Raw genomic sequence first — 72,089 nt, forward strand, 5'->3', positions numbered from 1 at the left:
CATCCCAAACAAGATATAGACACAAGACCATGGGATTACCATCCCGAACGAGATATAGACACAAGATCATGGGATTATCATCCAGAACGAGATATAGACACAAGATCATGGGATTATCATCCCGAACGAGATATAGACATAAAACCATGGGATTATCATCCCGAACAAGATATAGATTCTGAACAAATTTCTAGCTGTGAATAAGTTTATATTAATACGTATTGTGAGTCGGGTAACCATACTGATACGACAACGAGACCTCCTTGACGTTAGTCAGACGTCGGACGATATACAGAATTTGTCACCCCAGGCGTGCCCGCCTAACTGTAGCTAGCAGTTAAGGTGTGGGATTGTCAGTCCCAAATAGATCTATTCACAAATTCCTCGCTCTCCCTCCAGGAGACTCTGGTTACACTTCCGGAGAGGATTTACTTGATCATCGATAAAGGGTAGTGACTATCTCACAAGCTAGTATTAAACTATTCACAGAATTCTCATACGATACCAAACATACAAAGATTGTGAAACATAATACAGTGTAAATAGATACATACCATGAAATTATCTGGCAATACATTCAAATGATACGGAGATAAACTGAATCAGACATAGTTTATCTAATAACTTTATACAGACATCAGTACATGGTATAAAGAGAAATATAGAACCCCAAATTATTCCCATAATAATTTGATTAGTTTGGTTATTTTCTTAACTAAAATCCATTTAGTTGTAATTGATAGATCATTCCTTATGCTCAGCATAATACATAAGGAGTAAAAGTGTTTAATAGTTTGCCAGATATTATTTGAAATACATCAATGTTATAATTCGAAAACAGTTATAGTTTGCTTGTATTCCCCCCCTGAAAACATTGAAAAACACGGAAAAAGGCGTAGGGGTATGAACTCACCGGACGAGAAATGTGTCGATTTGGACGCTAAGAGTTGATCCGGGGCTTGTAAATACACGAGGTTCCTAATTATAATGCAAAGATACACATTTGTATCTAATTAGGACTTAGTTTATTTATATGTTAGGGACACTTGCTTCAAGTCGCGAAAACACTCCGATACAAGTGTTTGGAGGGACCCGGGTGGCGTTTAAGGACGTGAATTGATATCTAAGCCTTATTTGTGTTTCAAGTGTCCAAATGCTAAAACCAATATTCTATAATTCATATCTAAGCCTTATTTGTGTTTTGGAAGGGTTTAAGGTCAAGAAAACCCCAATAATATGAGTTTACGGCCCAAGATTGTGCCTTGGCCATAAACTCCTTCAAAGCCTTCAAAATTCATGTTTTAAATGTTCTATGTCCATATCATGAAGTCCTTTAGCCATATCTAGAGTCCAATTGAGTTTAGGAAGGAGTTTAAGGGCTTAAAACCCTTCAAATTGGTGTTTACGGCCTAGGTAGCTTCCTGGGCCGTAAACTCATATATTGTGTCCCATTTCATGTTTAAATCTCGAATTTGGAAGCCAAATATGCTATAGATTAAGGCTAGGAAGGTACCTTAGGGATTTGAGGCCTTAAAATTGAGTTTTAGACCCTTAAACTTTGGATTTAGGAGAGAGGTTAGAGAGAGAGTAGAGAGAGAAGGAAAAAGCTTCAAATGAAAGGTTTAACATGTTTATATAGTTCCTAAAACTTGGACACGGTGGAATTCTACCCGATACCGGCCTTAAACGAGGCTTTTGGTCGCACCCGATTAAGTTTCCGTCACCCGACGGGGACGTTCCTAAAACTTATGAAATAAATGTTTTGGGCTAAATTCATGAGTTCCTAAATGATTTGGACCCTCATTGAATGATAATAAACATATAATTTTAGTTAACTAAACCCAAAAACGATATCGGGACATTTCGATCTACGACGAGTTATACGGGTAGAATGGGTTTTCGGCGATGAACAACTTCGGGTTGTTACATTATCCCCCCGTTAGAGGGAATTTCGTCCCGAAATTCAAAGAATAAGATATAGGTCATGGATTGGAATGAGACACGAATGGATTTGTTGCTTCGGATCTTCACTTTCTCAAGTGGAATTAGGTCTCTACTGGGTGTTCTAACGAATTCTCATTATCGAGACGTGTCATTGTTTCGCTTCCTGACTCTATCTCAATCTACGATATCAATATGTTTTCTCATGGTAGTTCCAACCCTGAACGACTTCGGTTTCCTCACAGGAATCACTAGGGTTTCGTTGGGCAGACGCTTCTAGGAATTTGAGACGTGATGGTCTAGATAGATGTTACCAAGCTCTAAGGGCATCCAAAATTTGAAGGTTGCAGAATCGATCTCTACGAAGATCTCGAAAGGTCTGATGTGAGACTAAACTAGACGCTCGAAAGAAACTCCCGGGAATCCTTCGGGATAGACATTTAGAGGGAAGAGCTGCTAACTTCCCGTTTCTCGATGATCACAGAAACGAGGGATGAGTGGTAATTCGCATTGGGAAAACTTTTGAGTTCTAAGGCATGGAATGATACGAAGGTTTGATGCCGAAGATCACGAGAACCGGGTCGAGAAAAAGATCTAGACGAGCGACCCTTTTGAAACCAAGGATAACAACATGAATGAGACTCGGTCATTTCATGTTAAACATAGCATCAAAGTATTTTCATGGAAAGTTTTCCCCTTTTTAATTGAATGGAGCAAAATAGTCCTCCGGACTGAGGATTTAATCTATAGGTACGAAGTTAATGCTCTCTATCTCACTGGTTAGTCATCCCCACGGTGCACGTTTCGGTTACATACGAAGGATTGAGTTTAGAAAATGTTCGAACAGATAGATAACAGGTTTCCCTTTTTGTACCAAAATCGAAAAGAGTTGCAGGTATAAGAATTTTCAAAGAGAAATATACCTGCGGCGGCAGAGGGATCAGTGGTTGTAGCTGTCTTGGGGCAATTCCTTTTGAAATGTCCAGCTTCCCCACAATTGTAACAGGCCGGACTAATTCCCGCTCTGGATGATTGGTTCGTTGATTTGGCTGGTTTTCTGCAGGTTCGAGCAAGATGGCCCTTATTACCACGGTTGTCGCAGATCCTTTCGCGACATGGACCAGGAATGCGGTGGTGGTAGTTACACTTACTACACCAAGGAAGGGTACCAGTGTATCCACTGGTGGGAGTTTGGGCTGTGGAACCGACAGCTGAAACAGCAACAGGGGCAGTAGCAGCATGGACTGCTACCCTTTGCTGTTTCTTAGAAGACCCTTGCGTACTCTGGGCCTTTCGCTTGTTCCAGGATTTCTTTTTACTTCCGCCTCCACTAGTGACTGGCTCGGGGGTAGTAGCTTCCTCATCAGAGTTGTCTTCGTGATCTATCATGATTTTCGCAAGACATTTAGCACTGTGATATGTGTCTGGCTTTGCAACCAAGACATTCCCCTTTGTTGGCTGGGTCAACCCCCAGATGAACCTCTCTATCTTTTTACTCTCCGGGGTAACCATTCCCGGACAAAGTAACGTCAAATCATCAAATCTTGAGGTATAAGCAGCTATGTCGGAACCCTTCATCTTAAGGTTCCAAAGTTCGTGTTCTAGCTTTTGAAGTTCGCCCCGAGGGCAATATTCTGCGAGAAGAAGCTCTCTCATAGCTTCCCAACCCATAGCATTCGCTACAGGTAAAGTTAAGGATTTGAATCGGCTGTTCCACCAAGTCAGGGCTTTGTCTAGGAAGGTGCAGGCAGCAAACTTGACTCTATCAGACTCCGAACAGCCACATATTTCAAAGATTGATTCAATTCTCTCGAACCATCGGGTTAAGGCAATGACACCCCCTGTGCCATCGAAGAATGTCGGTTTTGCGTTCATGAAGTCTTTATAGGAACCCCCTTTTTGGTGTCCCTGGCTATCATCTGAGTTTTAGGGTTCCACCTCTCGAACCCCTAGAGTTCAGTTGAGGTAAGAGAGCTGATATGGTAGCGGAAATGGTTGCCTGAAGTGTTTCCAAATCGATTTGAATAGGAGGTGGTGGCGGGGGAGGATTGTTGTTGTTTCTTGTGTTGGGTCTCTTTCTTGGAGGCATCTTGATCTAAAAAGATCAGGAAAGAGAGGATCATAAGTCCTCTGAATTGAATCAAGAGATATGGGACAGGAGATATCTCATCAAAGCAAATATAGCATCATACTAAGCGATAAAGAAGAAAGGAGTTATCAAGATAGAACATTTTATCGCTAGAGGAATAATCAAGGAATAACGCGTATACGAGGATTTCTACAAAGGATCGGCTCGAGAAATACTCCCATAGTATTTCATGGTTCACTGCAGCAACGATTTGTTGTTTGGAATATTGGGTAAGTTTTAGGTATGCCGCATACCACAGTCACTCCCAAGCACATGTTGGCCGTGTCTCGAATGAATATAGTTGGCCAGGCTATATTGACCCTAGACACTACTACATAACTGCCCAGGTTTAACCGCAGCGTACAACACCCATTTACTTATGTTTTGTTCTACTTGTAGTTACGGATTTCGACGGCTCGGCATACTTAAATACTTTTGAAAATACTTATATTTTGTAGATACTTTTAATTCAGAGCACAATGTTTATAGTTTTATACCATGTAAGGTTTGGTATACTCTGTTCACTATAAACAAGGGCTCTGATACCAATTTGTCACACCCCGAAAACCAAAGGCGGAAACGTTCCCGGGGTTGACTCCATGTTGTGTATCAAATCCAATGTACATAGTAATCACAGTAAACAACCATTACATTACATATATCCAAAAGTTTACATTTGGTTCAAAAGTAAATTATACAAAAGTTATACATATATCATATGAACAAAAAGAGATGAGTCTTCGGAACACTCCATATTCACCAAAAGATATCGTCGGGTACCTGTCTAACTTGGACATGAGAATACAAGCAGTTTGAAAATCAGCATAAAGCTGGTGAGTTCATAAGCGGTTTCGTTTTATGAAAAAATGTATCGGTTTCCTTTAGTTTTCCGAAATGGTTTGTTATCCAAGAAAATCTCATATTTTCTTATGTAAAGTTAGTTTAGTTATCTTTCGTTACAGTTCTGTTACACGTTATAAGTTAACCCCTGGAAAATCCCATATTTTCCTACATGCAAGATTGATTAAATAACACAGAGTATAGTTTAATATACAAAACTATAATTTAGACGAACTGTAAGTAGAAAGTATTTTGAAAACCTTGGGACTAACATCCCGAACCAGTTATAAGATAGTTTGATAAAGACCATGGGATCACTATCCCGAAACTAGATATAAGATAGATTGATAAAATCATGGGATTATCATCCCGTATATGAGTTAGTTTCAAAACCATGGGATTACCATCCCAAACAAGATATAGACACAAGACCATGGGATTACCATCCCGAACGAGATATAGACACAAGATCATGGGATTATCATCCAGAACGAGATATAGACACAAGATCATGGGATTATCATCCCGAACGAGATATAGACATAAAACCATGGGATTATCATCCCGAACAAGATATAGATTCTGAACAAATTTCTAGCTGTGAATAAGTTTATATTAATATGTATTGTGAGTCGGGTAACCATACTGATACGACAACGAGACCTCCTTGACGTTAGTCAGACGTCGGACGATATACAGAATTTGTCACCCCAGGCGTGCCCGCCTAACTGTAGCTAGCAGTTAAGGTGTGGGATTGTCAGTCCCGAATAGATCTATTCACAAATTCCTCGCTCTCCCTCCAGGAGACTCTGGTTACACTTCCGGAGAGGATCTACTTGATCATCGATAAAGGGTAGTGACTATCTCACAAGCTAGTATTAAACTATTCACAGAATTCTCATACGATACCAAACATACAAAGATTGTGAAACATAATACAGTGTAAATAGATACATACCATGAAATTATCTGGCAATACATTCAAATGATACGGAGATAAACTGAATCAGACATAGTTTATCTAATAACTTTATACAGACATCAGTACATGGTATAAAGAGAAATATAGAACCCCAAATTATTCCCATAATAATTTGATTAGTTTGGTTATTTTCTTAACTAAAATCCATTTAGTTGTAATTGATAGATCATTCCTTATGCTCAGCATAATACATAAGGAGTAAAAGTGTTTAATAGTTTGCCAGATATTATTTGAAATACATCAATGTTATAATTCGAAAACAGTTATAGTTTGCTTGTATTCCCCCCCTGAAAACATTGAAAAACACGGAAAAAGGCGTAGGGGTATGAACTCACCGGACGAGAAATGTGTCGATTTGGACGCTAAGAGTTGATCCGGGGCTTGTAAATACACGAGGTTCCTAATTATAATGCAAAGATACACATTTGTATCTAATTAGGACTTAGTTTATTTATATGTTAGGGACACTTGCTTCAAGTCGCGAAAACACTCCGATACAAGTGTTTGGAGGGACCCGGGTGGCGTTTAAGGACGTGAATTGACACTAGGGACTTGGGACTTGAGTTTACTCCCCATGAGTAAACTAATATAAGAGTTTTTGGTCTAAAACACCCATTCCCCATGAGTTTACGGCCGTAAACTCATGGTGGGGTGGTTTATGGTGCAAAATGACTTCAAACACTTTAAGGGAATTTTTCTAGGTTGCTTTAAAGGCTTGAAATGGATTTTAAACATCAAATGTGCCTAGCATGGCTTCATGTCCGTAAACTCCTTAATCCTCATGAAAATTGTGTTAAATGTTGCTAAAACAAATCACATGTGATTGGTAGAATTATTCCAAGGCCTTACATGAGTTTTTATGGGACATTTGAGGGGTTTTTGGAGTTTACGGCCCATAAGACCCCCCTCATGGCCGTAAACTCTTCTATAGGGTGATACAAGATGTTTTAAGGCTAAAAACTTGCATGGAAGGGCTTCTAAAATTCATCTAAAGGCTTTAGGGGTGTTTAGTTAGCGTTCTAACACCGTGAATCAAGGAGTTTACGGCCCGAGCACAAGTCTTGGCTGTAAACTCATAGAAATCCCTCAAATAATGTGTTTAAGTTCCTTAAACTATTTTTGGTTGGTCCTATGATTTATTCCAAGGCTTTTGGTGGTGTTGGATGGCTTTCTAACACCTTAAAATTGAGTTTATGCCATGATTTAAGGAGTTTACGGCCCAAGCACATGCCTTGGCCGTAAACTCACATAAGTCCCCCAAAAATCATGTTTCAAGTGTCCAAATGCTAAAACCAATATTCTATAATTCATATCTAAGCCTTATTTGTGTTTTGGAAGGGTTTAAGGTCAAGAAAACCCCAATAATATGAGTTTACGGCCCAAGATTGTGCCTTGGCCGTAAAATCCTTCAAAGCCTTCAAAATTCATGTTTTAAATGTTCTATGTCCATATCATGAAGTCCTTTAGCCATATCTAGAGTCCAATTGAGTTTAGGAAGGAGTTTAAGGGCTTAAAACCCTTCAAATTGGTGTTTACGGCCTAGGTAGCTTCCTGGGCCGTAAACTCATATATTGTGTCCCATTTCATGTTTAAATCTCGAATTTGGAAGCCAAATATGCTATAGATTAAGGCTAGGAAGGTACCTTAGGGATTTGAGGCCTTAAAATTGAGTTTTAGACCCTTAAACTTTGGATTTAGGAGAGAGGTTAGAGAGAGAGAGTAGAGAGAGAAGGAAAAAGCTTCAAATGAAAGGTTTAACATGTTTATATAGTTCCTAAAACTTGGACACGGTGGAATTCTACCCGATACCGGCCTTAAACGAGGCTTTTGGTCGCACCCGATTAAGTTTCCGTCACCCGACGGGGACGTTCCTAAAACTTATGAAATAAATGTTTTGGGCTAAATTCATGAGTTCCTAAATGATTTGGACCCTCATTGAATGATAATAAACATATAATTTTAGTTAACTAAACCCAAAAACGATATCGGGACATTTCGATCTACGACGAGTTATACGGGTAGAATGGGTTTTCGGCGATGAACAACTTCGGGTTGTTACATTATCCCCCCGTTAGAGGGAATTTCGTCCCGAAATTCAAAGAATAAGATATAGGTCATGGATTGGAATGAGACACGAATGGATTTGTTGCTTCGGATCTTCACTTTCTCAAGTGGAATTAGGTCTCTACTAGGTGTTCTAACGAATTCTCATTATCGAGACGTGTCATTGTTTCGCTTCCTGACTCTCTCTCAATCTACGATATCAATATGTTTTCTCATGGTAGTTCCAACCCTGAACGACTTCGGTTTCCTCACAGGAATCACTAGGGTTTCGTTGGGCAGACGCTTCTAGGAATTTGAGACGTGATGGTCTAGATAGATGTTACCAAGCTCTAAGGGCATCCAAAATTTGAAGGTTGCAGAATCGATCTCTACGAAGATCTCGAAAGGTCTGATGTGAGACTAAACTAGACGCTCGAAAGAAACTCCCGGGAATCCTTCGGGATAGACATTTAGAGGGAAGAGCTGCTAACTTCCCGTTTCTCGATGATCACAGAAACGAGGGATGAGTGGTAATTCGCATTGGGAAAACTTTTGAGTTCTAAGGCATGGAATGATACGAAGGTTTGATGCCGAAGATCACGAGAACCGGGTCGAGAAAAAGATCTAGACGAGCGACCCTTTTGAAACCAAGGATAACAACATGAATGAGACTCGGTCATTTCATGTTAAACATAGCATCAAAGTATTTTCATGGAAAGTTTTCCCCTTTTTAATTGAATGGAGCAAAATAGTCCTCCGGACTGAGGATTTAATCTATAGGTACGAAGTTAATGCTCTCTATCTCACTGGTTAGTCATCCCCACGGTGCACGTTTCGGTTACATACGAAGGATTGAGTTTAGAAAATGTTCGAACAGATAGATAACAGGTTTCCCTTTTTGTACCAAAATCGAAAAGAGTTGCAGGTATAAGAATTTTCAAAGAGAAATATACCTGCGGCGGCAGAGGGATCAGTGGTTGTAGCTGTCTTGGGGCAATTCCTTTTGAAATGTCCAGCTTCCCCACAATTGTAACAGGCCGGACTAATTCCCGCTCTGGATGATTGGTTCGTTGATTTGGCTGGTTTTCTGCAGGTTCGAGCAAGATGGCCCTTATTACCACGGTTGTCGCAGATCCTTTCGCGACATGGACCAGGAATGCGGTGGTGGTAGTTACACTTACTACACCAAGGAAGGGTACCAGTGTATCCACTGGTGGGAGTTTGGGCTGTGGAACCGACAGCTGAAACAGCAACAGGGGCAGTAGCAGCATGGACTGCTACCCTTTGCTGTTTCTTAGAAGACCCTTGCGTACTCTGGGCCTTTCGCTTGTTCCAGGATTTCTTTTTACTTCCGCCTCCACTAGTGACTGGCTCGGGGGTAGTAGCTTCCTCATCAGAGTTGTCTTCGTGATCTATCATGATTTTCGCAAGACATTTAGCACTGTGATATGTGTCTGGCTTTGCAACCAAGACATTCCCCTTTGTTGGCTGGGTCAACCCCCAGATGAACCTCTCTATCTTTTTACTCTCCGGGGTAACCATTCCCGGACAAAGTAACGTCAAATCATCAAATCTTGAGGTATAAGCAGCTATGTCGGAACCCTTCATCTTAAGGTTCCAAAGTTCGTGTTCTAGCTTTTGAAGTTCGCCCCGAGGGCAATATTCTGCGAGAAGAAGCTCTCTCATAGCTTCCCAACCCATAGCATTCGCTACAGGTAAAGTTAAGGATTTGAATCGGCTGTTCCACCAAGTCAGGGCTTTGTCTAGGAAGGTGCAGGCAGCAAACTTGACTCTATCAGACTCCGAACAGCCACATATTTCAAAGATTGATTCAATTCTCTCGAACCATCGGGTTAAGGCAATGACACCCCCTGTGCCATCGAAGAATGTCGGTTTTGCGTTCATGAAGTCTTTATAGGAACCCCCTTTTTGGTGTCCCTGGCTATCATCTGAGTTTTAGGGTTCCACCTCTCGAACCCCTAGAGTTCAGTTGAGGTAAGAGAGCTGATATGGTAGCGGAAATGGTTGCCTGAAGTGTTTCCAAATCGATTTGAATAGGAGGTGGCGGCGGGGGAGGATTGTTGTTGTTTCTTGTGTTGGGTCTCTTTCTTGGAGGCATCTTGATCTAAAAAGATCAGGAAAGAGAGGATCATAAGTCCTCTGAATTGAATCAAGAGATATGGGACAGGAGATATCTCATCAAAGCAAATATAGCATCATACTAAGCGATAAAGAAGAAAGGAGTTATCAAGATAGAACATTTTATCGCTAGAGGAATAATCAAGGAATAACGCGTATACGAGGATTTCTACAAAGGATCGGCTCGAGAAATACTCCCATAGTATTTCATGGTTCACTGCAGCAACGATTTGTTGTTTGGAATATTGGGTAAGTTTTAGGTATGCCGCATACCACAGTCACTCCCAAGCACATGTTGGCCGTGTCTCGAATGAATATAGTTGGCCAGGCTATATTGACCCTAGACACTACTACATAACTGCCCAGGTTTAACCGCAGCGTACAACACCCATTTACTTATGTTTTGTTCTACTTGTAGTTACGGATTTCGACGGCTCGGCATACTTAAATACTTTTGAAAATACTTATATTTTGTAGATACTTTTAATTCAGAGCACAATGTTTATAGTTTTATACCATGTAAGGTTTGGTATACTCTGTTCACTATAAACAAGGGCTCTGATACCAATTTGTCACACCCCGAAAACCAAAGGCGGAAACGTTCCCGGGGTTGACTCCATGTTGTGTATCAAATCCAATGTACATAGTAATCACAGTAAACAACCATTACATTACATATATCCAAAAGTTTACATTTGGTTCAAAAGTAAATTATACAAAAGTTATACATATATCATATGAACAAAAAGAGATGAGTCTTCGGAACACTCCATATTCACCAAAAGATATCGTCGGGTACCTGTCTAACTTGGACATGAGAATACAAGCAGTTTGAAAATCAGCATAAAGCTGGTGAGTTCATAAGCGGTTTCGTTTTATGAAAAAATGTATCGGTTTCCTTTAGTTTTCCGAAATGGTTTGTTATCCAAGAAAATCTCATATTTTCTTATGTAAAGTTAGTTTAGTTATCTTTCGTTACAGTTCTGTTACACGTTATAAGTTAACCCCTGGAAAATCCCATATTTTCCTACATGCAAGATTGATTAAATAACACAGAGTATAGTTTAATATACAAAACTATAATTTAGACGAACTGTAAGTAGAAAGTATTTTGAAAACCTTGGGACTAACATCCCGAACCAGTTATAAGATAGTTTGATAAAGACCATGGGATCACTATCCCGAAACTAGATATAAGATAGATTGATAAAATCATGGGATTATCATCCCGTATATGAGTTAGTTTCAAAACCATGGGATTACCATCCCAAACAAGATATAGACACAAGACCATGGGATTACCATCCCGAACGAGATATAGACACAAGATCATGGGATTATCATCCAGAACGAGATATAGACACAAGATCATGGGATTATCATCCCGAACGAGATATAGACATAAAACCATGGGATTATCATCCCGAACAAGATATAGATTCTGAACAAATTTCTAGCTGTGAATAAGTTTATATTAATATGTATTGTGAGTCGGGTAACCATACTGATACGACAACGAGACCTCCTTGACGTTAGTCAGACGTCGGACGATATACAGAATTTGTCACCCCAGGCGTGCCCGCCTAACTGTAGCTAGCAGTTAAGGTGTGGGATTGTCAGTCCCGAATAGATCTATTCACAAATTCCTCGCTCTCCCTCCAGGAGACTCTGGTTACACTTCCGGAGAGGATCTACTTGATCATCGATAAAGGGTAGTGACTATCTCACAAGCTAGTATTAAACTATTCACAGAATTCTCATACGATACCAAACATACAAAGATTGTGAAACATAATACAGTGTAAATAGATACATACCATGAAATTATCTGGCAATACATTCAAATGATACGGAGATAAACTGAATCAGACATAGTTTATCTAATAACTTTATACAGACATCAGTACATGGTATAAAGAGAAATATAGAACCCCAAATTATTCCCATAATAATTTGATTAGTTTGGTTATTTTCTTAACTAAAATCCATTTAGTTGTAATTGATAGATCATTCCTTATGCTCAGCATAATACATAAGGAGTAAAAGTGTTTAATAGTTTGCCAGATATTATTTGAAATACATCAATGTTATAATTCGAAAACAGTTATAGTTTGCTTGTATTCCCCCCCTGAAAACATTGAAAAACACGGAAAAAGGCGTAGGGGTATGAACTCATCGGACGAGAAATGTGTCGATTTGGACGCTAAGAGTTGATCCGGGGCTTGTAAATACACGAGGTTCCTAATTATAATGCAAAGATACACATTTGTATCTAATTAGGACTTAGTTTATTTATATGTTAGGGACACTTGCTTCAAGTCGCGAAAACACTCCGATACAAGTGTTTGGAGGGACCCGGGTGGCGTTTAAGGACGTGAATTGACACTAGGGACTTGGGACTTGAGTTTACTCCCCATGAGTAAACTAATATAAGAGTTTTTGGTCTAAAACACCCATTCCCCATGAGTTTACGGCCGTAAACTCATGGTGGGGTGGTTTATGGTGCAAAATGACTTCAAACACTTTAAGGGAATTTTTCTAGGTTGCTTTAAAGGCTTGAAATGGATTTTAAACATCAAATGTGCCTAGCATGGCTTCATGTCCGTAAACTCCTTAATCCTCATGAAAATTGTGTTAAATGTTGCTAAAACAAATCACATGTGATTGGTAGAATTATTCCAAGGCCTTACATGAGTTTTTATGGGACATTTGAGGGGTTTTTGGAGTTTACGGCCCATAAGACCCCCCTCATGGCCGTAAACTCTTCTATAGGGTGATACAAGATGTTTTAAGGCTAAAAACTTGCATGGAAGGGCTTCTAAAATTCATCTAAAGGCTTTAGGGGTGTTTAGTTAGCGTTCTAACACCGTGAATCAAGGAGTTTACGGCCCGAGCACAAGTCTTGGCTGTAAACTCATAGAAATCCCTCAAATAATGTGTTTAAGTTCCTTAAACTATTTTTGGTTGGTCCTATGATTTATTCCAAGGCTTTTGGTGGTGTTGGATGGCTTTCTAACACCTTAAAATTGAGTTTATGCAATGATTTAAGGAGTTTACGGCCCAAGCACATGCCTTGGCCATAAACTCACATAAGTCCCCCAAAAATCATGTTTCAAGTGTCCAAATGCTAAAACCAATATTCTATAATTCATATCTAAGCCTTATTTGTGTTTTGGAAGGGTTTAAGGTCAAGAAAACCCCAATAATATGAGTTTACGGCCCAAGATTGTGCCTTGGCCATAAACTCCTTCAAAGCCTTCAAAATTCATGTTTTAAATGTTCTATGTCCATATCATGAAGTCCTTTAGCCATATCTAGAGTCCAATTGAGTTTAGGAAGGAGTTTAAGGGCTTAAAACCCTTCAAATTGGTGTTTACGGCCTAGGTAGCTTCCTGGGCCGTAAACTCATATATTGTGTCCCATTTCATGTTTAAATCTCGAATTTGGAAGCCAAATATGCTATAGATTAAGGCTAGGAAGGTACCTTAGGGATTTGAGGCCTTAAAATTGAGTTTTAGACCCTTAAACTTTGGATTTAGGAGAGAGGTTAGAGAGAGAGTAGAGAGAGAAGGAAAAAGCTTCAAATGAAAGGTTTAACATGTTTATATAGTTCCTAAAACTTGGACACGGTGGAATTCTACCCGATACCGGCCTTAAACGAGGCTTTTGGTCGCACCCGATTAAGTTTCCGTCACCCGACGGGGACGTTCCTAAAACTTATGAAATAAATGTTTTGGGCTAAATTCATGAGTTCCTAAATGATTTGGACCCTCATTGAATGATAATAAACATATAATTTTAGTTAACTAAACCCAAAAACGATATCGGGACATTTTGATCTACGACGAGTTATACGGGTAGAATGGGTTTTCGGCGATGAACAACTTCGGGTTGTTACAAATATCGATATAGGTATCATATTGCACAGAGCAAGCAACATTCGAGCAGTAAATCCATCAAGTAATAAGGAATCCAAAAGATCATGTCATCCTAACATGCAATCCTGGAAGATCATTAGCCTGTACATTAGCATACATTCCAACAGTTCACATAACACGCATAAAAAGGCATCTCTCCTAAGCAGACATTCTAACATGCAACCCGAAGCATATCCTTAGCCTAACTTCTAACTTGCAATTCATACTATAACATCAATAACATATCAAACATGTATGAATATTTTGGGAATCACTTACTTGAGCTCTGACTGATTTCATGCATCACATCCTTTTTCTTTTATAAAACATTTTTAGAAAAACATTTTGTAAAAGGATTTTCTCAATCCTCAGTTTGAGTTCAATTGCATCACGTGCAAACCCAAATCCCTCAAACCAAGGCTCTGATACCAACTTGTAACGTCCCCAAAAGGCAGAGTAAAATTTTCATTTTTAAAACAGAGAAAACCATACCATTAAATCATGAAGAGTAACATTAAGTTATTTTGATAACATTAAATCAGAGTAATAAATTCATAAGTTTGGAACATATCAAAATCATAATAGAAGATGAGATGAAATCACAACGCGCTCTTCTCATATCACCAAAGAGACCTGCAACATTTAAACTTAAAACTGTAACCACAAAACTTAGTAAGTTCCCCAAAATACCACATACCAAAATGGGCCCGCTCAACAATCTCACCCAACATGCATATAAACGGGCATCACCCAATACATAAACAGGCCTCTTCCAACGGGTCTCACCCGACGGACCTCACCCACATAACATCCATGCAAGAGTCACAAAGACAAAAGCACATAATGACACTTAGTTTCATATGGTATAGTAAGAAGACTCACCTCACAGGTAAAGCAGACAGTCACCACAACTTATAGGAAAAGACAAGTTTGGTTTTGATAAGCAGTGGCGATACCATATGGATACCATTAAGGATGAGCGAGGTGCGGTTCGGTGCGGTTATTGGCCAAAATCTCACCACTAACTGCAAATGAGGTTAATCCATTTTTGAAACCGCTTGGTGTGGTTATTTTTGCGGTGCGGTTAGGCGATTATTTTTCCGGTGTGGTTTTTTTTTTTTTTTTTTTTTTTTTTTTTTTTTTTGTGTTTCGGTTATTAACCGCATGGATTTGGTGTGGTTATTTTGTGTGGTTTGTAACCACAGTTTAGAGTTCAAACATATTACTTGTACTAATAAAAAAACAATAAGGTATAAGACAATTAACTTAAATCACAACAACTAATATCGTAAAATCGTGAAATCACTAGTAATTAACAATAAATATCTTACAATTGTCAAATTTCACCGTTTTCCATAGTTAAGCTGTAACGTCCTCATAAATCATGAATAAAATTTTCGTTTGTAACCGTCAAATATTCATATCATCCATAAAAAGGATGTCAGTTTGAAAATAGTTATTAGAGTACAATCCCAAAATCATAAATATGTAAAACATGGGTGGATTCACTGCAATCAGACCGGGCCCTTTCTCTTCAAGCTGGAAATACCTGAAACATAAACTTAAACCGTAAACACAAAGCTTAGTGAGTTTCCCTAAAATACCACATATTATACATACAATGGGCCTCACCCAGTATTGGGCCCCGCCTAGTACAAATTTGTCCATAGCATGTGATGGGCCCCACCCAACACACTCATCAGGTCTCGCATGGCATCAGGCCCCGCCCGGTAAACATACAATACATGCAAGAGTCACACAGGCAACTAGCATTCTAATAACAATAATCAATGAGACGACATTGGTGCCTTAGACTCGCCAACATTGTGAGAAAACTCACCTCAGTCAAATGATGAACAGTCACACACGCAGGCTGCTGTTACAATGGTTCCTTAAATGAACACGTTTAAACTAACCTGAAAAAATAATCAGGGTAATAATCCTTAATAAATGGCCCAAATTATCATCTATCATGCTAAAACTAAAAGACCATTTTACCCTTCTCTTTAGTGACCCATCTAACCAATGACCCAAGCCCCTAAAGATCCAAAACCCAAGGCCCGCAAATGGCCCAAAAGGCCCTTTGGTGAGTAGGTCATGCATACCACCATTACGCTACACATACATACCTTAACATCAAGGGGAAAGAACGGGTTTCGAACATGTTACACTAAGTGTACGCATATGTATCCCTCGTGTACTCCTCTGATGGCTAAGATTCACTTTAACCACTTAATGCCTTAATTCCAAATCACAGATCTTGCTCTTGGGAAACGTCTTAAATGATAAAGTCATCAACTTGATGCCTTTGCATGGCTCAAAGAGGCCCAACACCCATTTTTAACATTCTAACTCCATAATATGAACATCGACTCTTGCATGGTTGAGTTAAAGACATCAAGATGCCATTTTTATGCATTAGGGACCTCAAAAACATCAAGATCTACTATCCTAAGCTTCTGAAGTAGCTTATACTCACATGAATCAACCTAATGGACCAAAATATGCCAAAAACCCTAAACTAACTAGATCTAAGAGACGAATCAACAAAGTTGAGACTTTATACCTCCGAGAGAATGGTCAAAGTGAGCAAGGTCTGAATCTACAAGCTTCAAATCAACAAGTGCTTCTCTAAACGGTTCTTCTTTCTTCAAGATGTACGAAAAACACACCAAAACTCACATAATGCTTAATACTCTCTAAAAAAAGGCTAGGATTTTGTGGGAAATGCTTTGGGACGAAGGAGGTTGATGATGGAAAAGGTCTTGAGTTTATAAGATGCTTAAATAGGGTCCAAACCCTAAATTTTAGGGTTTGCCCCTGGCTCGAATACGCCTTGTGTACTCTAGGTACACCCAGCGTACTAGGGGGAAAACCTCGTGCCCAAGATTCAACAAGGTACGCCCCCGTGTAATAGGCTATTATGCAAAATAAATAAACACTTAGAATTTTAAGGAATCTACTTGGGAAGTGGGAATTACATAAACATAACAAAAAACCAACAATTTTGTCTTCTAGAATTTTATCTTTCTTTCATCAATGAAACTTGTTTTATTTTTAATATTTAATATATTAATAATTAATAAAAAAAATTGTATATAATATATGTGGTGCGGTGCGGTTTTTGAAAACTAATAACCGTATCGCACCGCATATTTGTGGTTTTTGAAAAATCAGAAAACTTCACCATCAGTTTTTATTGCGGTTGCGGTTTATGAAGTTTTACAGTTAATTTTGACCGCGGTACGGTTTTTACTCACCCCTACCATTTCCTCTTCGTGTTACCATGATAGATTTGACTTAGGTGAGTTAGTCAAGCCGATGCTCCTATTCTATTCTATCTTTTCTCCGGTACAATGTGTTTAAAACTTTGTATTAAAAGAATTTAGGTTGGGAGGATGAATTTTTATTGTTGCGATTAAAAAGGTTTAAAATATTAAAAAAAAAAAATGATGTGACATTTAAATAGTACGTTGGTCGGAACGGATGAAAGAGATACTCGTTCCACCGGTTTCTCTCCACCTATTTGATTTGATAGTTATCAAATAGTAATCACAATTTACAATATGCTTTTATGAATGGTTTATTAAGATAGCAACACCATTTTTATGATAGTAACAACACCATTTATAATTTTATATTATCATGTTTCTTTTTATAGATGGTGACGTCTTCCTACATTATAAGACTAAGACGATATTTTAATATGAAAAAATCAAATATTTTTTTATTATTTAGTTTATATTAATCTTTCTATTCATATAAAATCATTTCATGTGTAATCTATTAATTTTTTTTTCTTAATTTCTTCTTTGATTTTGATATTTGGCTTGGTCTAATGTATAAAAAAAATTAAAAAAAAAAAATAGATATTTGATTTCTCATTAATATGTCATTTACACAAATTAAACCCACATGAGTTTTTCATGGATAAAACTGTCATATCTCGTGGATACACTCTTCAAAAAAATGAGAATAATCAATGTCAAAATTATAAGTTTTTCATCTTTTATATAGATAACAAGTATATGTATTCATAATATAAGTTACTTCTTTTACACTTTAATAGTAAAAGATTGAATATTTTTCTGTAATTTTAATTTTATGAGACTTTTTTAAGAATCATCCACACTTACTATAAAATTTTTTGATAAATAATTATTTAAGATAGTGTTTTTAAGACATTTATCTATAAACCTTGTTATTATTGGTATTTTCGACATGGTTATTTATTATAGGTCATTTCGTTGCTCAATTCATATGACTTGCTTACTAAACATTAGATATTTTACATATATAAGTTTACTCTGAAAAAAAAAATAATAAACCATAACATCTGAGTTGTTCACGTTAACTCACCCTAAGACCCATGGTAAACTAACGATGTTGTTGGGTATGCTAGGGTTATGAAAAAAAAATAGACATCATTGTGTATGATAAAAGCGATTATATACGAATCAACTTTATTTTATGTAGTAGCGATTTATCTATTTCTGTATATATTTTATACTTTCAAAAATATTTAATACTGCTAATTGATGTGCCTTTGATTGTCCTCTCTTTTCCCTCTCGACCTCAAGTTTTTATTTAGTATGAATCATCATATTTTAAATTTATTTTTGTTGGTTGGCTTCTTAAATGTAAATATATATTAATGGGCTAATTAAATGGGTTGGGCCACATGGGCCTACTTACAAACTGACCAGTTTGGAGTCTTGCAATGAAGCATTAAATGTTTTGCTACAACTAAATATATTGAGGGCTAAACTTTCGAAGTATGAATAATGTACAACTTTCACTACAAGAGGTACAAACTAAATGAACATGAATACTTTACGTTTGATAAATTTCTCTGGAAATGAAGTTTGTGATTTTATTTTAGCCATTGGTTTGAAATATGTGCTTGATTCATCTCATGTTTGCTATGCCATTTTCATGAAAATCTTGTGGCACAACTTTAATGATAAAAACTATGTGGTACAAATGTGAAAAATGATGCAGAATAAGACACGCCACTCGTGTTTTTCGCAGGGACTTGTTTCATTTTATTATGAAACGAACTCATATAAGGACAACAAAAACTACGACTGATGTTTACAAGACGTTGTCTTGTGTCCATTTCAATGCGTGTAATGAAATACAACTTTGATGGACAGCTTTTACCAGGCATTATTTCATTTTGTTTAGAATATGCATATATATATATATATATATATATATATATATATATATATATATATATATATATATATATATATATATATATATATATATATATATATATATATATATATACACAAACTATAGTCTCTTATTTAATTTTCATTTTTATTAATTTCTCTAAAATATACTTTAAGCTTTATTTTTGTGTGCCTCCTTTATGCATAATTGTTTGGATCAAAACTTTATTTTAATACTTGTTTGATCTAGGTATAATTGTTATGCTATATGTATGTGATCGTGAACATTTCTAAATCACATTGTATATACGAATTGAAAATAACTTACTTTGCATATTAAAACACATTAAAGTTATGTTTTTAGTCGTTTACATAATTTTTTTTGTAGTTTTTGTTTTGAATAATTGCAAACGAGTTCTAAGCACCTTAAAGTTATGTTTTTTGTCGCTTACATAATTTTTTTTATAGTTTTTGTTTTTAATGCAAACGAGGTATCGGCCGCAACACGCGGGTTACTTAAATACTAGTTCTAATACAATATAAAAATGTTAAACACGATATATAAGAACGATATATAAGATACGAGTGAGTTTTAACATTCTAATATAGAATATTATAATGTTAAATACGATATATAAGATATGAATACAAAATATTAGAATATTATAATATTAAACACGATATATAAAATACCAATGAGTTTTAATGTTCTAATGATAATATTAAAATGTTAAACACGATAAATACAAGTGTGAGTTTTAGCATTTAATTTAAACACGATAAATACAAAATATTAGAATGCTAAACCTAATGTTTTGCAACTTACCTTAGTGAATAGTGATGGTCCAATGCGAATGCAGCGTGGGACAATCAATTATACAGTTTCTTATTTATATTTTAGCATCCCAGTTTTTCTTTTTACCGTTTGCATCCCTGTATTGTGGTTTTAAGGAACAATTGGTCCCTCAATTTATGAATTTTATTAAATGGGCCGAAAAATACAGGCTTTAACTCCTCATGGACCCATTCTTCTTTTTGCTCAGATTCAAGTACATTAGCCCATATGCTTTGTCAAAATTGTCTTTCTATTAAACTATGAGTCTATGACGCTTCATTTGATGTATTTATTAATTGAATTAATTGAATGTTTGGTCAGTTATCTTCTAACATTCATTTAAACAATATTTCTAATCATGATAGCAGCTTGTATCTTCTCCATTCACGTTGACTTGTATCTTCTTCATTCACGTTGACTTGTTAATGATACTAGTAGCAAGAAGTTGTAGCACAAGTTTTGCAAGAATCACACCATAATATTCTATCCCAAAGAAATTTCAGCCGACTGTTAACTTAGGTATTCAGTGGCCTACTCGCATATGAGAACCGACTCATTTAGAAACTGAACTCCCTAGACCAAGACTAACAATTAGAGGACACTCCGCAGTATAGTTGCATTATTCGAACATGAAATTGTTGTTTTGCCAGAACTCTAAAGATATCATCCTAAAATCATTTGAATTGAGGGACAGTTATAGCATGGCTGACCTTAAGGATGTGCAATAGGTGTGTTCACCAGTTTATTCAGGGGATTTGATTTTTTTTTACGTAAACTTATTTTTTTGTTGCAAATCCGTCGTCAATTTGTTGGAATCAGTTGGCTTCTAGCACGGTTGTGTCAATAATTACCTTTGCTAATTAGTTGTAAATGAACAATTTTTCGTATTTTTTATACTAGCGATTAATACCATTAGCGACAGTCTATTAGGTGTCGAATCTTATTGAATTTTTCTTATGAAAACAAAAATTATATTTAGAAATCTATATTTACTCTTTATATTTAGAAATCTATATTTTTACCAATTTTATTTTTCATTATAGTTACAAAAAGGGTCCATGTGGTTGTATATTTGTTGCACTATCAATCCAACCTTTTTACTAACCATATAGTCCTTTTGTTTGTCATTTGTTACAGAGAAGGTCCTTGGTCCAAGTGAATGATCATAATACCATCTTTGATTTCTTTTTTTATTTTTTGAAATAGTTTGTAATAAAAAAAATAATAATAAAAAAAAAGTCTCTCTATCTCAGGGCAACCAAAACAATCACCCTTGTAAAGCACAACCCTCGTAGTCTCAAGCAATTTTTAAAATCTGAGTCGACTCGGTAGGTCGAACTGTTTGGATTGAAACCCAGTGTAAAGAGCTACTCAACCATGAGCGGGTGGATTTGCTTCGGATTGAACAGAAAAATTGGACAACCCACAAAGGTTTGTGGGTTTAACAAAAACCCACAAACCGGATTGAACAGACCGGGTTTAACAAAAACCTAGTTAAATTGTTGACCCGGAATCCATAAAGGTTTGTAACAAAAAAATTGGACAACCCACAAAGGCTTTGGGCTTCAAAATCCAAATTTAGCCCACAAAGGTTTTGAGATTGCATCTCTTAGCGACACGAATTAATATTTATTTCCCATGATTTGCATGCTTAATGAGAAGGGGGGAAAAAGTGTACACAATTCTAATTACTAGCTTAAAAGGAGTTTCATGGAAAATTTATTAACTTTAAATCCTCAAGGGTGAAAACTGCCAATAAAACTTTACTTTTTATAATTTTCAATTTCACCCCTTTTAGATTATGATTGTTTACTTTCTTCCCCCTTTTCCTCCACAAACAGACTAAGCTCACCTGAAATCCTCAAAAATGGCTCTAACTGTAAAAACCATTATCCAATTCCCAATTTTCGCTCCACCACCGTCTAACCACCACCACAACCACCGTCCGGCCACCGAAATCCGCTTCTCGCGGTGGAACAACGCCAACGCACAGAAATTCATCCGCCATGACCTTACTCAGAAAGAAACGGAAGACCAACTACGTTTCCACAAACGCTTCGAGTCCGCCGGAAGAATTGCCAATCTCCAACCCACCAACACCACGCCGCCGCCATTCAAGTCTACCGGGACGCCATCAGCACCTTCCCGCCCTTCAATTCCAGGTAAAAAGTCAAAATACTCAAAACCCCCTCAAAACCCTAAACCCTCATCTCATCCAGCATTCCAGCGAATTGTACGGCTTAGAAAAATTCCTAATCAAATCGAAGATGAAACCGGTATAAAAGTCGGTGACAACGGACTCTCATACATAATTCCTGAAGCCCCTTTTGAGTTTCAGTATAGTTATACAGAAACCCCCAAAGTTAAACCCATAAAACTCCGAGAGCCACCAATAGCACCATTTGGTCCGGGAACCATGCCGCGGCCGTGGACCGGGAAAAAGCCGCTGCCACCGGGCAAGAAGAAGATTGAATTTGATTCCTTTACTTTGCCTCCACCTCATAAGAAGGGGGTTAAGCCAGTTCAAGCTCCAGGTCCGTTTTTACCCGGGTCGGGTCCTAAGTATGTACAATCAAGAGAAGAGGTGTTGGGGGAGCCATTGTCTAAGGAGGAAATTGATGCTCTTATTAAAGGATGTTTAAAATCAGATAGACAATTGAATATGGGTATGTTTATGCTTTTCATTGGTTAATGATTTTGTTACATGATTGATCAATTGGCAAGAATACTTGTCTTTTCATCTACTAATGGAGTTTTAATATTTTAGGTAGAGATGGTTTGACACACAATATGTTGGACAATATTCATGCTCATTGGAAACGAAAGAGGGTTTGCAAAATCAAATGCAAAGGTGTATGCACAGTTGACATGGACAATGTACGCCAACAACTAGAGGTTGGTTACACTATTCTTTTTTTTTTTTTTCTCTTTTTTTTTTCTAAAAAATTCATCATGTAACAGGAAAAAACAGGAGGGAAAATAATATATAGCAAAGGAGGAGTTATATATCTTTTCAGGGGTAGAAATTATAATTACAAAACTCGCCCTATTTTTCCTCTTATGTTATGGAAACCCATTACCCCTGTCTACCCTCGGTTAATCCAACGGGTCCCAGAGGGACTAACACTTGAAGAAGCAAATGAAATGCGCAAAAAAGGACGCGAATTAACCCCAATATGCAAGCTTGGTAAGCCCATGTATTTGCAATTTCTTTTTTTATAGACTTTATTGTGTTTTGTATATCAAGGAAATTGATTATAAATCGTTTTTTTTTGTGTGTTTTAGGGAAAAATGGGGTTTATTGTGACCTTGTTAGAAATGTTAGAGAGGCATTTGAAGCATGTGATATTGTAAGAATAAATTGTGAAGGAATGAATGGGAGTGATTATCGAAGGATTGGTGCAAAATTAAAGGTATGTGAGAAATTGATGTTTTTGTTTGTTGTTGAGTGTAAGGGTAAAATGGTCATTTACAAATTTGCCCTCATTTGGTAATATATCATTTTCAACATTTCAGGATCTTGTCCCGTGTGTCTTGATTTCATTCGAGCATGAACACATCCTCATGTGGAGAGGGCGATCTTGGAAATCAATGTTCACACAAGAAAACGAGCCCCATGAAGTAAACAATTCCAATTCCAATGCCCATTCCAATTCCGATTCCGGTTCCGATCTTAAAGATTCCATTGTACCATCTCTAGAATCATCACCCGAAAGCGTAACAAAAGAAGATTGCGATAAAACCGAAATCATAATTTCTACACCCGAGAACATCGAAGACGAGACAAAATCATCACCTACTATATCTGAAAATAACAATCAAGAATGTTTAGAGGGAGTGGTATCACTCTTAAAGCAGGCAGTACAAGAGGGAATTGCAACTGTTCTTGATGATTCCTGTTTGGATGCCGATGCGGTTTATGCAAAGGCAGTTGCGTTTGCGGAATCCGCGATTCCGGGGCCGGCTTTTAGACACCATCGGGTTAAGAAGACAGGAATTGAGACAACGGAAAGCAATGGGGAAGAGGTCGGAATAGTGGTTTCCGAGGTTAAAGAAGGTGAGAAAGGTAAGAAAACTAATTCTAGGACTAGAAAGAAGGATTTGAAGGAGAATTATTTAGACGTGGTCCCACAAGCTACACTTAGAGTGGATGAATTGGCTAAGCTTCTAGGTTAAATTATGTGCTCTTATTGCATTGGGTATATATATGTTCAAGATTCTTGTATTTTTTTTTTGTTTCTTTTCATTGGTATTTTAATATAGTTATCCAACCATAACATTATTTATTACAAGTTTGAGTAATCTAAGTGATTGCTACACAAGCCCGGCCTCACATTTCGAGGTCTTGTGCAAAAACTAAAATGAAGCCCTATAAAAATTTCTTGTAAATATTATTAACTACATTTGCTACCACTAATTCAAAACATAAAATTACACATCTCATAAATTCACCACCACAAAATAATGTCTTCATCACTCATTAGTAATCAAATAAAACTGTCACACTGTTATAAACAACTTTTCAAAAAAAAAAAAAAACAACGCGTTATTATTTTCTAAACATTGACCTTCTAGCATTTTTAGAAGAAAATTCATCTATGAGACTTTCATAATCAATATTCTCAAGAAACTCGTTCTCAATCGAAATCAATGCCAAAGCGTTTAATCTCTCTCGAGACATGGTCGAGCATAAATAAGATTTTAAAAGCTTTAGTTTTGAAAAGCTTCTTTCCGCTAATGCAATTGTAATAGGAACAGTCAATAATATTCTGTATGCTAGACAAAAAACTAGATAAGTGCTCATCATTTTTAGGAAATTTAGTATTCTGTTAGCTATATTGTGTTCAACCGGTAAATGTTTTTGTAACAACTCCAGTTCGTTGAATAAATCATCAACATCAATGTTTGAGATATGCCCATTTTGCAGCCTCTTTTCTAGATTTTTGCAACATGACTTTAACTCGCTAGTATTCATTGACTTCAACTTTTCTGCTGTGAATAAGAAACCAAAAATGTCTTCATATTGTTTGTATTGTTCAAACCTTCGCTCCAATGAACCAATAGCTTGATCAACTGTGTACACAAAATAATCCTAAATGACTCTTGAGGTGAAAGTTCTGTACCGGCTCTGATGACCCAATGTCATTCTCATCAAAATGTCTTTTTTTAACAACTTTTCTTTTATTATTTTTCTCAACAAACACTTGATCAATTTCCGAATAAGAAGCTATAGCTCTCGCACAATCTAAATCCTTCTCAAACCCATTCTCTCGATAGTCTTTAAAAAAATCAATAAGTGCTCCCACACTATTCATTGCCTCATCAATACGCATAGTCTCAGACTGAAGTTGTTTGCACAGGTTATTTACTTTAGCCAATATATGATATCATATAACCATACCTGTTATAAAATCAAATCTTCCAAGTTCATACTCTACTAGGCAAGTAGCTTCACTTATGATCTTTATGTCTGTCTCTTCTTCAACAAGTTTATGCAGAGCATTTACTATTTCAGGAGCTTGAGTAACTATTGCTTTCACACTTTCAATCCTACTTTCCCACCTTGTAGTTGACAATGATTTTAAAGTGAGACTTTGTTTCGGTAATATGTCTTTTAAAATTTTCCACCTTTTTGTCGAATCAGCAAACAATGTATAAATACGTTGAACAACTCCAAAAAACTTTGATGCTTTTTCACAAGAGTTTGCCATATCTGACCATGTCAAGTTAAGAGAATGTGAAGCACACGGGGTGTAAAATGTTCTAGGATTAATATCCAAAAGTTTTCTTTGTACACCTTTATGTTTTCCCTTCATGTTGGATCCATTGTGATAACTTTGCCCTCTGATATTATCGATGTCAAGATCAAGATCTTGTAGTAAGCTTTCCAATGAGTCAAATAGCCCCTGCTCTGTGGTGTCACAAACAATTAAAAATTACAAAAAATATTCTTCAACCTTTATAGGAGTGGAAGATACATCAACACACCTCAATATCAGTGTCATTTGTTCTTGTTTGCTAATATCTGGAGTACAATCCAATATTACTGCATAGTACTTAGCTTCCTTAACTCTTTTCACAATTGTATCTTTAATTTCAGAAGCAAGCAAAAAAATTAACTCGTTTTGTATCTTGTGACTCAAATAATGATAATGAATATCATTATTTTGTATCCTTCGAATATGCTCAGCCAATATTGAATCCTACTCTGCGATCATTTCAACTAAAGCCGTAAAGTTGCCATTATTTTCATCATACAACTTCTCATTACTTCCACGAAATGCCAAGCCTTGTTTGGATAAAAATTTCACTAATGCAATCAACCTTCTTAATACCTTCCTTCAATGTTTAGTCTTTTTCTTGATTTCGTATTGAAAAGTTTTATCAATAACTTTGTTAGTTTCTAGCCTTGCTCGTAAGTCAAACCAAAGAGACATATTATGGATATGTTCCGCACTACTTTCATGCATCTTCAAAGTACGGGAAAGATGCCCCCAATCGTTTATCCCCTCATGTGCTAGATGACTTGCTTGTGGTTTCTTCTTAAACAACTTACAAGAGAAACAAAATACTTTATCAAGATCCTTATAGTAAACAAGCCAATCTCTATGATGCTTCTCCCCGTTTGGTGTAACGCCTGTGTTTATGGGCTTGTCATTAATGTTGATATAATAGTCTAGGTTAACCTTTGTAAGCCGTTTTAAAATAATACAAGTGTATTATTTGAGTGTTATGTGTTTTGTGCTTAATTGTGTGTCTTAATTTAATTAAGAATAAAAATAAGCGTCAAAATGAAATATTAGATAAAGCCGATATTTATGGATAATGTTGTAGTAGTTGAAACTAGGTTTCCGAATATATAAAGAATGTCGAAATTCAAGTTATAACGAAGAAGTTATGACCTGTCGAAGTTTCGCGACAGAACCGGCAACGCTGAATGACGTAAAAAGTGAAATTTACGTCAGAGCGATATTCAGCCTTAGCGATCTAAAAGCAAATCGTAGAGTTCGTTAAACCGAGAGCGTGCATAAAAAGAATGCCCAAATCTGACTTCGTATGAGGAAGTTATGATTTTTCTAAGTTTCAGCTAAGCAGTATGCAGCCCGAAACTCGAATTCGAGATCAAGTGATTGTTGGTCGAAACAATCTAAACCAGAATCGAGGATCTCGTTGATAGTAGTGCATTGGTGAAAAGACAGACGAAAACGGACGTCAGATGAAGAAGTTATGATTTTATAACGGAGTTTTCCTGTCCCGGCCTACTAAAAATAAATAATAAAAATAAAGTAAAAATTAGCCGACAGAGTCTAAACGAAAGTTGTAAAGCGTAGTCTCACCTACGTGTGGATATAAAGAACGTCAAAAGCGGAGCTCGTATGCGAAAGTTATGAATTTTTGAAGATTGTGGCACGCATACCAAAGCTTATCCGAAGGAGTCGTTGATCCTATCCGAACTACATCCAACGTAGAGTTGTACGCCAAGCGTACACCGAAGCGTGACCCGCCTCACACTCGAGTGCTCCGATGACGCATGCAGTGACGAATTCGGAGTACGCCCCACGTATCGGAGCATTACGCCCAACGTAATGCGAGGCTTCAGCCTCTATAAAAGGCATGCGAGGGCAGCCGATTCTTTTGCCCAAATTCTCTCCTCTCTCTCTCTCCCGTTTTGCATCATTTTGTGTGCAACTTATATTCAGAAGCCCCGATATTATTCCCGAGCCCTGAAGCAAGTCCCGAAGCCCCGAAGATCCCGAGAAGTGAAATTCCCGAGCCGAAACTCTGCCCGCGAGGAGCCCGGTTTTTGTGAAGATCTTCCAGATCTACCGAAGAATACTACTTCTACAAGTCGTAGTGCTGTCCGATCATCTTCTGATCAAGTGAGTGTGTAGTTACTTTCTTCTAACGCATAATTACGAAGTATTTTATACGAAATACGTGTTATGTGTATATTTAGTTGTTATATGTGTGAATGTATATTCATTCTCTTCTATCTCATAGATATGATTTATTCTCTATGAAATACGTGCTATGGGTATATGTCTCATCTGTTGTTTGGAATGTTGTTTGGAATATGTATTGAATGAGAATGCTATACAGGTTTTAAACTATGTATAAAAAATATATATTTTTATCTACTAATATGTTGGGTAGAACATGGGTAGATAGTTGATATGTGATAAACAGATGAGAGGCCTCGATGTTGTTGTTGTTGATCTAGTTATTCAGCGGAGTATGGATAACGACCACAGACTCTTTCTAGACAGTCCCGTGGAACGCTAGCAGGCTCATAACCTATAGGTGTTGTGAACGATGTGTTCACCGGTGTACTCTATCCCCCTCATGGTTGCCTTTAGGACATCTACTGTTGAGGAAACCCCTTTGCAGTAATATCCGTCCCGATGAAAATCCTAGATTAGGTCCCTTGAGATAGATGTTGTTTTAAGGACGTAAAGTGAGGAAAACGGGAATGAGTAATCGAGTTATTGTTGGTTGGTAAAAGTAAATATAATTATTTATTGGGGTTGAAAACCCTATATGCTCACCAGACTCCCAAGTCTGACCCACTCAGTTTTATTTGTATTACAGGTAGTGACGCGAGGGCATAAGATGGATGAATCATCAAGTTATTTCGTTTATTAGACCATTTGTTATATGTAACTGTTGTATGGTTTATCTTTTGTTGTTTATGCTTTTGTGTCTGTATCGGAACATGACATCCCGAGTTTTGATCATATAATGAAAATACATTTCTTTATGAAATGCTTTGGTAAATATTATTTTATCATACTTTGTTTTTGGGAACAAATTCCGCAACTCTTTTAAATCAAAAGAATTTACTCTGAAATTATTTTAAAAGCATAAATGAAACCGGTTTTTTCTGGCCGTGATTTTGGGGATGTCACAGTTGGTATCAGAGCATTAGTTTAAGTGAACTAGGAATTTGTAGGATTTCTAGACTTGAACTTAGAATGCTAAGTGGAGATTGTGAGATGTGTGTCTGATATATTATAGACACGAGCATTAGTTTATCTTAGGAAAGTTGCCTAAAATGTTTTTATGTGCTAAAAGTTATATGTTGCCATATATGATATTATTTGTTCGGATCTATGGTATGTTGCCGACCGGATCTGGAAACCTTATGTGTGTAGGATTCTAAGCGTACGTCTACGATATTAGAACTAGCATGTAAACGTTTCGGAGTGATAAGGATGATTTAATTATCTATCATGGATGAGGATCTAACTTTACCTTATTCAGTGTGTAGATCAAAAAATGGTGAGAACGAGGAGTGGAGTCGGAAATGCTGATGAAAACAGGAATCAACTACCAGTGATTAAGCAAATACCTGTCATAGCAGTAGCACCTGAGCCGATAAGAATTATTGGTGTACAAATGATGATTCAAACGATGTTGGATCGTCAGATGGAAGAAACAAGACGTCTGCTTAGGCAGAATCGTGAAGAACCGTTAATTCAAGTGGAAGAGCCCGAGGAGAATGGAGGGCAGTCTGAAGGAGAAAACTTTAGTGGGATCATTGGTCAAGATGACCCACTGGTGGTTAGACACAACAACCAATATGGAGGAAATGATGGGCGTGGGTGTAAGTACAAGGATTTCATGGCATCCAAACCACCATGTCTATTGATGTGTGTAAAACGAGCTAGTTTTAATCCTACTTTTAGTTAATAAATTAAGCACACAAAGGCAGTGAACCTGTCTTTTAGTGGTATAGTTGGGTAAGTAGGGTGTCAAACTCAGGGAACGAAAATTAATCTAATAACTAATTTTAACTAAACAAGTAATAAAAGTAAAGGGTTTTTTCTCTAGTTTTACAAGACTAGAAACTTAAACATAGCACTTAAAACAATTAACTAACTAAGCAATTAAAGCAAATGACGAATTCACCAAATTTATTAAAGGGTTTCTGTTTAGGTTCAACTAATTCACTCCTATGGTTATTTAAATGACAGATTAATTATTATTGGTTACCAACTATAGTAGTTAGGTTCATGTTCATTACTCCTAACCCTTAGACAATTAATCAATTCAAGCAGTGGCCAATTATTTAAACTAATTAATTCCCTAGTTCAATTGTTTGGATTAAATAAGATTTGTAATTGGTTAATTAAGTTGGTGTTCCAATTAACCTCTTGTTTGTTGGTTTCTCAAACAAGCTCACACATTAATTTACCCATTCTCTAATTAATCTTAATTTCATATTCATTACTCTTAAGCATATGATAAAGTGTTCACATAACATATGAGGTTAATAATTAAGAGATGTTCATGCAGCTTAATTACCTTCCAATTAACAGAAAATAGTTGTCATTAATGCATAAGGTTCTTTAACAAACTTAATTTAATAAAATCACCAAATAACAATCAATCAAAAAGTATATTCTAAACCATAGGAGTAAATTAGTCTTCCCCAACAGAAACAAAACGAATTTAGTTCATAGTCATGATAAAAACAAACTCAAAAGCAGATTTAACTAAGCTAAACATACTTAATTCCTAAAGCTAAGTGGAATGATTAATCTAATTTCCTTGATTCTTCAAAGGATTGAAGATTAGGGTTCCTTAGATCCTCCAAGGGTTCTTTTTCGCAGGTTCAGCTCTCAAAATCGCCAAAAGTCCTCTCCAATCGGATAATAGTTTGGTATTTATAATTATCACAAAACAGGGTGTACTCGGCGAGTAGCAGACCCAACTCGCCGAGTAGATGGTAGTTATCCGTCTCATACCAGGAGTCTTGACTTATCTTCTGGAATATTCTAATGGACTCGCCGAGTAGGCTCGTGAACTCGCCGAGTAGGAAGGCTTTTGTCCCTCATTCTTCATTCTTTGGTCTCTAATTGCTTCCCCTTGTTCTCTTTCACTCCCAAGCATGTCTTTTGGATTGAAAACAAAATTTAAACATTATTAAGTACCTTTTGTCCACATTATACACATAATTAGTTAAAAATGAATAAAAATGTATGCTAAATAATTAACTAATTATGCACATATCATCTATCCGGAAGCCCGACGCCTGTGCAAGTTATGGACTGGATCTCCGAAATGGAGACAATGTTTGAAAGTTGCGAATGCAGCAACAGGCAGAAGACCGCTCTTGCGATCCCTCTGCTAAAATCTGGCGTGTTGAGTTGGTGGAAGTTGTTAGCTGAATCTATGTCCAAGGGAGAAGCGAGCAAAATGTCTTGGGAAGACTTTGTGGTGCAACTCAATTTGCAATACTACTCCGAGCAGGACCTTCTGGAAATCAATAATGAGTTTCAGCATTTGAAGAAGGGGAAATTGAGCGTTACTGAATACGCTGCTAGTTTCACAGAAAAGATGAAGCTTATCCCATATTTAGTACCAACAGAACTCTCTAAGGTCAACAAGTTTGCCCTCGGACTACCAACGGACTATGGTCCAATGGTTAAGCAAGCAACCACATTGAAAGCCGCCATCTGGGTTGCTAGAAATGTTGAGACCCAGATCAGGGAGAAAGGTTTGGAGAGGTTAGAGGTTGGTGAAAAGAGGAAAATCGATGGACCCTCAGGGTCCAGCAAAAAGGGTAAATTCTCGAAGTCTAGTTCGAGAGGAGGTGGAGGAGGCGAAGCGAAATGGTGTGACAAATGTAAGAAGAAGCATCATGGGAAATGTGAAGTGGTGGCCACATGTTTTAAATGTGGAAAGCTAGGGCATTATGCCAACGAATGCACTCTCACCAAGAAAGTCTGCTATGGTTGTGGTGAGGAGGGGCACATCTCGAGAGATTGTTCGAAAAAGAAGGAGGCAACAAAGCCCAACATTCCACCAAAGCCGAAGGCGAGAGCCTTTCAGATGACATTGGAAGCTGCGAGGGATGAAACTGATGTCGCTTCAGGTACTTTTCTCGTAAACGAATTGCCTGCCCAAATTTTGTTTGATTCTGGAGCCAATTCTTCCTTTATATCACATGAATTTGGTAGAAAACTAGTTTTGCCTGTTGTTAGACTAGATGATGCTTTATTAGTCGAAGTTGCTAGTGGCAAGTTTGTGCCTGTTAGCCATCGCATGAAGAACATCCTCATTGATCTGAATGGGAATAAGTTCCACGAAGAATTATTGCCTATCGAACTTAATGGTTTTGACATTGTGCTTGGAATGGATTGGCTTAGCACCAATGATGCTGAGATATTGTGCAAAAAGAAGATAGTTAAAGTAAACCCTCCTGGGAAGGAATCGTTCGTGGTGTATGGGGACAAACGCAGAGTAAGTTCTGGGATCATTTCTCTAATGAAAGCCAGAAAGTGTTTGGCCAAAGGATGTACATCATATTTGGCATTTGTGATCGATGCTAAGAAGGAGAAAAAGGAGATGCGGAGCATTCCTATCGTGTGTGATTATCCGGAAGTATTTCCTGAAGATCTTCCCGGATTACCGCCTGATAGACAAGTGGAGTTTAGAATAGACTTGTTACCAGGGACGACGCCAATAGCAAAAACACCTTACCGATTAGCATCAACGGAGATGAAGGAGCTGATGATGCAACTTCAGGAGTTATTGGACAAAGGTTTCATTAGACCTATTTCATCACCCTGGGGAGCTCCGGTGTTATTCGTGAAGAAGAAAGATGGAAGTATGAGAATGTGCATCGATTACAGAGAGCTGAACAAGACAACAATAAAGAATAGATATTCGTTGCCGAGGATTGATGACTTGTTCGATCAACTACAAGGTTCAAGTTATTTTTCAAAGATCGACCTAAGGTCAGGATATCATCAGCTAAAAGTAAGAGAGCAGGATATAGAGAAGGCTGCATTTAGAACACGATATGGACACTACGAGTTTTTAGTCATGTCATTTGGACTAACCAATGCTCCAGCAACATTCATGGATTTAATGAACAAGGTTTGTAATCCGTTCCTTGGTAAATCTGTGATAGTGTTCATAGATGACATTCTAATTTACTCAAAAAGCCAAAAGGATCATGGTAGACACTTACGAGAAGTGTTGGAAGTCTTGAAGAAGGAGAAGTTGTATGCTAAGTTCTCCAAATGTGATATTTGGATCCGAGAAGTCCAATTCTTGGGTCATGTGGTCAACCAAGAAGGGATAATGGTTGATCCAACAAAGATCGAAGCTGTGATGAAGTGGGAGCAACTGAAAAGTCCCACGGAGATCCGAAGCTTTTTGGGATTAGCCGGATATTACCGAAGGTTTATCCAGGGCTTTTCTTTGATCGCTAGTCCATTAACAGCTTTGACCCACAAAGGAGCCGTTTATGCTTGGAATGATAAGCACAGAGAAGCTTTCGAGTTGCTAAAGAAGAAGCAATGTGAGGCACCGATTCTATCTCTACCCGATGGAGTTGAAGACTTCGTTGTTTATAGCGATGTGTCTGGGGTTGGATTGGGTTGTGTTTTGACTCAAAGAGATAAGGTGATCGCGTATGCATCTCGACAGCTAAAAGAGCATGAAAAGAACTACATGACTCACGATCTGGAGTTGGAAGCGGTAGTTTCCACTCTAAAAATATGGAGGCATTACCTCTATGGAACAAAGTGCAAACTGTGAGATACATCCTATGTGCTCATACAAACCCTAATGCTTGGATCTAGGTTTCTCTATTGTACATGCTTTTAATCCAAGACTTAAAACCCTAGATCTAATCAATATAACATATGAATTAGGGTTTAGATCATACCTTGATTGTTATATAGCAATAACAATCTCAATTCCTTCTTGTATTGACTTTAGAAAGCTTAGAGTCACAAATGTCACTCCTCTAATGGCTCACAAACACCAAGAGCAAGAGGATGAAGAGGAGAAGAGAAGGAGGCTGCCCAAAACGTGTGGAAACCCTAGAGAACAAGTTCACCACGTTTTTGGGGCTTAAGGGTTCCTTAAATAGTGAGGCTATTAGGGTTATCTAACAAGGAAACCCTAATTTGGATACTTAGGCCCTAAGTAACCCATGGACTCCTTCCTTAAGGGCCCTAGGACGATTTCTAATGGGTTTCCCCATAGAATTCGTCCACCCCCTTTAATATGGATTCCATTACCTAAATATTCAACTATTATACAATTAACAGTTCAAGTCCCTTAAGTTTAATTAATCTCTTTTAGCCATAAACTTAATTCTTATTAATTCTTGAATAATATTAATTAAACAATATGATTTCTCCTTTAATATATTCTTCTCATAATATATTAATAAATCATATTAAATCCTTTCTCTCCATAATTCATCCTATCAAGTTGTTTTGGTGAAGGCAACCCAAAAGGACCATGCACCATCAGGTCAAGTACATACCAAAAAAGTTATGGACTTAGACACTAATCCAACAGTCTCCCACTTGGATAAGTCTAATAACTATTCCGTGTATGACTTCAGATCCTGATCTGCAATCGTAGCTTTCCAAAGCCGTTGTCAACTCTGATCTTATCAGATACGCGTGTCCTTCAGATAAGGGATCATATATTCCTCCATTCTAAATATCGTATAGACTGAGACATGGATTTAAATCATTCTCTTTGTCTATGTGCTATTTCCCGAATTTAGATTTATGACGACTAACAAAGACTACAATTTGAACACATCAAATTAGTCCCGGCTTGGCCAAGCGCTTAGGTGCCATCACTAAATCATCGAGGGGCCCACATATATCGCTTTTATCCTACTTTGGATAAAAGGAATGGATAAACTTTGACTCAATGCTCGCTTGCACTCACTCACCGAATCACACACAACAATATGTTTTATAACACCAAGTTACTGGTGCGTTTACATATTATCAATGTGCAACCGATTCGCAAGATACAACTCACACATCTCGGTTTCAAGAATATAAGATGTTATCGTCTCACTAATCACTCGTGATACTATCCATGAAGTGATCCAAGTGAGCGTGGGTTTAATCCAATGCTCAAATCATATTCATAAGCACTCATGAACGTTGCAGCAAACATTTGCTTATGTCTAATGCTCTTTAGACAATCCACACACCAATTCACGACAGTCTTCATTCATATCTACTTCCATCATATGAACGACTATGGCCCGTTTGAATAATTTGACTGTTCTCAACCAATTAAATTATTCAGGAAGTCAAAACATGCAAAGTGAAACACATGAATAATACTAATCCCATATGGCCTCAAACCTTTGAGTATAAATAAAACACCTTTATTTATCACCATATCGATTACTCATTATTTGTCGTTTCGGGTAATCAACTTCTTACTTGAATTATTACCACACTTGTCCCATGCTCTTAGCATGCACACAATGTTAACCTATGGTTCTTACTTTGTGAAATAGATCAAATGAACACATTTCCAATCATACTCATTTCACAACTTCTAATCCTTTTCACAAGTGAAAGAATGTCAAATTCTTTCCACTTATAGAATATGCTAGATTCTAACATTTTATGCAATGATCCTTACGTAATGTCACTGCACTAAAGTCACCATGACTATTGCCAATGAAATTACAAAGTCCTCTATCGGAATTGTTACAATACAATTCCTTAGATGTGATGTCTCTCACTCAAAGTACATTCCTTTGAACATCCTTTTGCATAAAAGTTTCTAATCTAGACATTGATTCTCAATATCCAATTCCCAATATGGAAACGTTTCCATATTTTTCATATGACAACTCATTCTTAATAGAATCCTTTCTATTATTAATAATGTCGATATGGTCCTTCCAATATCATACTTCCAACTATTCACAAGCGACCAATCATTGGCGAACTTTGGATTGTCCTTTGATAGTTGTCTAATTATCTTAGTCAAAACCGATTCTTGTCCTTTTCCCTCTAAATGCGCTAGACATTTGGAAAATTTTAGAATGGTTAAATATTATAGCATTTTCCATCGATCCTAAACCCGAAGCGTATTGGACACGATGCATAATGTCTTACATAAAGATCTGATACTTTATCAATCTTCTGCCATAATATTTTATGTGCTACTTTCTCACAATTCGAATTATGAAGAGGAATGTCGTAATCATAATCGAAATTTTAAGAACGCACTATGTTTCATTGACTAAATTTATTAACATTCCATAACCTAAGCCTTTAGATTAGTTATAGCAAAACAACTTTATAACCATTGCGACTTTGCAAAGTATAACTCTTGTTTTCTATAATTAATATTGCTAACTTGCAATACTTGCCTTAATAATCATGCAATCATAACATTTATGCTCCTACTATCACGATGATTATTATAAACATAACACTTATGCTCCTACTAGCTTTGACATGTATTCAGAAACAACTTAACTTTCAGAAAAACAATGCCTATTGAATTTCTTTAAGTTCATATTTCTAATACCCAATGCTTTGATAATCTTTTATCAATGCTTCTTAAACTTATACACCTTTGCCTTAGATAGCTCATATGTGTGTCTTAAACAATTCAGACTAATTGCCAAATCTCATAATTCGAATCATGGAAAGGGATATCGTAACCATAATCGAATTCGAGAATACAATTTTTTTACAATTACTATCTTCTTAAAATATTTCTTAGTGAAAGCATTTCCTCACAGTCATTTTCATGAAGGAGGGAATCTTATGACACTTAGATTTTAATGGTGTATGTGTTCCTATCCATGTGAATTTGTCAAAACCAAAGTTTACGACAAATTCAAACTCATATGGACCAAACTTTCTTAATCTTGATTTCTTGCCTTATGGTAACACAGCTGCCCACCATGTCTTCCAAGTAGTTAAGCAACTCACCCTTTCCTATCAATGTACTTTCAATTGACCAAGGTCCTTGCCTTTTATGCATTCAAATGAGAACTCATAGGGCTCACATGCATAATTAACTCAATTGGAACGACACAGAAACAAGGTAATGTCAACACGATAGGTTGTAAACCTCTACTCGTGTGCTAGTGATGATCGATAATGTTTATTCTTGATTTGTTCTTGAAACCTTTCAAGACCATTAAGACTCCCACTGACCCCTTGACATATAAGATTCTATTGTCAATAAACATTTCTTGACAAACAAATATTCAAGAGTTAGTGTAGCCTTTATCAAGACAAAACATTTCATAAAATTGGTCCTAGTTGGTCTTTGTCTTATCCAAGACATCACAACTTTCCAATTTCAAATGTGTGAGAATAGGAAAGCCTTTTTCCAAATTCTACATTTGATGAATGTTATAAACCTTTCTAAGACTTGTCACTTAATGTCACAATCTTAACTCTAAGACTTGTTTTGGAATGAAGTATGATTGACTTCTTGATTTAACCATTTCTTCAATTCTTGATTCCTCTTCTTATACATACACTTGTACTAAGATTTTTTTAGAGGATCAATTGAGATATGGTTCTTAATCATGAAGTCATATCATAAAGCATAAAAGGTACTCTCCCTTCTTCTTAGAATAGAGAAACTTTTATCTTTCTGCCTACTTGATTCTTCTTATTCGTTCTGCTATTGATTTAAACATTTTTCAATCAATTCAGAATTACACTTAATCTTATAAGCATAATCATATTTACTAATCCTTTAGTAAATCATGACGAATATTTTTGTTACCCTTGTGGTGGACTTGATCAACACACAACTTTGTGTACTCGATCTCCTAATCCTTCACTTGACACTTTGTCAACGAATTAGTCTAATTTCCAAATATGAAATTTCTCATTCATCGTGCAACCAAGTTGCATGATTCCAAGTTTCTGTCCAATTGAGACTTGGGCGATGAGAAACTCTCCCTATTTGGTAAATTCTTGACATTTCCACTATTAACATAATTAAGAATCTTATCCATTCGTTGTAGAAATATGCAAACATCAATTTTCATAATGATTTCATTGCAAGGAAATAAATAAATAAATAAATAAGTCATATAAAAAATTATTTTATTCATAAAAGCAACGGAAAACATTTGTCCTTACAATGCAAAATCAACTGAAAAACTATGTAGTCAAAAGAAAAATTCCTAACAACTCTATGATAACTTTCTAAGCTCAAAATCTAATCTTCAAATCTATGCGATCGAGATCCACTTCTTCGTGATTAGATTCATCTTGCTCTCTCATCAAGCTTCCTCTCTTCCATTAAACTTAATGGAGTTAGATAGTGGATTTTACCTGAAGCACAACCATACTCTTTGACTCTCCCATTTTTTGGACTCTTCAGGCTCTTAGGGCAGACTTGTATCCAACGCCCTTTCTCTTGGCAGCAAACGCAGGTCGGTTCTCCATTGCTTTGCCAAATCATTTCTGATTCAGCAGTAATGAGCATGTAAGTTAGGTCAATGAGGTTTGCGTCGTGATCCATCTTATAATACTTTCTTTTGAACTCATTATATGATTCAGGGAGTGACTGTAGAACCCAGCCTATAGCCAAATGTAACATCCCCCTTTGGCACGTATCACAATATTGTCCGCTTTGGGCCACTCGGCACGAGGACTTCCCAGGGGGTCACCCATCCTGGTACTACTCCCGCCCGAGCACGCTTAACTGCAGAGTTCTTATGGGATCTGCTGCCCTCACGGTTTTAAAACGCGTTGTGACAAGGAAGGTATCCACACCCTTATAAGGAGTGTTTATTTCTCCTTCCAAGCCGATGTGGGATCAGGTCTAACCCACCTTCACCCCCCATTATAGGGTTCGACGTCCCCATCGAACACATCGACCCGTGCCCTAGCTCTGATACCATTTGTAACATCCCCCACTGGCACGTATCACAATATTGTCCGCTTTGGGAAGTCCTCGTGCCGAGTGGCCCAAAGCAGACAATATTGTGATACGTGCCAGAGGGGGATGTTACACCAACTCATCAGGGAATGACGCACCCAACATTATCAACCTATCGATGAGTGATTTCATTCCTAGAACGTAGGCACACACAGGTTTACCATCTTCATGTTTCATTTCCAATAGGGTTTTAGTGACATTGAACCTTTCAATTCTTCGATCTTGTGGGTTAGGGAGAATAATTGGAGGAGGAGGAGGAAGTGAAGCATGATCTCTTGTTCCTCGATCGAATCGTGGAATATCATCTTCGTGTGGAATGCTTGTTCCACGGGATTTGGGAAGACCATAATTATCGAACTTTGACATCTACAAAACGGGAGAAAAATAAATTTAAGTTAGTTGATTGATTGAGTCCTTAATAAATCACCCAAATGATATATTAAGGCTAGGACCCAACACAATATTCCACAACCCGGGAGAGGAATGTCGTAACCCAAATTGCAGAACATTTGAAGGTAAGTGAATGACGATTCACTAATTTTCCACCATGAAAACGAAAAACTAATTTAAGTTTTAAATCTATGAAAACTCCTAGATCCTTTGAGATTCATTGAACATTTCAATGTCATGTTTAAATCTTGATATGCCCCTCTAGTTTGTGACTGAGATGCCGAGGATCACAAAGCGGGTGTGAATAACCATGCAAACTTACATGGTGCCCTCACATGTTACAGTCACCTATTCGATGTGCCGGTAAACCAGACACGCTCCACCGAACTATGACAAACATTGAGTCACCCTTTGCTACCTTTTCTTAGAACCATTTAGTGCCGGTAAACCACACACGCTCCACTAACGTCTCTGCAAGGGCACAAAGTGTAATTTCATGGAATTGCATCAATTCACTTTTTGCCTAAAGTAACTAAGATTGGGAATTTTGTAAAGCATTTAGTTAATTATGTACTTCATTATACTTATAATGGAAGGTTTTGTCCTATCCTACCCGTTCGGCTAACGACCCTCCACTAGTCAAGAGTGCAGTGGATAAGAGTGGATACCCATTCAATCGCCATTTTATAGGCAATTTCCTTAAACACCCCTTATAGACCAGCTTCGTGAATGAGGCCTACTAACGGTAAGACTGACTTTTACTCATACATATATATAATGTTAGACTTTTAATGTTATATATAGTATAAGGTGTATTTTACACTTTTAAAATACTAGGTGGTCAAATTTAACAATTATACTTTTAATTCAACTGTAAACCAAAACTTTTATGGATTTATTAAACCTCTTTTAATTATACACTTTAATTAATTAATAAAACCATAAGGGTGTGATATGAACTTTTCAAAACATCACTAGGGTTTTAGAATTTAACATTCCTAAATTAAACTTTTAATCAACTTTTAAATTCCAAAACTTGAGGGAAAGTTTTGAAACATTTCAAAACATTAGGGTTTAGAATTTAAACATACATCAAAATTAAACTTTTAATTAAAATTTAAATTCCAAAACTTGAGGGCAAGTTTTGAAACCTTTTTCAAAACATTAGGGTTTCAACTATTTAAATTTCAAAACAAAACTTTTAAGTTCAAATTTAAACTATAAAACCTAAAGGGGGAAAATTGAAACTTTTCATACAAGATAATTCAATTCTAAATTACAAATAATCAAATTTTATCTAATAAAACAAATGATTGTCTAAATTTTGACAATTATCTTCTATTTAGGTAAGGATAATCACCAAATATTGATAAAATTCAGATTTTATAACAAAAACATGTTTATGGTAATTATCCAAACCCAAAACAGGAAGAAAATCGTGAAAATTAGCTGTCAGACGTTTCGACTCGTCAAGTCTGGACTTGGACTCGTCGAGTACACCTGACTCGGCGAGTGCACCAAGTGACTCGGCGAGTCAAACACTCAGAACCCAAAAAATTTCGATTTTCAGTGCTGATTTCGATCAAATATGCATCAATACAATAGAAACCAATCTAGGCTCTGATACCACTGATGGGTTTTAGCTATAAGAACATCCTATGTGCTCATACAAACTCTAATGCTTGGATCTAGGTTTCTCTATTGTACATGCTTTTAATCCAAGACTTAAAACCCAAGATCTAATCAATATAACATATGAATTAGGGTTTAGATCATACCTTGATTGTTATATAGCAATAACAATCTCAATTCCTTCTTGTATTGACTTTAGAAAGCTTAGAGTCACAAATGTCACTCCTATAATGGCTCACAAAAACCAAGAGCAAGAGGATGAAGAGGAGAAGAGAAGGAGCCTGCCCAAAACATGTGGAAACCCTAGAGAACAGGTTCACCACGTTTTTGGGGCTTAAGGGTTCCTTAAATAGTGAGGCTATTAGGGTTATCTAACAAGGAAACCCTAATTTGGATGCTTAGGCCTTAAGCAACCCATGGACTCCTTCCTTAAGGGCCCTAGGACGATTTCTAATGGGTTTCCCCATAGAATTCGTCCACCCCCTTTAATATGGAGTCCATTACCTCAATATTCAACTATTATACAATTAACAGTTCAAGTCCCTTAAGTTTAATTAATCTCTTTTAGCCACAAACTTAATTCTTATTAATTCTTGACTAATATTAATTAAACAATATGATTTCTCCTTTAATATATTATTCTCATAATATATTAATAAATCATATTAAATCCTTTCTCTCCATAATTCATCCTATCAAGTTGCTTTGGTGAAGGCAACCCAAAAGGACCATGCACCATCAGGTCAAGTACATACCAAAATAGTTATGGACTTAGACACTAATCCAACAAAAGTGTCGTACGCCGTCTTGTTGGCTTGAGGTTGGGGAAAAGCAATTTATGGGACCAGAGATAGTCCATCAAACTACTGAAAAGTTGAAAATAATTAGGGAGAGAATGTTAGCAGCCCAGGATCGTCAAAAGAGCTATGCTGACAACAACCGAAGACCGATGACTTTTCAAGTTGGAGATTCGGTTTTTCTTAAAGTCTCGCCGTGGAAGGGACTTATAAGATTTGGAAAAGGGGAAAGTTAAGTCCAAGGTTTATTGGACCGTTTAAAGTTCTTTAGAGAATTGGGAACCAAGCTTACAAACTCGAACTACCAGAAGAACTGAATGGAATTCATAACACTTTCCATGTGTGTTATTTGAGGAAGTTCACGGGAGAAGTTCCCGACATGATTCCACTTTCGGAGTTGAGATTCGATGAGAACAAAAGGTTGATTGAAGAACCAGAGACAATCGTTGACCGAAAGACTAAGAAGTTGCGACGCAAGATGGTCGAGTTAGTGCTTGTCCGATGGAAACACACGAATGGGCCAAATCTCACATGGGAGATGGAGAGTGACATGATGAGTCGCTACCCGCATTTGTTTGTTGATGTGTGATTCCGGGGACGAAATCATTCTAAGGTGGAGAGAATTGTAACGCCTGTGTTTCTGGGCTTGTCATTAATGTTGATATAATAGTCTAGGTTAACCTTTGTAACCCGTTTTGAAATAATAGAAGTGTATTATTTGAGTGTTATGTGTTTTGTGCTTAATTGTGTGTCTTAATTTAATTAAGAATAAAAATAAGCGTCAAAATGAAATATTAGATAAAGTCGATATCTATGGATAATGTTGTAGTAGTTGAAACTAGGTTTCCGAATATATAAAGAATGTTGAAATCCGAGTTATAACGAAGAAGTTATGACATGTCGAGGTTTCGGTACAGAACCGGCAACGCTGAATGACGTAACAAGTGAAATCTACGTCAGAGCGATATTTAGCCTTAGCGATCTAAATGAAAGTTGTAGAATTCGTTAAACCGAGAGCGTGCATAAAAAGAATGCCCAAATATGAATTCGTATGAGGAAGTTATGATTTTTCTAAGTTTCAGCTTAGTAGTATGGAGCCCGAAACTCGAATTCGAGATCGAGTGATTGTTGGTCGAAACAATCTAAACGAGAATCAAGGATCTCGTTGATAGTAGTGCATTGGTGAAAAGACAAACGAAAACAGATGTCAGATGAAGAAGTTATGATTTTATAACGGAGTTTTCCTGTCCCGGCCTACTAAAAATAAATAATAAAAATAAATTCAAAATTAGCCGACGGAGTCTAAACGATAGTTGTAGAGCGTAGTCTCGCCTACACGTGGATATAAAGAACGTCAAAAACGGAGCTCGTATGCGAAAGTTATGAATTTTTGAAGATCGTGGCACGCATACCAAAGCTTATCCGAAGGAGTCGTTGATCCTATCCGAACTACGCCTAGTACACACCGAAGTGTGACCCACTTTGCACTCGAGTGCTCCGATGATGCATGCAGCGACGAATCCGGAGTACGCCCCGCGTACCGGAGCATTACGCCCAGCGTAATGCGAGGCTTCAGCCTCTATAAAAGGCATGCAATTGCAGCCGATTCTTTTGCCCAAATTCTCTCCTCTCTCTCCCGTTTTGCATCGTTTTGTGTGCAACTTATATTCAGAAGCCCCGATATTATTCCCGAGCCCCGAAGCAAGTCCCGAAGCCCCGAAGATCCCGAGAAGTGAAATTCCCGAGCCGAAGCTCTGCCCGCGAGGAGCCCGATTTTTGTGAAGATCTTCCAGATCTACCGAAGAATACTACTTCTACAAGTCGTAGTGCTGTCCGATCATCTTCTGATCAAGTGAGTGTGTAGTTACTTTCTTCTAACGCATAATTACGAAGTATTTTATACGAAATACGTGTTATGTGTATATTTAGTTGTTATATGTGTGAATGTATATTCATTCTCTTCTATCTCATAGATATGATTTATTCTCTATGAAATACGTGCTATGAGTATGTGTCTCATTTGTTGTTTGGAATATGTATTGAATGAGAATGCTATACTGGTTTTAAACTATGTATTAAAAAACATATATTTTTATCTACTAATATCTTGGGTAGAACATGGATAGATAGTTGATATGTGATAAACAGATGAGAGGCCTCGATGTTGTTGTTGTTGATCTAGTTATTCAGCGGAGTATGGATAACGACCACAGACTCTTTCTAGACAGTCTCGTGGAACGCTAGCAGGCTCATAACCTGTAGGTGTTGTGAATGATGTGTTCACCGGTGTACTCTATCCCCCTCATGGTTGCCTTTAGGATATCTACTGTTGAGGAAACCCCTTTGCAGTAATGTCCGTCCTGATGAAAATTCTAGATTAGGTCCCTTGAGATAGATGTTGTTTTAGGGACGTAAAGTGAGGATAACAGGAATGGGTAATCGGATTATTGTTGGTTGGTAAAAGTAAATATAATTATTTATTGTGGGTTGAAAACCCTATATGCTCACCAGGCTCCCAAGCCTGACCCACTCAGTTTATTTGTATTACAGGTAGTGGCGCAAGGGCATAAGATGGATGAATCATGAAGTTATTTTGTTTATTATACCAGTTGATATATGTAACTGTTGTATGGTTTATCTTTTGTTGTTTATGCTTTTGTGTCTGTATCGGAACATGACATCTCAAGTTTTGATCATATAATGAAAATACATTTCTTTATGAAATGCTTTGGTAAATATTATTTTATCATACTTTGTTTTTGGGAACAAATTTCGCAACTCTTTTAAATCAAAAGAATTTACTCTGAAATTATTTTAAAAGCATAGATGAAACCGATTTTTTCTGGCCGTGATTTTGGGGATGTCACATTTGGTAAGTACTTATTGTAAAAATCCGCATGGAAGCGTCTATTTCTTCCATCTTTACGACGTTTGCCTGTTAATATATCTCTTATGGGACCATTTTTCACTAGTAAATCTCTCAATTTAGTATCAAGGGTGTCCCAGTTTCTAGGATCATAAATGTTCACCGGAATATCTTCTTTGTCATCATTATTGTCGTTCAAGTTGTCCATGTCTTCATCTACACAAGGCATATTTTCTGGCACTTGGAGTTCAACTTCTTCTTCTCTAAGTTCTTCCACAACATTGTGAAGTTCTTCTCCAGTTTCATGTATCTCATCCATATTTTCTGGCACATGCAATTCGGCTTCTTCTTTTTCTTTATGTTCTTCCCCAACCAATTCTTCATTGCGATGATATTCCGAAACTTTTTTGATAATAAACGAATCCATAGATCCTCTTTGACTCTCAATAAATTGTGCTTCTTTCTGTTTTCTTTTATGTTTAGAAGAGCCCGATTCAAATTTTCTAGTTGGAACCATGCTTTTCTTAAATAAAAAAAAAAATCTATATTAATAACTTTAAAATATATGTTTGTAAATATTTATTAAAAATTTAATGTTTAAAACAATTAGGATATTTGAACAACTTAACTTAACATATGTGTTAACTGTTAAAAGTAATCCACTAATATGATTTAAATACCCAAACCACTAATATGATATTCAAAGAATTCAATTCACATATACAAATTCAAAAAGTGTAAAGCTCAAATGAAATATGCTAAAAGTAAAAACAAATAACTGTCAAATTAAAAAAATACTTAAAATTTTGGTTTTCAATCTATTATAATAATATATATATATATATATATATATATATATATATATATATATATATATATATATATATATATATATATATATATATATATATAAAAGCCATGCCCAACCCCATCTCTAAATTCGTACTTCACCTATTGCCCTACTTTTGACGAATATGAGCTATAACCCTAAATATTGAAAAAGCTAAAAAGCAAAACCTAAAACAATATATAATAAAATATAGATAGATAATGGACATAAAAAAGGGAAAATACCGGCAATAGCCAAAAATTAGAGGGTAATTCCAAAATTTAGACATGAAAATAGACATTTTCAGATATAGACATGCATTCCGCGGAGCTACCTCCGCAGAATCTACTGTAGCTCCGCGGAATGGCAAAATCGTAATTAAATCAACATAAAAAAAACTCAAGATCCATTTCACGGAGCTACAGTAGATTCCGCAGAGGTAGCTCCGAGGAATGGATCTTGAGTTTTTTTTTTTTTTCGGGATTGATTCTTCGGGGTTTATATTTATTCACCAATTAATTATTTTCAAGAAAAGATTATGATAGTATGATAATCTTTTTTTGAAAATAATTAGTTGGGTAATGAATATAAACTCTGAAGAATCGATAAAAAAAAAAAAAAAAAAAAAAAAAAAAAAAAAAAAAAAAAAAAAAACTCAAGATCCATTCCTCGTAGCTACCTCCGTGGAGCTCCGCGGAATCTACTGTAGCTCTGCGGAATGGATCTTGAGTTTTTTTTTAATGTTGATTTAATTTCGATTTTGCCATTCCACGGAGGTAGTTCCGCGGAATGCATGTCTATACCCGGAAATTTTCATTTTCATGTCTAAATTTTGAAATTAACCTCTATTTTTTGGCTATTACCGGTATTTTCCCTATAAAAAACCTATCAAGCCAATACATAAAAAAAGTAAACCAACAGTTTCATTATTCATTAACTTTATGGAGCATTAAACATGGAGAGAAAGACAGAAAGCAAAGCATTGCAGTCAAGCGACAAACATGGTTGGAAAATTAAAAGAAATGAAATACTAACCTTAATTTGCAGCAAGCAGTCAACGAAATATTCAAAACAGCAAAAGCCAAAAGACAAAAGAGGAGCAACATAATTTTTAGGTTTGGTAGGGTTTGAGTTTTTCTTATTTTTTGGTGTGTTTGTAAAATATAAAAAATTGTCTAAAATTTATAAAGAAAACAAATTTTCATTTTTTTTTGGATATAGATATTTTCTTTAAATTGTTGATAAATTTTAAATTTATAATTAGATTTTGATTTTTGTTGATTTTTTTTCATAATTAAAACGCATCTAAAATTCGGGTTAATTTTATTTATTGATAAAACATAAAAATAGATTTTTCAAAAATACCAATACCATAACTATAAATTATCCTAAAAATCGGAGACCCCCTAAAACCGGAGACCTGGTGCGACCGCACCGCCGGCACCACCCGAGGGCCGCCACTAATGCTACACATAATGATATCTCTATAAACATGAAATTAAAGTCTTCACGGTGTGGTCAATGAACAATATTCACGGACCCTTTTCATACTCGATACATGGCGGGTATCCCACGACTACTTATTTCTACAAACCATGTTTGTTATCATAGAATTTAAAGAGACATTGACAAAACAATGATCACTATAAATCAAGTGATACCTAAATGGTCATATAGTCTGAAATAAGTGTTTTGTTTTAGACCTTCCGAATATAGCATTTTATATTATTTATACTTATTAGAATAATATATCGAAACGTATCTCCACATGACTCTTAGTTGTTGATGTGGTTGAGGGTCACCTTTGAAAGAGAGTTGATATTGCATCAAAATAGATGTCCTTACAAAAGCCAACATGACATATTTGAAAGATGTGATACATTTGAAAGAGTGATATTCCATTGATGTGGATGATATTAATACATGATTATAGACTCCCTAAGTACAGTAGAAAGAAAAGATGAAATAAGTTATTAATATTAAGAAAATTATAAAAGTGGTACAAAAGTGGATGTTGGTGGAATAAGGAGATTGATGAACTAATGACTAAATAGAAAACGAATCTGTCTTCAAGATGTTATTTGTAACGTCCCAAAAATCAGGGGTAAAAATTTCATTTTTAATATAACTAAAACATTGATACCATTTAATTCAAACAATCAAATCATAGCCAATCAAATCGTTTATCAGAGTTTATCCCAAAATCATTCATTGCGGAAATCATAGGTGTGTGCACTACGATCAACCCGAGCTCCTCCCTTCCAAAACGATGATACCTGAAACCATAAACAAACCTGTAAGCACGAAGCTTAGTGAGTTTCCCAGAGCATACCATTCACACAAACCACATATCACATATCTTGTTGGCTATAAAAGCTACACACATATCATATATACTGTTAGCTATAAAAGCTACCATATATCACATAAGCCCTGCATACATAAAATCTGTAATAGTGCCATGGGCTACCCCACATGGTCTTTACCTAGGACTGTCATGGGCTCCCCCATATGGTCTTACATCCAATGTCATGGGCTACCCCACATGGTCTTTACCTAGGACTGCCATGGGCTACCCCACATGGTCTTACATCCAATGCCACGGGCTTCCCCGAGGTCTTCCCTGCAAATACCATATATAACCAAATAGCATATATCATCCATCACATAAATATCTACACATGACACGTACATAAACCTGTAAGGATGCTGTGGGCTACCCCCATGGTCTTATACCATTACGCCATGGGCTACCCCACATGGTCTTCCATGCAAGTATCACAAAGACAACTAGCATATCACATAATTACCAGCATACCACCTAACATAAAGCTACCTATCATATCACACAACATAAGATGAGCCAACCTTGGTGCCTTAGACCCATTGGTATGGTGAGAAGACTCACCTGCAACTGTCGGCTGAAGAAATAAGATCACGCTGCTCCAACCTACGACACGAACTCTTCCACTGGTCAACACCAAACAACTGAACTCAATAAATACCAATAGCTACCCAAAATACCCCTAGAAGTCAACTGATCAACTCTTGGTCAAAGTCAACCTTCCATGTTGACCCTACTCGCCGAGTCAGCCTACTGACTCGCCGAGTTCATAAGCTCAGAAACCCCCTTTCAATCGCGGCTCGACTCGCCGAGTCAGACCATGACTCGCCGAGTCTACTGATTTCCGAGTTCTGTCCTGTCCAACTCACTGATTCTCCACTCCACTCACTGATCCGAGTTTTAACTGGAAGGGTTTGGGGTTTCGCGACATGACTCGCCGAGTCCAAGGCAATCTTCAACAGACTCGCCGAGTTGTTCTTCCAACTCGTCGAGTTCCTGCCCATATTCAACCAACTCGTCGTGTCCACCCGTGTGACTCGCCGAGTCGCTTCAGTTCTTAATCCATTCAGTGGCTTTTCGAGCCATGCAGGGGCTCCAAATCATAGATCCATACTTCCAAAGTCCATTCCCCACGTAAAGTTGCAAACTTTACGTATAACCAAGGAGATCTAGGCTCAAAACACTCTAAGCTAGGTTTTAAGACAACCATGCTTCACCTACACCCCAAGACTGATACTTTATGACTCACTAGGCCAAAATACAGTTAGATCTGAAGTAGCAACTTCAGATCTAGGCTCTAACTCGAAGTGGTTTAAGAACATGGCATAAGAGTCCCAAATCTCACAATCAAGATTGATTTACATGCAAAAGAGGGATGGTAATGACTCCTTACCTTGAATTGCTCTGGAAAGGCCCTCAAATTATGGATCTACTGCAAACCCCTGAATCCCTAATGGTTCCTTCCTTCCTTCTTCCTTCAAATCACCCAAAAATGGCAAGAAACTTGAATGAGCAATAATGGAGGCTTAGGGTTTCGGTTTCTGGATGAGAGAGGCTATATGGAACCCTAATGGAGAGAATAAGATGCTTAAATAGTGCCCAAAGTCCCGGATTTAGGGTTTCCCTCTTCAGACCGAACTCGTCGAGTCCATGAGGCCGACTTGCCGAGTTGGTCACTTACCCCATACCCGGATCCCACTCCGACTCGTTGAGTTCCTCCTTGGACTCGACGAGTTGACCCCTTTGACTTAGGGTTTTCTTTCCTTTCTTGGTCTTTCTGATTCTGGGTGTTACAACTCTCCCCCACTTAAACTAAACTTCGTCCTCGAAGTTCCCTATGGCTACTGACCTGCAATCCGCCTCCAACACCTTGCCTGGCGACTCTAACCCTATTAGCCTTCTGCCCGGTCATTCTGGATGGCATAATCCCTATAGGTCAAATCCCCGAGTGCAATCTGATTCTTAACCTTCCTGAGAACACCCCCTGCTTGACTGGCAATCCTTCCGGTACTCCCTGAGTACCTAGGCTAAACATTCTTGGGGTTTACTTCCTTTTTCTTGTGCGTTTCTGGCCTCCCCAAGGCTGCCCTCTATAGCTATCCATTTCCTTTGTCACTGAGAGGAACGTACCCTTCACGATGACCATCACTCCAGGCACTATTGGTGCCGATCACTATTGTCGGTAGTACCGAACTGCCTGAAACACTAGATTGACTGAAACACTGAACTGCTATATGGTTGCTCCCCAAAATATCTCGAGACCTTCCTGGTCTCCAGTCATCCGTCGGTTATCTGCAACACCGAGTTCCAACTCCACTGTGGAGTCCAAGGACTCCTCACTCAGTCTCTTCCATGACTTCTGAACGAAATCTTTCTCTGGAACTAGTTTCCACTAGTTATCCTGTCACTGTGGCCCTAACAACCTTTCGCTACTACGAAACTGCTTTTCTGAAGAACGACCGGGACCTCCCTGGCCCCGACTTGATTGTCACTGTCCGAAGCACCGGACACCTTCCCGATTGCTGAGCTAGAGACAGATGCTCCACATTCCCACATGACCTCCGAAGGACACCTCGTCTGACAATAACCGCCCTGGCGTTATCTTTTCTCTCGACCACTTCACTCCCATGATCCATCCGATCATGACAGGTTGACAACCCGTCGCCACTGAATCCGACGCAAAAATGAATGCCACAAGAACTATTGTGGTCTTACATCATACCCGACCTCCCTCGATCTTTCCTTTCCTGGTTAGCCATGTCATGGTCCCATTACTGATAGAACCAATTCGAGTCACACTGTGATGGCTTGAGCTACCACCAACCACATCCATTCATTACCCTGGTATCTTGCATTTGATGCCCTTGGCATCTTATTCTCCCAATCTCCTCTTACTGAAACCAAATCCTATACTGAACATGCACGTACCCTGATTCGGAATCCTTTCCGAAACCAATCGACACCTCACTACTACCTCGAGGTTCATAATACACCTTAACTTTCGACATCCCCTTCGATTCTGATTCTACCTAAGTTGTGGCTTTCCCACGACTTTGCAAACTGATCTACCATAGACCCAATCACTCGAAGAACTCATGAATGCTACGACTACCCCGTAGTCTTACAACACTTCCCATGCCATCTGATTATTAGTGAATGCTACAGCCCTCTGTAGTCTGACAACACTCCCACCCTGACTGTCCATTAGTGAACGCTACGGCTCCCTCGTAGTCTTACAACACCTTCACAGTGAATGCTACGGCTCCCCCGTAGTCTTACAACACTCTCATACCACAAGATCGTTGCCCATGGCCTTACTGCTCACCTATTAATCCGAACGCCTCTCACTGTTTAGCACCCACGTAGTCTATCCTCCCAAACTGAACTCAATTACCGACTGGAACACTACCTGGTTCCCTTCCCCGAAGCTTGCAATATGATGTCAGAAGGACGCGATCCAAATGCCGGGAAGTTTCCCGAACTCCTATCCCACGATATCTGATACTCAGTCGGTCCCTAAGGCCGCCTTTCCTCCCCAAAAAGAAAATGTGAGATGCATCCACGTCTGACACTCGCTTTTCTCCGGGATATCTGAATAATTCTCCCCCACTTAGATTAGACTAAGTCCGCTTGGCACATGAAAATTGAAGGATTCCCACAGCCTCTCTCTCGTTCCAATGGTTAATTTGCTGACGAGTGGCGCCTAACAAAGCTAGAACACCAAGAATAACCCTTCCCAAAACAACACAACTTCCGACGACCCGCTAGCATCTCTGAATCCCAACCATATCAACGGATTTAGATGCTTTAAATACTGTTATACTCGGTTCTTGCTAACCGAAGGTCAGATGGTCTAACCAAATCTTCAGCAACAATTCTCTCTTCCCTTGACAACCTCGGGAGCCTTTCCAAACATGATAGCTAAGGTTACTGGAACCTAGTCATAATTTCCCTCATATAAGCCCTGGAACCAGTCCAGGCCATACCCAAACTGACACGCGCGTACTGAAAATTCTTAGATAACTGGAGTCGGTGCCCTCACTACTCCTCCCTAATCATCAAGTGGTTGACTTCCTTGTCCCCCATCTGCCTTCAACGACAATATGGCGGACTTGCCCCCTATGGGCATTCCCTGCTGACATGGCCTCACCTGCTACACCTGCAGCTACCCAGATCACCGGATAGCCTCCGAAAATGACTCAGAGCGATCCCGGTATGTGCGGAATCCACTCCGCAAGATACGTCCATATGAAAGCTCCTTAAAGATTCCTCGGTGCGCTGGCTGGCACCTGATACTCTTGCTAACTCAAACAATAGCAGAAATTCGACCCGAGGTCTAACTATCACACTCCCCAAGTAATATAAATTACCGGTACCACCGGAGATGACCGAAGATAGTATATCCGCAAACATCTGGAGGACTCCTGACCATCTCCTCCTAAGTTACCTCGACCATCCGGAAAACATGATGCAACACTTCATCCCGATCCCAATGGCAATCCAATCCCTTATAACGAGATCCATCGTGTAGTTTTCGCAAGTGTTGCATCGAATCCGACCCTGTTGGGCTCTCAAAAGCTGATCCAAACTCCTGGATACCCCTCCCGAGATCCTCTATTATGGGCACCCGGGCTGGTCCCCTTTTTCCAAATGTGACCCTGATCAATCCCTACTTTCGAACTCTAGAAATCATAACATTCAGGGTCTCGCACCCTGACACACTCACTTGCTCAATCGTCTACAACCGATCTGCAATAGATGGAGCAACCTATGCTCCCAACCAGTTACAAACTATCCCCAAGACAAAGTCTTTAACTCCGAAAGTGCAATAGATCGCACCATCAATCCTTGCCGCCTGATGCAAGAGATCCAATACGAACTCCCAATCCTGGAAGTCCTTCTGCTAACTGGCTCTCTACCAGAGCCAGGACCAAACCCTGGTCCTTCCCCTTGTGTGTTCATCCGCATTCTGCACTGCAGCTATCCCCACAGTCCACTCGTAACCACGAATTCCTTTCCCAGGTTTCTTGGATTCTTCAAGACTTTCCCCGATTCGAGTATGGATCCTGTGCTTTCAGTAGTACGAGCCCAATACTACCTTCCACACCTATCCATACTTTCCTACGGAATCATCCCAAATCCTCTAAGTCACCTACTTCCCTGGTGTACTAAATGTGTGCTAGACAGCAGCACAATAACCACCTAAGCACCTCCTAGGTCTCCCCCTAGGCTCCCAATCACACCGAACCGCCTCAATACTCACTGGAGCATATCCTAGGCTTTCCTAGGTTCCCGACCTCGCCCTGCCATCAGCTGCTGAGGAACTCCTCACGATGCCAGTCATCTACCTCCTGGATATCGTCACATCCACTTAGTAGCTGACTCCCATCACTAAAGAGTTCTACAAAGCACAAAGCAAGCAACATTCGTGCAGACGCACTCCTGACACGAATCTCATCCTAGGGTAATCTTCGACCCACAAACGGTCATAGAATATTCGGCCCACGTACCACAACCCAAGTTGTCCACATCCACCCTCGCTGACGACTGCCTTGTGCATGCAAATTGTACACAGAACAGGAAACGAGCCGCACCAATTATTCTATGGCCATGAGATCCTAACCGTATACAATTTTAAAACATACACGTAGCAGTTACCAATATCAATAATCATTCTCATTCTAGCATGGCATCCAGCATCCCAAGGGTACAAACATCACATATCAGGCCAATCTATCATTGTCTACTTAGCACTAGCATGCAAGTCTAAGAGCTCATATAGCATACAAAGGCATCCCTCCTAGCCCAAACTAGCATACGATATTTAGATTCATAACCAAATCATAACAGATAACATATGTGGGTATTCTGGGGAAACTTACTTGAGCTCGGCCGATTTCATGCACCACACCCTTTCTTTTCTTAGAAAACTTTTCCTTGAAAACATTTTCCTTAAAAAAAACCTTCCAGATCCTCAGTCTGAGTTCAGACACACCTGAAAGTATGTCCGAATCCCTCAAACCAAGGCTCTGATACCAACTTGTAACGTCCCAAAAATCAGGGGTAAAAATTTCATTTTTAATATAACTAAAACATTGATACCATTTAATTCAAACAATCAAATCATAGCCAATCAAATCGTTTATCAGAGTTTATCCCAAAATCATTCATTGCGGAAATCATAGGTGTGTGCACTGCGATTAACCCGAGCTCCTCCCTTCCAAAACGATGATACCTGAAACCATAAACAAACCTGTAAGCACGAAGCTTAGTGAGTTTCCCAGAGCATACCATTCACACAAACCACATATCACATATCATGTTGGATATAAAAGCTACACACATATCATATATACTGTTAGCTATAAAAGCTACCATATATCACATAAGCCCTGCATACATAAAATCTGTAATAGTGCCATGGGCTACCCCACATGGTCTTTACCTAGGACTGCCATGGGCTCCCCCACATGGTCTTACATCCAATGCCATGGGCTACCCCACATGGTCTTTACCTAGGACTGCCATGGGCTACTCCACATGGTCTTACATCCAATGCCACGGGCTTCCCCCGAGGTCTTCCCTGCAAATACCATATATAACCAAATAGCATATCATGCATCACATAAATATCTACACATGACACGTACATAAACCTGTAAGGATGTCGTGGGCTACCCCCAGGTTCTTATACCATTACGCCATGGGCTACCCCACATGGTCTTCCATGCAAGTATCACAAAGACAACTAGCATATCACATAATTACCAGCATACCACCTAGCATAAAGCTAGCTATCATATCACACAACATAAGATGGGCCGGCCTTGGTGCCTTAGACCCATTGGTATGGTGAGAAGACTCACCTGCAACTGTCGGCTGAAGAAATAATATCACGCTGCTCCAACCTCCGACACGAACTCTTCCACTGGTCAAGACCAAACAACTGAACTCAATAAATACCAATAGCTACCCAAAATACCCCTGGAAGTCAACTGGTCAACTCTTGGTCAAAGTCAACCTTCCAGGTTGACCCTACTCGCCGAGTCAGCCTACTAACTCGCCGAGTTCATAAGCTCAGAAACCCCCTTTCAATTGCGACTCGACTCGCCGAGTCAGACCATGACTCGCCGAGTCTACCGATTTCCGAGTTCTGTCCTGTCCAACTAACTGAGTCTCCACTCCACTCACTGATCCGAGTCTTAACTGGAAGGGTTTGGGGTTTCGCGACTTGACTCTTCGAGTCCAGGAACAAACTCGCCGAGTCCAAGGCAATCTTCAACAGACTCGCCGAGTTGTTCTTCCAACTCGTCGAGTTCCTGCCCATCTTCAACCAACTCGCCGAGTCCAACCGTATGACTCGCCGAGTTGCTTCAGTTCTTAATCCATTCAGTGGCTTTTCGAGCCATGCAGGGGCTCCAAATCATAGATCCATACTTCCAAAGTCCATTCCCCATGTAAAGTTGCAAACTTTACGTATAACCAAGGAGATCTAGGCTCAAAACACTCTAAGCTAGGTTTTAAGACAACCATGCTTCACCTACACCCCCAAGACTGATACTTTATGACTCACTAGGCCAGAATACAGTTAGATCTGAAGTAGCAACTTCAGATCTGGGCTCTAACTCGAAATGGTTTAAGAACATGGCATAAGAGTCCCAAATCTCACAATCAAGATTGATTTACATGCAAAAGAGGGATGGTAACGACTCCTTACCTTGAATTGCTCTGGAAAGGCCCTCAAACTATGGATCTACTGCAAACCCCTGAATCCCTAATGGTTCCTTCCTTCCTTCTTCCTTCAAATCACCCAAAAATGGCAAGAAACTTGAATGAGCAATAATGGGGGCTTAGGGTTTCGGTTTCTGGAAGAGAGAGGCTATATGGAACCCTAATGGAGAGAATAAGATGCTTAAATAGTGCCCAAAGTCCCGGATTTAGGCTTTCCCTCTTCAGACCGGACTCGTCGAGTCCATGAGGCTGACTTGCCGAGTTGGTCACTTACCCCATACCCGGATCCCACACCGACTCGTCGAGTTCCTCCTTGGACTCGACGAGTTGACCCCTTTGACTTAGGGTTTTCTTTCCTTTATTGGTCTTTCTGATTCTGGGTGTTACATTATTAGAATTATATAATGTTTTGATTGATCATAACAAAACAATATATATGTTATAATTTTCGAACATGTGTGAAATGTAGTTATTTTATAGTTAGCTGTTAATTAAGGTAATATTCACTTCAATATTTAACTAATGTTCCCTTATATAACCCAAATATTTATATATTTCAGACATTTCAAACCGATAATATGTCAATCAAATGCACATTCGGAGTTTCGAAATACACATTTCAGATGAGTTTTTTTTTTCGTAAATCGACTTGAGACAATCAATCACCACAACTTATTTAGAGAAATGATGGTTATGGACTCTTATTCAAGTTTCTCAAGCTCTAAAGTGATGTTCACATGAAAATCAATCTGCCCTTTTGTAGATGCAAGTGTTATATTCAAGCTAAGTTTGAATTTCTTGTAACGAAAAAGACCAATTTAGGTGTTGTTTCCTATATTTTTCAGATAAGAAATCAAAATGTGAGTATTTTAAGTGGTATGATGAAGACTATCTAGCATTTTATACAAAAATAAATTCACTAAAATGTAGATCCAACTGAATAAGCTAATCGAGAAGCATCCTGGTGAATGCAATATGTAAAATCCCCTTGATGGTTATAATAGTAGTTTGGTGTTTATACATATAATAGTAGTTTGGTGTTTATGGTTAGGGTTTTTGATATTTTGTGTGAAAAATTTATCATTTTAAGTGTTTCGATTATTATTGTATTGTGTTAAGACAAATCATGTCAGGGCATTTTTATTGGAAATATGTGGATTGATCAAACGAGTTATTAACATTGCTAATGATCCATTGGCCTATTATGTTACATACAAAGTACAATTAAAGCTCTAAATAACAAGAACACTTTTATGAGAGACTAGTTTATTAACTCATCATAAGAATTTGACTTAATTAGAAACTAGTGATATGCAGGGGTTAACTCGTAATTATTTGAATTAGATAAGATTGACACTTATATACTAATTCAAATAATTCAAATTAAGTGACTAAGTGATAAGGATAAGAATATACTTAATATCTCTTATCCCAGGCATTCTTGACGTATGTCTCTCTCTCCTGCACACAACTCACTCACCTTTTTGTTTTCTCTCTTGTCGGAGAACATAAGGAAATGCATACGTACAAATATTGTGGTGTTTTGGTGTTTGGATTTTGGTTCTCTTGATTGTTGATCATGTGGACTAACATCCATAAAAGAATAATTATCGATTTGGGATGCGTCTACAATAGATGGATTATCACGTGGGCTCTCTACACTTCATCCAAGATTATTTGGTACACTTTTCATTCCATTCACCTTTGGTACACTTTTCCTTTTCATACTCGATACATGGCGAGTAACCCAAGACTAATTATTTCTACAAACCATGTTTGTTATCACAAAATTTAAAGAGACATTGACAAAAAATGATCACTAGGAATCAAGGGATACCTAGTTTTTAACATTTTGCAAAAATGGTCATATAGTTTGAAATAAATGTTTGTTTTAGACCTTCTAGAATATAACATTTTATATTATCTGTACTTTTCAGAATAATTAATCGAAACGTATCTCCACATGACTCTTAACTGTTAATGTGGTTGAGGGTCACGCTTGAAAGAGAGTTGATATTACATCAACATAGATATACTTAGAAAAGCTGATGTATATATTTGAAATATGTGATATATTTGAAAGAAGAGTGATATTCCTTTGATGTGGGTGATATTGATACATGATTATAGGCTCCCTTAGTATAGTTGAAAGAAACGATGAAATAAGTTACTAAAGTGGATGTTGGTAGAATAAGGAGATTGATGAAATAATGACTAAATAACAAATGAAGCCGTCTTGAAGATGTTATTAGAATTATATAATGTTTTATTAATCATGACAAAACAATATATATGTTATAATTTTCGAACATGTGCGAAATGTAGTTATTTTATAGTTAGTTGTTAATTAAAGTCATATCCACTTCAATATTTAACTAACGTTCCCTTATATAACCCAAGTATGTATATATTTCAGACATTTCAGACCGATAATATGTTAATCAAATGCACATTCGGAGTTTCGAAATACACATTCCAAACAAGTTTTTTCGTAAATTGACTTGAGACAATAAATCACCACAACTTATTTAGAGCAATGATGGTTATGGACTCTCGTTTAAGTGGCTCAAGCTCTAAAGTGACGTTCTCATGAAAATCAATCAACCCTTTTGTAGATGTAAGTGTTATATTCAAGCTAAGTTTTAATTTCTTGTAATGAAAAAGACCAATTTAGGTGTTACCCCAGTTTCTATATTTTTCAGATAAGAAATCAAAATATGAGTATTTTAAGTGGTATGATGAAGACTATCTAGCATTTTATACAAAAATAAATTCATTAAAATGTAGATCCAACTAAATAAGCTAATCGAGAAGCTTCCTGGTGAATGCAATATGTAAAATCCCCTTGATGGATATAATAGTAGTTTGGTGTTTAGACGTATAATAGTAGTTTGGTGTTTATGATTAGGGTTTTTGATGTTTTGTGTGAAAATTTTATCATTTTAAGTGTTTCGATCATTATGGTATTGTTTCAAGACAAATCATGTCAGAGCATTTTTTGGAAATATATGGACTGATCCAACAAGTTATTAACATTGGTAATGATGCATCGACCTATTATGTAACATACAAAGTACAATTCAAGCTCTAAATAACAAGAACACTTATAGGAGAGACTAGTTTATTAACTCATCATAAGAATTTGATTTAATTAGAAACTAGTGATAGGGTTTTTAGAAGCCTCCTAGTAGTAAATAAGGAAAATATTTGAATTTTGATTAAATCTATTATTTAATCATTCAAATCTTGTTTTGTCCCTTAGCTACCTAAAATATGAATAGGACCCAAGGCCTATGATTTTCGTTCATAAGATTTGCTAGAGAATACTCTGGCCGAAAATATCCTCTCCTCTCTCTCCCCTTGTCTTCTAGTTCTAGGGTTTGGGTGTGAGCCATTAGAGACACCATCATTTTGGTGTTAAGCTTTCCAAGTACTAAACTACAAGTGGATTGAAGTGATTTGTTTACTACAACAAATAAAAAGGTATGTAACTCTATACTTAATAATTTTTAATTACACTAGGGTTATGCTAGGTTTAGTTGTTCATTGTATGTTGCTATCAAGGTGTATGACATAGATCTTTTATAGGATGCATGTACTTTATTAATTGTTAATTGTTTTCCGCATTACACAATTTTGTTTCCTATAAAACCCATCGATATGCAATAACTAAAGGGAAGTTTGACATGAGACACATATAATTGGACCTAGTCCTAAGCAATAAGGAAAGTATAATTGGACCCAATCCTAAGCAACAAGGAAACTACTAATGTTGTCGATAGGTTTTGAGAACTATGAATTTTTTATCTCTAGTATTTTATATGGTTTTGTTTAATTGTTGTTATTCACTTGTTATTATAAGAAACATATACTTTTTGTGTTCGACATTGTTTTTGATAGTGGTTCGATTTTGGTTTATAAAAATGGTGTTCTTTATTTGTAAAGCAAACTCTTATCATGACATCCATGAAACTAGTACAAACATAAAAACCAACAATAATTCAGTCTTTGCTATTAGTTTGACTACATCTAAAAGTGGTTTCTATTTTAAACCTTATTTAAAATAACAAAAGCTGAAAATAAAAACTGATAGAAAATACACAACTAAAAACGTTTTTGTTTAAAATTTCTAAAACAAAAAATGAAAATTCAAAAGTTTGAATCAAATACGTTTTCTAAATTTTCTAATGAAATCTTTTTTTTTTTTTATAACTTTTCCTAAAAACCGAAAACAATTTTCAAAGGTAACCTAGCTTATTTCCTCTTTGTTATTTTTTCCTAAAACTTCTTTTGAGGAAACTATCTATTTATTTTCAAAAAGGAAAAAGTAATAATTTTTTATAATTATTTCAGATTTTGTTGTAGTACAGTGCTGACCATGGTTTGAAAATCTCATTTGTATAAAAGTATTCGTCCTTCATTTAAAATAAATGACCTTAGTCTTCGATCAAAATGTTTCTAACCTAGCGGCGGTATTCGTTGTTGCCTTCTCTATTTGAGGTTGATAGTTGAAGTCTTATAGACATAAGTGAATTTAAAGAGTAGTTTAGAAATATGTTAAAAATTAATAAAAGTTTTCGATTTCGTTTTAAATAGTAACACTTTAACAAATTTTTATAATAAGCAATCAATACAAAAACTTTTATCATTTCACCAACCTCATTCGAAACTATATAATACAAATATATTGTCCACAAAGCATTGATAACAATGAGTGTGTTTTAGGCCTTCATGGATCATGCATGTTGATTCATTAATTAAATATTTTTGTATTAAATAAGATTTAGTCAATCGAAAAGAATGCATGTAGATAATATTTTATAGCAAATTTGGTTTATTAACCAAAATACGAAAATATATTAAAACTTTTTGTGGACATTTATACGAGCTCATCAAAATAATACAGGGGGCGTAATATGTCCACGTCATTATTATTTATTGTTTATTTTTGGTGGTGGTAATATACATTTAAAAAAATTATAAAAATATTATATTTTACATAATAAAAAATAAAAAAATAAATCAATAGTGCAAGAAACACGTGCCTAAAGAACAAAGAAGTTGCCGACTTGGAAGAAAGCCATCTCCACCAACTATTCTCCCCTTGGCACCCAGCTTCAGCTAGGGTTTGATCCATGTCCTCTCTCTTAGCAATTTCGGTAATTTTAATTCTGCTTTTGTGAATCTGTTACGAAAAGTTCAGCGTTGATATTATAGACTCAATCAGATTCATCAATTGTTCAGTTTGATGCAAGTTTGACTGATTTTGATCGCATATCGAGTGAGTTCTTTTGTTACTAATTACTCCAAGTAAGATGGTCGTTTGATCTGTTACAGCTTATAGCTTTCTGTTTCCTGAAAGAATTATCAGTTTCCTTAGTCATAAGTAGTTTCAATCGTTTTTTGAATTGTTTTTAGGTTTTCAATCGACTAAATAGTAAAGTACTGGTGTTTTCGATTTAAGAAACTCTGTAATTAATATCATCGAGTTAGAATTGCGGTTTATATTCGTGTGTAACTGGATAATTTGCTTAAATTGGATGTAAAAAGAATGAACAGATAAGGAAAAAAAAATGTATATTGATTGATTATAGTAGCTTTGAACTGTTCTAAAAATTAAATTGTATCTCTAAATAGTAGTCTGTAAGTGTGTATTCCATCAGTTATGATTAGATGATTTATAGTAAATACTTGAGTTTCTTCTAAGATCTTATTTACAGCGACTTTCTTTATTTGCAATATTGCTATGTTTTTCTTGTATTATCCAGAACAAAGGGTTTCAATTTTCAAATTAGCAGTATTTGAATGAAATTCATATTTTCTGATGAAAGTACTTGTTATAATCTAGGTCAAGTGTAAGAAGATGGTGGTTTAAAGAGTCTGTTGAGTTCTTTGAAGTTTGGTTGACTAAAAATGGAGGATGACAATGGGCTTGACCTCACCTTATCCCTACCTTGTGGTGGCCCATCTACAGGTGCAAAGGGTAAAACCACCAGTGTTTCTGAAGTAAGAGGGGAGGAAGCTGATAACAGCAACAAATTGATTGATGATTTCAAGAACTTTCTAGATGGTTCTAATCATAGAGAAGAGTCAACCATGGCCTCTCAGAGAACTAATCAGTCAAAACCAGATGAAAATCTCTTTTATGACCTTTCCAAGAATACCCCTAATGTGGATACCTCAAACAGTGGAACCTTCTGGGGTAAAACTGATAATAGATCTTCTGAAACTGTAGAAGAAAGGAGACAAGATGCAAATAACAACAACAACAACAACAACAACAAACGAAAAAACATGTTTGATGAAATAAACCATCAAAAACGACATGAAAGAGAAGCTTATCTTTCTAATTTACATAAAGCAAGAACACAACCACATGTCTCCATAACTACAGATGAAGGTTCCATGGCTGAAAATGAAGATGTAGCAGACTCTGAAGCTGATGGTTCAACCTCAAAAAGACAATCTGAGGGGGGGAGTAAAGAAGTTCGTGGGGCATCTGATTCTAATGTTGACTTACAAAGTCAAAGGAGATTTACAATTTCATCAGAGAAAGATTATAACAAAGTTGGACACGTGTCACATGGTGTTTCATTTTCAGGGCAATCAGCAAATATCTTGAATATGCCTTATCAGTTGTCAGTCAAAGAGTCAAACACTATTCAAAATCCAGTCATGAGTTCAACACAGCAGCCTGTGATTCCTGCAAACTTGCCATTGATGTTTAATTACTCTTCTGTCCCTGTGCCTACAGTAGAGGCAGGTAAATCTGAAGGCCTTGTTTCGTATTTTGGCAGGGGCCCACCAAACACAAATAAGCAGAATGATGGATTGAAGATTACACAAGGTTTTGAATTATTTTTAAACTCTTTAGTTTTTACTTTTGAGCTGAAACAATTAGGGTTAATTTTGAATTATTTTTTTTGTAGGTGCCACGTCAGTAAATGCAGCAAAGCAATTTGAGAGGGGAAAGGGTGACAATAAACATGGGAAGGAAGAAGGGTTATCCATGCATACAGAAGGTGACATGAAGGGTATAAATGGAATTGACCAGGGAAGGGTAGCAGAGGGAATTCCACCCGAATTTCCCGCCATTCGACCTGGTATATCTGCAGAATTAAAATTTGGAGGAAGTGGGTCATCTCCAAATTTACCATGGGTTTCCACAACTGCCCCTGGACCTAATGGGAAGACAATATCAGGTGTTACATACAGATACACCGGGACCCAAATCCGTATTGTTTGTGCTTGTCACGGGTCCCACATGTCACCCGATGAATTTGTCCAGCATGCAACCGACCAACAACCCAATGGCGGCGGCGGCGGTGGTGGAGGAGGAGGCGGCGGTGGTGGTGGTGGTTTACAGTCATTTCCCAATCCTGCTGCATCTGCTCAGAATTGACACTGGTAATATCACTCTTTTTATTTGGCAGTTTAGCTTTAATAATAGTGGCATTTGATGCAAAAAATGACTGCTTATGATTTTGTCACTTTGTGATAAATATTTTGTTATAACTCTATGTCATATATATGTGTAGATTATATTATCTATTGGTAATTAAATAGGAAGTTGTATGTAACGATTGGTATTGTAGTTGCATTTCTTGTGTATTGATGACAATAATTTATGGAATTAATTGCGAACAATGTTTTATTTATTTATTTATTTTTTCTAATGTATCATTTAAGGCTAATAACTGTTTGGCAGCATCTAAATTTTTAAGAGGGTTTGAATTTTTAAGATCTGAATTTTTAAATGTTGTTTGGTTGGAATCTCTAAATTGTAGTGCTGAATAATAAAAATGATAAAAACTCCCTCACACGCTTACCCTATTCATCAATTCAATAAACATTTCAGCAATTTAAGCAAATTAGAACGTCACATCAGATTTAAATACCAGAAAAAACAAATACAGATTTCAGCAATTTCAGCATCAAGTCGATAAACATTTCAGCAACTTCTGCATCAAGAAAACTCAACATTATCAGCTCAGATTTCAAGTATTATAAAATCAAATTTCAAACATTATCAGATTATTTTGTGTACATTTGATTCAAGCATTACCACATCAGAAAACAACACATGGTCATCTGAATTCAGAATAGAAAAAAAAAAAAAGCAAAACAGCCATAGCGGTTCAGAGGAAAAAGAAAAGAAAAAAAAAGCTTCTTACAACCTGATGCATTTCGGCATTATAACATCTTACTTGCATCTCTTTAGAGCATTTACTTGCATCTCTTTAGAGCATCCACAGTAGGAGTTTTTTCAAAGAGCTTGTAAGCTCTTGTCATGTGTTGTTCCAACGATTGTATGATTGTGGTGGGTTCCATATGTTTTCAACCAATTATAAATAGACAGTTTATATATAAGCTGTAAAATGAAAAAAAAAAATAATGGTTCACTTTAATAAACAAATTGAAAAAGCTCTCCTATTGTAATGATATAATGAGTTTTTTCATGAAAAAACTCTCCTATTGGGGATGCTTATATTGTTACAACATTATACTTTCAATTTATAAGACATTATACTTGAACAACAACAATATCCTGAATCCTTGATGAATAGGGTAAGGGTTTGGTTAGATGTATGCACAGGTGCCTTCAGTAAGGGCTAGAGAGAGCTTGCTTCCATGGATGACCTCCAACATATATAATATTAGACCAGAATGGTACAAATAGGGAGAAGGAGGAGGAGGAGGAGGAGGCATATAGCTTGAAGAGAAAAGGAACTAACTATACATGTATACATACTATAAAGGAGGAACTAACTATATGGCTTGAAGAGAAAAGGAAAAAATAGAGTTGAGGAACAAGTAAGGGAAAAAGCAAGCTAAATTAAATGTCATATGGAGGCACAATCATATAAGAGAGAAATTTGGACATATACCACTTCACTACCCTGATTTTATGTCCCCATACAATCCTTATCTGAAGTGATGTCCTCGGAAAGAGACAACTTCTTTATGTCAGACATCACACAATCTTCCCATTTCCTTCTTGAACATTCTCTCTTTGCACCATCAATCGTGAGCAACTCCACATTCCTAACCGTAGTTATAGGGCGCCTCATGTGGTCCCACGATCTTCCTTCAAAATTTTGGTGATCGTCATCACTCCCAAAGTACTTTTAGTTTTGTATTAGGGTATTGTGTCCCACATTCTACCGCATGTCTATTGTAGTATACTCCTTTGCGCAACTTCCATTTTCATCTCATGCTTCTTAATTTGCTGACTTAGGCTGTCGCCCTGCCAAATTTCCCCTTGAGTTTAATGGAACCTTGTTTAACGAAACCTTCTTGTCACCAAAACTCCTATGGCCTCCCTCCATTTTAAATGTTCTGCTTTTATGTTGTTTGGTAACTTTGTCCCCAACATCCACCTCCTTATGGATCAAAGACCCAAGTAGTGTAGTACTTGCTCCCTAATCAGCTGATCAGGTATAAACAACATACTTCTACTTTCTAAAGTTTTTGCTGAAATTACACCATGGATATTCCATCTCCACACCACGGATATCCTAGTCTTTATCGCCAACAAATGTCATTGGAAAAAAAATACAACATGACACCCCTTCAAATCTCACAAGAAACTTGGTCCATAATGAGAGCAAAGATGTATGGGCTAAGAGCCAATCTATGATGTAACCCACTTTATGATGAGAAAGACTTCGTTTTGCCAACATGTATTCAGACACAAGTTGTAGATGTGCATTACATATCACGAATAACCTTGTCCTATCGCCCTTGTACATTTCTAGCTTCAAGTGTTTTCCAAATGGTCTCGTCTGCTACACAATCATATACCTTCTCTAGGTCGATGACACCATATGGAGATCCTTATTTCTTTCTATATACTTTTCCATAAGATGTTTGTTAAAGTGGATCAACTTCCCTTGCATGAAGTCAAATTATATCTATTCTAAATACCAAAGTCGGTGACCACTTCTTTTACTTTTACTCCCTTCTACTTTTGCCTATTTTTCATTTTAACTCTTCAATCATTTTTAATTTTTGGCAATTTAGGCCCCCTGCTAAGTTTCTTTTGTTGTTCCTCTTTTCAACTTTCCTTATTTTTCATTTTCACTCTAAATCATTTTTAGCTTTTGGCAATTTAAGTCATCCTTCTAAGTTTTTATTGCAATTATCCTCATACTTTAGTAAATAACATTTTCAATCCTTCACCTTTTAAAATATCATATTCACCATTTGAACTTTAGAAAATGTCAATTTCACCCCTTTTATTTTCTAAACTTTTGTTTTATTTCCATAATATGTATAATTTGATTTTCCTACGGTTATCACCCCTCTGATTTTTCTAACCTTTCATATGTGTCGGTATAAATTAGAGGTGGTCAATATTTCAGTATAAATTTAGAACTTTAGTTCGTTTATTAAAAAAAAATTAATGTACCTGTCGGGATATAAATTCGAGTCCGTCTACATTTAAATGTATTTTTTTATTTCCATGCTTATTTTTATACATGTAAATCGGATCACATATGATACGTTTTTTTAATTATTTGAATTTCTATTCGTTAACTTAAAAAAATATTACTTACTTATAAATGTCATATATAATATGGTTTTATTATCTCTGTTTGGCATGGTTTTGGCCTCAGACTATTGTGGTTATCGGATTAAGTCTTTCTAAATTCATGTTCCACATGTAGTAACTTACTTTCTACTACTTTTTAAATATATTACCGCCGCCGCAACGCGCTGCCTGTAAAATCCTAGTTGATTTTCTAAAGTCGTGGTTTCTCAACGCAACATAGTCTCCGACACACTCACCAAAGTTTCATGGTATGGCAAAGTAGCTTAATACCTCGATAGTTGCCACAATATCTCATATGTTCGTATAAACGATTAAACGGTATCAATGCATTAGATCCCCACTCATCTCACATCTTTTATGTTTCTAAGATAATGCTCTAATGGAGAAATGAAAGTAAGATGCTATAATAAACAAATAAGATACGATACAAGGTTCTATAGAAACTTGTCTTCTTGGTTATTTGCATTTATTATTTAATTTGTATTATTATACTTTGCTTATTTCCTGAATTTATTTCTCTACGTTATATAATATATATATATATATATATATATATATATATATATATATATATATATATATATATATATATATATATATATGAAGAATTTTTATTGGAATAAAATATTAGAATGGTGTTTATATATATATATATATATATATATATATATATATATATATATATATATATATATATATATATATACGAATTTTTATTGGAATAAAATATTAGAATGGTGTTTATATATATATATATATATATATATATATATATATATATATATATATATATATATATATATATATATATATATATATATATATATATATAGTTGAAGAATTTTTATTGGAATAAAATATTAAAATGGTGTTTATTAATTTGATTGACTAAAGACATGAGACATGTGCATATACCCATATAATGTGGTGGTTGTTATGCTTCTCATCAAACCAGGTGCTGTTGTTTCTGTTGGGAAAACCATCCCCATGAAACTGCTATTTTGGGAAACAAGTGGTGTAACAGCTTGAAATATTCCCAAAAGCTATATTCAACAAAGAGTTTTTTTTACCTGAATGGGAATGATGTAGATATAGTGTTTTATATAAAAAAATTGTTTCATTTTAAAAGCTACCAAATTCTTCTTCTTCTTCTTCATTTTTTTAAAATGATTTAAACATTTATTTATTTTTCTCCATTAAAGCCAGCTTATATGAAAAAAAATTCCACGTCCATTGTGACCACCGGTGCATTAGGCTAGAATGATAAGGCAACAAATTTCTTCCCAATAAAGTCGTCTACTTTAACACATTTTTTCTGATTTGATCATAATAACTTTTTTGATTTTTTTATATATTTTGTTTCCTTCTTGTAAAAGATGGTCTTTTTTTTGTTAGAAAAGATTGTTAAAACAGGTATTTTGTTGAATTTTTTAATTATTTTTTTATATTTGATTACTTTTGTATCATTTTTCTTTTTAATAGTGATTTTTTTTACAATAATAACTTTTTGTATAAAAATAATTTGACATTTTATTAGATACTAAATGTTTCAAGGGTTTTCAGCTAACATCACATTTTTCTAGAGTTTAAGACAAAATATTCACTTTTAGAAAATTTGACATTGTCATATTTTTTTTTATTATGAGATCCATTGCAAAACAGACATTGCCACATTCTTCTTTTGACTATTTTCTTTTTTATATCTTGTTGAAGATGAATTGTAGGTTGAAAATCCAACAACTTTATAATCTTATAAACAAGTGGGTTTAAAGATAAAGTACTCACATTAACAATTATACATTTTTCTAGTTTTACTTGGTAATTAAATTAAGATTTTGGTGCTAACAACTACCAGAAGAATTCATTGAACGATGCGAAGGCCCAGGTCATTGGGTTTTTGATGTGCGCAGTTATAAACATTTGAAAAAGTGATCAAATGTCAATTACATAAAAATTTTCAGTTTTCAAGAAGATAAAAAAAAACTTAACATTGTGTTTTCTTGTTTTTCTAATTTTAATAAAAAAATAAAGAAAAATAACGCAACAAAATACCATTAACAAAAAATGTCGACTTTTAACAAAAATGAAAAAAAAAATTGTTATTGTGATAAAATTAGAAAAATATGTTCAAATTGGTTGACTTGGTGTAAAAAATGTCACTTATCGTGGTAATCTAGTGAATCGGGCAATAGGGAGTCATGATATGATGGTCTCGATTTTTTTTTCCTAAATAAGATGATTTTAATAGAAAGTATAAAATATTAATGGTTAAACTATAGAGAAGAAAAGTATGGGGGATTTTATTTACTTTGACCTATTTAAACAACAAATTTCACGATATTAATAAATTATTAACAATATTCACCATTTTAACATTTGAGGAGTTATGATGATAAAAAAATGATAAATATGCAAAGGGTTATCTTAATGTTTAATGTATGAAGTCGGACTTTTGGCTTAACCTTTTTAGGGTTAGTGTCTTAACCATATATAATTTGCTTAGATTAAGTGTTTAAGCCAAGCTTCCAACCAAATTTAATTATAGGATATGTTATGCAAACTAACTATAAGTTGGAAGCTCTTATTTTTATTTGGGGAAATCTCTAGAAAAATCTAAATATTTTATCTTAATTTATGAAAAAGTCGTCCCAAACTAAAATTTGTTTACGAAAAAGTCTCAATTACTGGTAAAAATGACGATTTGATCAATTTTTTCCGGTTTACCGATTTCATTACTTACCTAGTTTTAATAAAGTCTCATTATTTTACCGTAATTTACAAATAAGTCCCAAATTATGGTAAAATAATAGGACTTTAATGAAATTAAGGTAAAATAATGAGACTTTAATGAAATTATGGTAAAATAGTGGGACTTTAATGAAATTAGGTAAGTATTGAAACCGATAAACTGGAAAAAAATGGTCAAATCATCATTTTTTTTTCCGGTAATTAGGATTTTTTTCATAAACAAATTTTAGTTTGAGACTTTTTCGTAAATTAGGCTGAAATATTAGGATTTTTTCGGAGATTTCCCTTTTTATTTGTGTAGAAGTGTTGACAAAAATAGTTGTAAACTTGAAATGTTTAAAATAAAATAAAATATTATAACAACATAAATTTTCAAAACAAAATTTTCATTTTTAAAATCCCATAACACTACAAGAAAAATACCCTTTAATGACGCGCAAACAATGACACTCGCTGATTTATGATACGTATTTTCATGTGACCTTAAAAATAATGTCAGCTTTCCAAAATTTGAGGGATAGAGGTCACGCATTTTTGCGTGCCTTCAAATTAGTGTCCAACAAAGAAAAAAAATACAAACACGGAGGGCACTTGTTTTAAATGCGTGTCCTCTAGAAATGTCGCTTCATATTTTTTTTATCAAACGCGCGTTTTTAAAGGCGGAAAATGAAATCTTATGCGATTCTAAAATTTTGAAGTGCCCGCTTCTTCACTTTTTCCTTACTTATTCTTCTTCACTTTTTCTTTACTATTTCCTCTAGATCTCCCTTCTCTCTACAAACCCTAAGGCATCGCCACCTCCCTTCGGCGTGCTAGGGTTCAGTAATCATCTCTTGCGGCTGAACGTGCGGCGGCCGGAAATTTCGACACTGCTATGCAGTTGCTCAGTCGCCAGCTTGGCATAAAAAACTTCACACCGTTGAAATCACTGTTTCTTGATCTTCACATGGGGAGTCATACTTTCCTGCGTGCTTTCTCTTCGGTCCATTGATCTCTTTGGCTATTGAGCGTGGCTGGAGTGAGTCAGCAAGCCCTAACGTCCGGACCCCACCTGCACTCGTGTTCAATTTCTTTCAGTTAGAAGAAAAACTCAAAGATGGCTACAAAGCCACCACCACTGGTAAATTCACTGAAGCCTTGCGTCTTTTCCTGGGTATTCTCCATACCATTCCCCTGATTGTTGTATGTGCGAGGGTATGTCTGTCTTCTTCCTCTTACAATCGATCCTCTTACAATCGATAAGCCCTAATACCGAAGATTGAAAGTCAATTGACCCTCCGTTCGAAGAAAAAGGTAAGCATTTTTCGTATATAACTGGTATTACTTTTGATCGAATGTGCCATGTTTCGTATTAAAGTCAAAATTAGATTAATCGCCGCCTGATCTCGAACTTGGGCTTTGGCCCCTGATCTCGAACCACAAGTTAAATAAAAAGTCAAAATTAGATTAATCGTTGCCTCATCTTCTTTCAATCGAGTTTGGACTTGGAACAAACCTAGGACAATAACAACTATAATACCTAAAAAAGACCATTCTACCCCTGACCAGATAAATAACAGAAATGTCGGGGCTTATCATTCATGTGATGGTTCTTACACATTATATCAAAGGAATTCTCTCTCCAAAGATGTTTAAAATCGCTGCTACCCTTGTAGTATATGTTGGCCTGTAAGTTACCCTCATTTGTTGTGATTATTATAAAAAGAAAATAAATTGTTTAAATCCCAAATGAGAAAAAGGCCCCTGGTCTTTCTATCTTCTTTATTTTCTTGCTTGGTACTTTCTATGTTGTAAGAATACTTTCTTCCTTTAATCTTTGTTTTTGATGGATATGATTTCTTTTAATATGGGTGTGTTTGTTTTGTGGATTTTTGCTGTTAAGTTTTTTTTATCTTTAAACCGTCTCAATAGGTTTGGAATTACATGTATCCTGTTATTTTCAACAAATATGGTCACTGCAAGAATCTAGTTCCAAAGGTATCTATCTTGTTTCCCACATTATCTTCAAATAAACACAAATTATCTTTCTTGAAACAGTATAACAAAAAGTATCTTTCTTGAAAAAGTATTAATTCAAAAGTCTCATCTTGTCCCCATATACACACAAATTATCTTTCTTGAAAAAGTATAACAAAAAATATTGATTCTCACTTTCACACTATTTTATCCTCTTTCGGTTCCAGGGAAAAAGGCTCATGGATGGATCCAAGGGTAAAAGAAAGTAGAAATCCTTTAAAAAAAGGGAATGCAAAAGGGAGTTCGGAATGTAAATGGTGATTCTGGATTTGATGACGTTTAACGTGTGAGAAAAAACTTAATAAACATTAAACCAATGATATTTTGTTGAGGAGAAATCTCAAACATGGACTTTCAAGTTTTTAAACAAAAAATGTTATCGCCACTTTTGCTTTGTAGCTCTATGTGTGCTCTACAAATATGCTTCTTTTTCTTATGTTTGGATTTGTTCTTTTCAGGTACTTGACCATTTGGTTATTCAGAAACTAAATGCAGAGGGAAGACTGGAGAAGAAAGAAGCAAAAAAAGGAAGTGCATTTGACAAGGTATTGATCACAAGTATATATATATGCTTTTAGTAGTTATATATATATATATATATATATATATATATATATATATATATATATATATATATATGTGTGTGTGTGTGTGTGTGTGTGAATGAATTTTAAGGAGTCACCTAATTCATTTTGTTATGGCTCCAGAATGAGTTATCAACTATTTTGAGATTTGGGGCCGAGGAACTGTTTAAAGAAGATAAAAATGAGGAAGAAAGCAAAAAGCGGCTTCTAAGCATGGATATTGATGAGATTCTTGAAAGAGCAGAGAAATTTGAACATAAAGGTGCTTAAGACGAGGCAGGACATGAATTACTGAGTGCATTTAAGGCAAGAATATCATAAAATTTCTCTTTTTTCCAGGGTTATATCGTGTGATAACAATAATAATATTTCTCATTTGATTTGGCAGGTTGCTGCTGCTGATTATTCTACTTATTGTGGTTCTGCTCAAGTCAGAGGTTGGTCATATGGGACCTTACCAAAGAGAGATGCTACACGTGCAGTTTGTCTCTCTCTCTCTCTCTCTCTCTCTCTAATTTACATATTTAATTTAATTCCTTTGAAGTGAATCAAGATGAGTAATTAATATATTAATAGGTGAAAAAGTTTGGAAACGATAGCCAAATGAGGTTGATAGCTGCAGAGGTTGGTGGGTCTGTTGAAGCTGCTCCAATAGATGCACGGGTTGAGCTTTTTGATGTTTTATTAGATGGTTGCAGAGAAGCAGTTAAAGGAGGAACTATGGACCCTAAGGTTAACTTACTTTCTTAAATTGATCTATTATATTCCATTAGAGTTTCTTATCAAATACATGAATAGAAATAGGATTGTGGTTAACTTTAAAAATGATTTGTTTTGATGTTTAATCAAATCTGGGGCCATTGTTGGATTTTTTTGGT

At 36.6% G+C, this 72,089-nt stretch overlaps 3 protein-coding genes across 6 annotated transcripts; 2 read left to right on the forward strand and 1 right to left on the reverse strand.

Moving 5' to 3' along the window:
• The first annotated feature begins 21,846 nt into the window (after positions 1 to 21,846).
• CAF1 (RNA-binding CRS1 / YhbY (CRM) domain-containing protein) lies at positions 21,847 to 24,297 on the forward strand. The gene is made up of 5 exons (XM_079010034.1): positions 21,847 to 22,671; positions 22,773 to 22,900; positions 22,967 to 23,192; positions 23,291 to 23,418; positions 23,522 to 24,297. Exons 1-5 carry the CDS (start codon positions 21,873 to 21,875, stop codon positions 24,179 to 24,181), a joined length of 1,941 nt encoding a protein of 646 aa, XP_078866160.1. The 5' UTR covers positions 21,847 to 21,872; the 3' UTR covers positions 24,182 to 24,297.
• A 257-nt stretch (positions 24,298 to 24,554) lies between these two features.
• Positions 24,555 to 44,921, reverse strand: LOC145064011 (uncharacterized). Its single transcript, XM_079011542.1, has 5 exons — positions 44,406 to 44,921; positions 25,963 to 26,136; positions 25,402 to 25,911; positions 25,107 to 25,347; positions 24,555 to 24,997 (listed from the first exon to the last, which is right to left on the reverse strand). Exons 1-5 carry the CDS (start codon positions 44,919 to 44,921, stop codon positions 24,555 to 24,557), a joined length of 1,884 nt encoding a protein of 627 aa, XP_078867668.1.
• A 15,413-nt stretch (positions 44,922 to 60,334) lies between these two features.
• On the forward strand, positions 60,335 to 62,970 carry NINJA (Putative interactor of JAZ). 4 transcript variants are annotated; one of them, XM_079008869.1, is made up of 3 exons: positions 60,335 to 60,467; positions 61,157 to 62,155; positions 62,238 to 62,970. In XM_079008869.1, the coding sequence occupies exons 2-3, from the start codon at positions 61,222 to 61,224 to the stop codon at positions 62,708 to 62,710; spliced, it is 1,407 nt and encodes a 468-aa protein (XP_078864995.1). In that variant the 5' UTR covers positions 60,335 to 60,467; positions 61,157 to 61,221; the 3' UTR covers positions 62,711 to 62,970. The 4 variants fall into 4 exon arrangements, with proteins under 4 accessions (XP_078864995.1, XP_078864996.1, XP_078864994.1 ...); XM_079008870.1 differs by having other exon boundaries at positions 60,374 to 60,618; XM_079008868.1 differs by having other exon boundaries at positions 60,374 to 60,589.
• Positions 62,971 to 72,089: the final 9,119 nt, after the last annotated feature.

Source organism: Lactuca serriola, chromosome 7, assembly GCF_051521515.1.
Source record: "Lactuca serriola cultivar US96UC23 chromosome 7, Lser_US96UC23_V15, whole genome shotgun sequence".
Taxonomy (NCBI): Eukaryota; Viridiplantae; Streptophyta; class Magnoliopsida; order Asterales; family Asteraceae; genus Lactuca; species Lactuca serriola.

Coding starts and splice junctions, on each gene's coding strand:
- CAF1 (XM_079010034.1), top strand. CDS start 21,873: ATGGCTCTAACTGTAAAAACCATTATCCAATTCCCAATTTTCGCTCCA. Junction 22,901..22,966: donor ATGTACGCCAACAACTAGAG/GTTGGTTACACT, acceptor ATCATGTAACAG/GAAAAAACAGGAGGGAAAAT. Junction 23,419..23,521: donor GGATTGGTGCAAAATTAAAG/GTATGTGAGAAA, acceptor TCAACATTTCAG/GATCTTGTCCCGTGTGTCTT.
- LOC145064011 (XM_079011542.1), bottom strand. CDS start 44,921: ATGGTTCCAACTAGAAAATTTGAATCGGGCTCTTCTAAACATAAAAGA. Junction 25,912..25,962: donor TATCTTCCACTCCTATAAAG/GTTGAAGAATAT, acceptor ACCACAGAGCAG/GGGCTATTTGACTCATTGGA. Junction 24,998..25,106: donor ACAGAACTTTCACCTCAAGA/GTCATTTAGGAT, acceptor TCTTATTCACAG/CAGAAAAGTTGAAGTCAATG.
- NINJA (XM_079008869.1), top strand. CDS start 61,222: ATGGAGGATGACAATGGGCTTGACCTCACCTTATCCCTACCTTGTGGT. Junction 62,156..62,237: donor TGGATTGAAGATTACACAAG/GTTTTGAATTAT, acceptor TTTTTTTTGTAG/GTGCCACGTCAGTAAATGCA.